This window comes from Diadema antillarum, unplaced genomic scaffold, assembly GCF_040938485.1.
Source record: "Diadema antillarum isolate AM-2024a unplaced genomic scaffold, OU_Dant_1.0 seq00002190_RagTag, whole genome shotgun sequence".
NCBI classification, from domain to species: Eukaryota; Metazoa; Echinodermata; class Echinoidea; order Diadematoida; family Diadematidae; genus Diadema; species Diadema antillarum.
In genome coordinates this window covers 1-53,933 of record NW_027272827.1, presented here as the reverse complement: position 1 = coordinate 53,933, position 53,933 = coordinate 1, and the positions used below count along the sequence as shown (strand labels likewise).

The 53,933-nt window shown below is 40.4% G+C and overlaps 1 protein-coding gene and 1 long non-coding RNA gene across 2 annotated transcripts; one reads left to right on the top strand and one right to left on the bottom strand.

Moving 5' to 3' along the window:
- Positions 1 to 10,870: 10,870 nt before the first annotated feature.
- Positions 10,871 to 53,906, top strand: LOC139714199 (uncharacterized; the record flags this gene model as incomplete). Its single annotated transcript, XM_071625914.1, has 7 exons — positions 10,871 to 11,017; positions 14,124 to 15,275; positions 15,962 to 16,300; positions 28,577 to 28,771; positions 34,509 to 34,624; positions 38,394 to 38,496; positions 51,348 to 53,906. Coding segments are annotated over 7 exons (2,202 nt in total), but the record flags the coding sequence as incomplete, so codon positions are not given.
- Positions 39,858 to 45,174, bottom strand: LOC139714198 (uncharacterized). Its single transcript, XR_011709687.1, has 4 exons — positions 44,930 to 45,174; positions 42,993 to 43,231; positions 42,523 to 42,702; positions 39,858 to 41,222 (listed from the first exon to the last, which is right to left on the bottom strand). It is a non-coding gene; the product is annotated as an uncharacterized lncRNA (long non-coding RNA).
- Positions 53,907 to 53,933: the final 27 nt, after the last annotated feature.

Here is a 53,933-nt window from a genome sequence, read left to right as displayed (position 1 = left end):
GACACCATGCCCCCAGCTCTCAAAGGTGCCCCTGTGGAGCCGGGAAATGTGCAACGCCGGGAAATGTGCAAACGCCGGGAATTGTGCAAACGTCTCGCCGGGAAATGTGCAAACGCCGGGAAATGTGCAAACGTCTTGCAGGAAATGTGCAAACGCCGGGAAATGTGCAAACATCTCGCCGGGAAATGTGCAAATTTCATCAACGGGAAATGTGCAAACATGACGCCCGGGAAATGTGCAAAAGTTCAATTTTGCCGGGAAATGTGCAAAACGTCGCCGGGAAATGTGCAAATCATTTACTTTAGCGATATTGTTCATAAAGATAGTAGATAAACTCCATATCAAGACTGCCCATGAACTTCCACCATTAGATTTTCTTAATGAAATCCTAGACAGATTTTCAAAAAAAAAATGGCAGGTAGCACGATTTTGGCAATGGGATCTCAATTTGTTTGTATAGTAGCCACACCCCCCCCCCCCCCCACCCCCGGAAAGGGAGGGGGCTCAATTAAGTCCAGAACTACGTATTATCGAAATTCTTCTTGTATTATAATAACCAAATAAGAATGAGCTAGGATGGTTCTTTAACCCTAAAGGGGCCGGGCTTTTTTGGCTATGCTCAGACCGGGGGGGGGGGGGGGGGGGGGGGGGGGGTGGATTCCGCGCCCCCCCCCCCCCCCCATGACATCTCGGCCATTGGTGGTGCGATGGCGATGAAATTTCGCATGCGTGAGACCCACGTCATATCTACAAGATTGTGTCATAAGATTTTTTGAAACAATCAATTTCTATTTTTGATTGATTAATTATGCAAATTAAGCTCAAGATGATATTTTAGCCTAATCAAAAGCATTGAGTCTAATTTTTGATCTGTAAATCTGTTTTTGCATATTCAACAATAGTACATCACAAAAACTTCCAAAAACTCATTTCAATTCTTATGTATTTTATTGTTTTCAGAATTTCTTATGTATTCTTTGTTTTCAAACTATTGTTTTTTCTTTGTTTTTTCATTGGAAATTGTCACTGACCACTCTTCTACCATAATTAGCACAAAATTAATAAATGAAAGTGATTAATTGTAAAAATAATCAGGTTTTTATGACTTTCATGACAGAACATTGTTTTCCATAGGAAATGTACCGCTTTGGGGCGACATTCCGTTACAAAAATGGGCGTGGCTTCGCAAAAGTATGCGCGGACGTTGCAAATTTGGTTTGCGCGAGACTTGAACGAAGAAAGTCAAGAAGCCCCGCGACGAGGCCTTTTCGCGTTACAGATTTATAGCGCGAAAAGTCGAGGGGGGGGGCGAATTCCCCCCCCCCCCCCGCCCTTTTAGGGTTAAAGATATGATGACAGGAGTTCACGTTAATGGCAGATCCAGGGATGCAGGACACGGGGCCATAAGTGGGGAGGAGTCTTCAAATTGAAGCCTCGGGATCCCTCAACCAGTGCTATGAAGACATTAATGACTGAAATTGCATGTTTGATTATGACGGATCCAGGGGTGTCCGGATCGCGGGGGAGGGGTGAGGGGGAGGAGAGGGATTTTCTACATTGTCAGTATCTTCTTGAAAAGTCTAGGACAGATTTTCACGAAACTTGTCAGATAGCCTCATTACGGTGATATGATCTTTATGAATTGAAATTAGCCCCAATCCTCCCTTCCCCCACCCCCGGCCGAAAAGGGGGGGGGGAGTTGAAGCCTCAGAGTCCCTAAACTCTGGATTTTTAAAAAAAAAAATATTTTTTCTGTCGAACAAAAAAAAAAAAGATATAGCTAAGTTAGTGCCTTGTATGACTGAAATTTCATGTTTGATTATGGCAGATCCAGGGGTGCCCTGATTGGGGGTGGGGGAGGGGAAGTGACTAGCACATTTACTGCATCTTCTTGATAAATCCCAAGAAGGATTTTCACCAAACTTGCAGATACCATCTTTACGATGATATGGTCTTATATGGTAAAATGAGCTCCACCCCCTCCCACCGCCAAGGGGGGGGGGGGGAGGAGGAGTTGAAGTTTTAGGTCCCTAAACTCTGGAATCTGTAATCTTCTTCTGTTGAACTGAAGAATATGGAACTACGTTATATGAAGACACTATATACAGTTACTAAAATTTCAGGTTTGATTATGACGGGTCCAGGAGTGCGGCTGATAAGGGGTATGTGAGGGGGATTTTCCACATTTTCTGCATAGTCTTGTAAAATATATGACGGATTTTTACCAAACTTGGCAGATAGTATATTTATGGTGATTCGATCTTAATTTTTTAAATTGAATCTCCCTCCCCCTCCCCCTGCCGACGAGGAGGGGGGGTGAACCCTCAGAGTCCCTATTCTCTTGATTTTTTTTTTTTTTTACTTCTGTCGAACCGTTAGTGCTGTAAAGACATTAATGACCGAAATCTCATGTTTGATTACGGCGGGTCTAGGCGTGCTCTGATCGGGGGTAGGTGAGGGTGAGGGGGAGGGGGAGGAGGGAGATTTTCAACATTTTCTCATCTTCTTGAAAAATCTATGACGAATTTTCACCAAACTTGGCCATAGCATCTTTATGGTGATAGTACTGTAAACAGTTAATGCATGATGTAGGCTCAAGTTTACAATGACAGATGAAGGGATGCCCAAAAAGGTGAGTGGGTAGGAAGGAGGCTTAATTTTGTCTTTTTCCTGAAAACTCAAGACGCATCCCTCGGATAATAAATCATATATCAGCTTTAAAAAAATTAAAAAAAAACCTATACAAAAATGATGGAGCTAATAGAGTGCTGGTGCCTGTTATGTAAGTGAATTCATGAATATTAATGTTAAGTGCGGCGGAGGCGGATTTGTCACATATTCAGCTTCTTCTTGAAACCCTTATATAATAGATATTTGCCAGCTTGAAACGTAGCGTAGCGTATCTATCTGGTGATATGACCTCAATTTGTCTAAATGAGCACTGCCCCAACCCCTAAAGTGGGAGGAGATGGAGCCCCCCCCCCCACCTCATCTCCGCCCCTTGAACTTGAAAGGGACCAACACGAGGGGGGTGGGGTCGTTCGGGTGGAATTCAGAATTTTATTGAAAACCCTATACATATGAAAAAAAAAACCCGGAATAAATACTTTTTAAAGAAATTTTCTATACAACCAAGAGTAATAGAACACAATCTTATCACATTTTTAGAAGGTAGATCTATACTTTGATGAAATTTCACTTCTGCTTACTAAATGACGTGGGGGCTACCCTGGTCTTATCCCTAGCTTTGGGGAATGGGAACAACTTGGACTTGTTGCCCCTTCGAACAAAGTGGGATTCTATTACCCTAGAGATGCTACCTCCCACGTTCGGTGGATATCCGTCAAAGATTTCTCAAGAGGATGCAGAATATGCGAAAATCCCCCTCCTCCCCCTCAACCCCCCCCCCCCCCCGATAAAGACACCCCTCGATCCGCCACAATCAAACGTGAAATAAAATTTCAGCCATTAATGTCTTCATAGCACTAATAAGCTCTCTTTTCCGGTTTGACAGAAGAAGAAAATTAAGCAGTGTGTGTGTGTGTGTATGGGAGGGGGTTCATTTTAACAAATTAAGTGTATATCACCGTAAAGAGGCAATCTGCCAATTTTGGTGAAAATCTGTCGTAGATTTTTCAAGAAGATGCTGAAAATGTGGAAAAAGTTCCTCTCTTTGCCCTCACCCCCTCGATCTGGAGACCCCTTGATCCGCGCCATAACCAAACATGAAATTTCATTCATTAACGCTGTGTCTTCATAGCACGAACTTAGCTCTATCTTTATCGGTTTGACAGAAGAAGATTAAATTCCAGAGTTTAGGGACGTTGAAGCTTCAACCCCCCGCAGTCCCCCCCCCCCCTTCGGCGGTGGTGGGGGGGGGGAACATTTGAACAAATTAAGATCATAATTATTACCATAATCTTGCTATCTGTCAAGTTTGGGGAAAATCCCTCATAGATATTTCAAGAATATGCTAAAAATTTGGAATATCTCCCGCCACCCATCACCCCCCCCCCCCCCCCTCCCGATCTGGACACCCCTTGATCCGCCATAATCAAACATGAAATTTCATTCATTAATCACGTTAATGTCTTCATAGCACTAACTTAGCTTTATCTTTTTCGGTTTGACAGCAGAAGATTTAAAAAAAAAATCCAGATTTTTGGGATGTTAAAAGTGAAGCTTTAATCCCCCCCCCCCCCCTTCGGCGATGGGGGCGCATTTTAACAAATCAAGATTATATTACAATAAATATGACTATTTCACAAGTTGGGTGAAAATCCGTCCTAGATTTTTCGAGAAATGCTGAAAATGTGGAAAATCCCCCTCCTCCCCCTCACCCCCGATCAGGGCACCCCTGGGTCCGCCATAATCAAACATGAAATTTTAGTCATTAATGTCTTCATAGCACTAACTTAGCTCGTTCTTTTTCGGTTCGACAGATGAAGAAAAAAATCAAGCGTTTATACATGGTATAGTGACTCTGAGGCTTCAACTCCTCCCCCGTCCCCCTCCTTAGGACTGGTATGTGTGTGTGGGGGGGGGGGGGGGGGCTCATTTTGACAAATTACGATCATGTCACCATTAAGATGTTATCTGCCAAATATGGTGAAAATGTAATAAAAAACTAGAAATGTCACTATGGCGACTGATGCCTCCGCCATAATGCATGATTCTCCCAATAGGTGTATAGTACAATGTCTTCACAATGTGTGATGACAGTTTCACATAACTGGCAAAATAATGAAATGACAGGTTTGTCAGAAATATATTGAATGTTCACTTTCCTTGAACTGGGTTTGCTATAATTGTCTAAGAGTGCAGGTACACATATTTAGGGAATTGAGAATTTTTACTTGACTTCTGACGGACCCTTTTATAAGTTTATGCATTGAGTAATTTCCAAGGTATGAAAAAAGAATGTAATTACAGTACAAAATATTTCTTTTTTTTTTGGGGGGGGAGGCATTGAAACCTAGCCCTTGACCCTTAACCTTTGACCTTTGACCTTCTGGCTGGAAATTTCCTGGAGAATCTCCATTAGGTAATGCACGTATACTTACGTTTTAAAACTAATAATGCAAGCATTGCATATACTAGTATATTAGGGAAATAGTAAAATTTTGAAGAGTTGGCCTTGACCTTTGACCCCCTGACTATTGACATACGACCCCTAAATTCCCTAGATAATCCCTGCCAGTCAGTACATGCGTATGCACCAAGTTCCATAAAGATACATTGAACCATTTGCGAAGAAAATGATATTGCAACATTTTCACCTAACATTTGACCTTTTGACCTTTGACCTTATGACTTGAAACTCTCTTTGGAGAATCTTTACGCAGTAGTACATGTCTACACTAAGTTTCAAGAAAAGATTTGAATACCTTTGGGCATTGCATAGATATGGGGGAAATAGCAACATTTTTATCATTTGACCTTGACCTTTTGACCTTTGACCTCTTGCCAATGTCACTAAAATCAACTCAACTAATTGTCCCATCATACATCATCCTTGGACCAAGTTTGGTGAAAGCTGCTTCATCCAGTTTTGAGTTATCACGTAAACAGATACATTTTAGGATTTGACCTTGATCTTTGACCTTTGACCTCTGTCCGATTTCACTAGAAAACTTATCAAGTAATTGCCCCATCATACATCATCCTCCGACAAAGTTTGGTGAAATTTGCTCGATCCAGTCTTGAGTTATCGCGTAAACGGATACAATTTCATGATTTGACCTTGACCTTTGACCTCTGACCTTAGGCCGATTTCATCCAAAATCTTATCGAATAATTACCCTATCATACTTTATACTTGGACCAAGTTTGGTAAAATTCCAGTCAATATTACTCAAGTTATCGCGTAAACGAAAGTGGACGGACGTACGTACGGACGGACGGACAACCCGAAAACGTAATGCCTCCGGCACCACTTCGTGGCGGAGGCATAAAAAGACAGATGGTCGCTAAGACAGGTGGTAAAGATGATAATGGTTCGTGCGCAGCTTTGATTGAGAGTTTCTCTTCCATCTCTACATAATATAGGTGAAATGAATGGTTTGCACATTTCCCGGCGACGTTTTGCACATTTCCCGGCAAAATTGAACATTTGCACATTTCCCGGCGTCACGTTTGCACATTTCCCGTTGATGAAATTTAGAGATTTGCACATTTCCCGGCAAGACGTTTGCACATTTCCCGGCGTTTGCACATTTCCCGGCGAGACGTTTGCACATTTCCAGGCGTTTGCACATTTCCCGGCGTTTGCACATTTCCCGGCTCCACAGCCCCCCCCCCCCACCCCAAGTTTCCAATGTTCTCGGGTAAGAGTCTGCAAGAATGCATGGAAGGTGAACTTACGATACTCAGTGAGTGCGAGACCCCCGGGTCTCTTGTTTAAAGTTACACCATAAGTAGGAGTTTCACACACTGTGTGTTACACGGAATGGGAAGTAGGCCAAGCCACAATAAACAACATAGAGTGGGGTCTACAACTGTATGTACTTTTCCACATTTGTGGTTGGTGTACACTAAATTAGCGTTTACTTAGTACATTTATTGCATGTTTTGACATTAGTGGCCGCTGTTTGTTTTTACATTTGTGGTTGAAATTTTTTTTACATTTGTGGGAAATTTCCACATTTGTGGGTTCAAGAAAGCCTTTCATATAGAAGTGGTTACTGTAGACGGTTTTCCAACATTTCATGTGTATGATATACATGTTCATGGATTATCATTGTATGCATCTTTAAGTACTTTACATGAGCATGTGTGTCTGTGTGTGTGTGTATAATGCACTTGTTCAAGCTTTGTGCTATGCTCTTATTGATCACATTATTGCTAACAAGCATGCATACAACAAGCAAGCTATTCACAAATCCATTACTATGCATATGTAGATAAAGAGTTCTCTAAACACATCCAATTGTTGTACTTGCCAATTGCTGTGATTGCCAATTGGCCCCAAAACATCAGTTGTTATAGAATGGGTAGCGAGAATCCTGCGATCTCATTGGTCGAGAACTATGTGTTTATTTATACTGGCCGCACGCTGAGTCACAGTGGTAAACATGTTATCGCGTACTTGTAGCAAGAGTACGCGCACTTGTAACAAAGGTTCGCGCATTAAGCAAGCGTTCGCGCACTCAGTACGAGACGCCTATTGGCTAAAACAACCATGTATCAGTTTTTACTGATGCATGGTTCTGAAGAGAGACCGTGCGTCCAGTAAAAACTGATGCATGGTTTTCGGGCTCTCGTCTATGACGAGCCAAAAGGAAATGCATCCAGTAAATTTGTCATCGAGTAACACGATAGAAAAATGGGTTTTTGGCAAGAAAATTACCCATTCTATAAAACAGATGACGCACATGTCTTTTCGTGCGTCAGTCGGAATATAGTGTGCATGCGGTATGAACTATCATGGTACAGATTTAGCCTAAACCCACTCGGCTTTGCCTCGTGGGTTAAGCCTTCCATAGTTACCTTATGCACACAATTCTGACTGACGCACTCAGACCTGTACGTCATTTGTATACTGACTAGCCATTGTTATACCCCCACCCACACATAGTGTGTAAGGGGGTATATAGGAATCACTTGGATGGCGGGTGGCCGGGTGGGATGGCGGGTGGCCGGGCGGTCGGTCGGGCGGTCAACGGTCGGTCCGTTGCAAAAAATCTTGTGGATCGAACTACTCTCTCATTTTTTGAGCAATTGACCCCAAATTTGGCATGTGTGACTGCTATCAAAGGTAAATGTGCAAGATACCTTTTTCGTCAGTATCAAATAATGCGTTGCCATGGCAACGGCAGATTTTCATAAAAATTGTGGATTGAACTACTCTCTCATTTTTTGAGCAATTAGCCCCAGATTTGGCATGTGTGACTGCTGTCAAAGGAAAATGTGCAAGATACCTCATTTGTTAGTATCTCATGCATTGCCATGGCAACAGCAAATTTTGTAAAAATCCTACAAAATGTTGTGGATCGAACTACTCTCTCATTTTTTGAGCAATTGATCCCAGATTTGGCATGTGTGACCGCTATCAAAGATAGATGTGCAAGACCCTTTTTTCGTTAATATTGCATAATGCGTTGCCATGGCAATGGCAAATTTTTGTAAAAACTTGTGGATCGAACTACTTTCTCATTTTTTGAGCAATTAACTCCAAATTTGGCATGTGTGACCACTCACAGGCAGATGTGCAAGACACCTTTTTTCATTAGTATTTCATAATGCATTGCCATGGCAACGGAAGATTTTCATAAAAATCTTACAAAATCGAACTACTCTCTCAGTTTTGTAGCAATTCAGATTGAATTTGAGATATGCGATCAATGTAATGTGTAGTTGTGCAAGACACCTTGATGTGTGTGTTAATAAATCTGTTGCCATGGCAACAGCAGTTTTTTTTTAACCAATCATACAAAAATGTGTGGATTAACCTAACTCCTTCAGCTTTTAAGCATTTAGCTTGAAAATTGGCACATGTGACCACTATGGTACGTAGATGTGCATACTTACTCTTTCGTTATTGTTGATCAATGAGTTGCCATGGTAACAACATATTTTGAATGAAAATCATTCAAAATATTGTGGATTCAGTTAACTCCCTCAGTCTTGAGCATTTGGCTTGAAATTTGGCACACATGACCACTATAGTATAAAGATGTGCAGACTTAATCTTTCGTCAGTGTTGAACAATGCATTGCCATGGTAACAGCTTTTTTTTTTACTAAAAAGCATACAAAAATATTGTGGATTCAGCTAACTCCCTCAGTCTTTGAGGATTTAGCTGTGAAATTTAGCACACATGACCACTGTGGTACGTAGATGTGCATACTTACTCTTTCGTTAATTGTTGATCAATGCATTGCCATGGTAATGGCATATTTTGAATGAAAATCATACAAAAATATTGTGGATTCAGTTAACTCCCTCAGTCTTTGAGCATTTAGCTTGAAATTTGGCACATGTGACCACTATAGCGTATAGATGTGCAGACTTAATCTTTTGTCAGTGTCAAACAATGCATTGCCATGGTAACAGCATTTTTTCACTTAAAAGTATACAAAAATATTGTGGATTCAGCTAACTCCCTCAGTCTTTGAGCATTTGGCTTGAAATTTTGCACATGTGACCACTATAGTATATAGATGTGCAAACTTAATCTTTCGTCAGTGGTGAACAATGCGTTGCCATGGTAACAACATCTTTTCATTGAAAAGCATTAAAAAAATATTGTGGATTCAGGTAACTCCCTCAGTCGTTGAGCATTTAGCCTGAAATTTGGCACATGTGACCACTATAGTATGTAGATGTGCATGCTTAATCTTTCGTCATTGTTGATCAATGTGTTGCCATGGTAACAGCATATTTTGAATGAAAATCATACAAAAATATTGTGGATTCAGTTAACTCCCTCAGTCTTTGAGCATTTAGCTTGAAATTTGGCACATATGACCACCATAGCATATAGATGTGCGAACTTAATCTTTTGTCAGTGTTGAACAATGCGTTGCCATGGTAACAGTTTTTTTTAAACTAAAAAGCATACAAAAATATTGTGGATTCAGCTAACTCCCTCAGTCTTTGAGCATTTAGCTTGAAATTTGGCACACCTCACCACTTTGGTATGTAGATGTGCAAGCTTAATCTTTTGTTAAATTGTGGATTAATACATTTCCATGGTAACAGCATATTTTGAATGAAAATTATATACAAATATTGTGGATTCAGGTAACTCCCTTAGTCTTTAAGCATTCGGCTTGAAATTTGGCACATGTGACCGCCATAGTACAGAGATATGCAAACTTCATATTTCATCATTGTTGAACAATGTGTTGCCACGGTAACAGTGTATTTTGAATGAAAATCATACAAACATTTTGATTCTCCTAACTCTCAGTTTTAGAGCATTTTGGCTTCAGATTTGGCACATGTTACCTCTACATTATCTAGATGTGCAAAAATCATCTTTTGTCAGTGTTAAAATGTATTGCCATGGTAACATATTTTGAATGGAAATGATACACTAATATTGTGAATTCAACGAAGCCCATCAGCCTTTTAGCATTTGGCTTGAAATTTGGCACATGTGACGGCTATGATATATAGTTGTGCAAACTTCATTTTTTCTTAATGTCCAACATTGTGTTACCATGGTAACACAATTTTTTTAATGAAAATCATAGAAATCGTCAGTTTATTTATCTTGCTCACTCAGTTTTTGAGCATTTGACTTGAGATGTGGGACATGTGACTAACAGCTAGCAATACATTTATTCACTGTTGACCAGTGCATTGCCATGGTAACAATTTTTTTTTCCATTAAAAAGTAAAAAAAAAATTAATCCTGTTTGAGCTAATTCCCTTAGTTGTGGGTGGGGGTATATTAATCACAGTGAGTGGTAGTTCTAGTTTTAGAAAGATGACAGCCCATCATCGAAACTGTCATAGGTAAAAGACAATTGGATGTGTTTAGAGAACTCTTTATCTTTATTCATCGCCCATCCTTATGAACTCATTTTGCAATTACTATGCATGATTGTCACAGCTGCAAAGCAGTTGCAACTCCGTATGGGTTTGCGGCTGCTGTATGCAGCTTCATATACACTGCAGGATATAAAAAAAGGTGGCCCCTGGCTGTGTTAGATAGGTGGCCACTATGCTCAGGGTTTTTGATTATGGCTTTTCTCTCAGGGATTTTCAGTTGCTGTATATGGCAGGTGGCCACTTAGGCAGGTTTGAATGTATGTTCTCAGATTGGTTATGAACCTTGATTATATTTTATTTTTAGGTTTCTTCAGTTCGAAAGGAGAATGGCTGTAAGATTTACTCCAATAATCTTGCTCTTCCTTGGCAGGTTGTTAGCATAAGAGCTGAAAAGGAGAAGCTGGAAGGCAGACTCTTTATCCTGGAGCATGAACAAGAGACAGCAGTATGCAGTCTTGAAGAAGCCAAGGAGAGAAACATGATGCTGGAAAAGCAAGTAATGGAACTGGAACAAAGGGTGAGTTTTTAAATCAGAGAACTTTAGCATGCTGGCCAAGATATCTGTAATGCCAGTGTCATTTGTGCCTCTTTCTAGACAGAAGTCAGCACCTTCATGCAGGTTCAAGGCAAATCTTTTTTTTTTTTTGGTAATTCCACATTAATTTTTTCTGTGGTTAAAACAAATCTAAGACACCATGTCTACTGAAAAATCTGGGTAGTACTTACAATTGAAAGTCCCATCAGCAGATGCACAGATAGTATACAAATATAAGGCCTGACCAGGCCTGAGAGGTTCTGGTTGAAACTATATGCGTGAGGTGACTTCAGTAGTACTATTTTCTGAGGGATGCAGCCCCGAAGAAAATAGTGCTACTTAAGTCACCGAAGGCACATAGTTTATCCGATGCCTCAAATAATGGTCTGGTATATGTAATATATCCCTCCCAAATTATTTCAAGAGTAACAGTACACGCTAAGTGTATGCATGGTCTGCTGGTGCGCGATACCCATTCATTTGTATGTGAAAACCCAACCTGTCTTTTCACGAAGTGAAGATGCTGTTAACCTGAAATTTTACACATTCATTAAGCACATTTTATTCATGACAAATACCAACAGTAAATGCAGTAGGACTATCCTTTCAAAAATTGTCAAAGTTGAAAGCGAATGATGTGTAAGGGATTATTTAATGAAATGTAAAGGGGCCTCTAAAACACACCTAGTCACACTAGTCTTTAAAAAAAAAATCAGTAAAAACTACTAAAAATACATTTCCCGTTCATTAATAAACCCAAACATTACAATTTTATAGAGAAAAAAAAACAACTCTTTCAAATAATATGGAAAACTAAAGATTAACTAGGTTTTCACCCATTTCAACTATTTTGAGTCCTGACGCAAAATCAGGGCACACAACTGTTTGTTGGTTTTGTGATGCACAATCATATGGACACCACATGCCATTGCCAGCATGAACTTGACATGAGGAGGGGATGGGTTGCAGTGAAAACAAACTAGACTTAGAAATTTGTCATAACTGACAAATTAGGTGATCCGTTTAATTTGTGATCAGGGGCAATTGGCCATGCAGTTTCTGTATGTTTATCAGACAACAGATATTCGAACTTGGCATCTTGCGGATGATAAGCTTCAGGTTGTGCTCATATAGAATGAGTATTGCACAAAATCTCTGTAGCTTGAAGCCTGAGTTTCAAATTCAATCACATTCTCAGAAATGATTGCAACCCCCTATTAACAAACAATGGCCATGTGATGGTAGCCCAAAGTGCCAGCTACAACATATCAAAATCGGGGAGAAACTCAATCAAGTATAAGTGAGCTCATTGAATAAAGTCATGTAAATTTCCAATAAAGATAAAAAACAACAATTTTACAAGGGTAACTTCAATCCAATTTTTTTACCATGATGACTTCATCAAATCGAATAATTGTAAGTCCCTAGAATAATTTCAATTGAGAATTTGATAAGCTACAAAATACTGAATTTTGGTACAAATTGATCAAGGATAAGCGAGATCAACAATCAAATAAATTTGAAATCTGATGACGTCATTATGGAATTTCATATTTTTCATTTCATGCAGGAATTTTAGTAACTTTATTTTTGTTTGTAAGACTCAAAGACCCATAAGCTGACATCTAGCCCTCATCAGCTTTCAGAATATGTACAAAATATGCAGGGGTCATCGTCCATCCTAACCAGCTATGATGGATTGAAGATGCACTTTTTTAACACATGTATTACCATTGATGCGCTAACAAGATTTCAACTTTAACAGGCCCGTATGATGTCATATCAAGTCAGATAGATTTGAAATTTGGTGGAAATACTATCCATGAAACAAGAGAAAGATTCCATGCAAAAAAAAAAATATATATATATATATGTATATATATATATATATTATTTTTCCCTGACGGACGCGCAAATACTCGCAAATGATGCATGTGTGCAAAATTTTAAGATGCTCAAAATGGTCTGAAACATATACAAATTTAAATGATTTCTAGCTTGATTGGAGCATTTTGAAAATTTGGCATGTGCATATACACACATATGTGCGTGCCAGCTCTATTTTTTAATTTGAAAATATAAATCATATCATGAAATATGCATCTGCCAATTTTTGCAATAAAATAATGTTTAGAAATAGAGTTACTGGCAATAATGTGATTTTAGAAAATTTGTCATAATGATGTAACAGTTGAGCGTTCACTAAGAAAAAAAAATCAACAGTTTCTTGAGCTCATGATACATATTAAGTGCTGCAAGTTTCAAGAGCTAAAAGCTTGAGCTGTTAGAGATACGCTCTGCACAAGATCTGTACAGAAAGAAAGAAAGAAAGATAAAGAAATAAAGAAATAAAGAATTCATACAGAAACAGAACGTGATCCTTGAGCTTTCACAGATCACCCATATATGAAATTTTATGAAGAGCATATTATGAAGATAAGAGCAAAGTCACAGTTTGTTTTATTTTTCTATTCCAGTCAATATTCAGCTTACAAAATCCTGAGACATATAACTCTGTCGTACAAAAGGGCCCTATGCATCACATTGCTGATTCTTCGTGTTTTGTCTCATCCCTTCCCACATGATTGCATATCATGCCATGACAGACCTTGATTTTCTGGAACACTGAAATATGTTGGTTACCCATGCTCTTATTTCAATATTTTTTCTCCTTATCAATGGTATATCCAAAAATTTCATTTATCATTCCTTATGTAATGTTGACATATATACATGTATGTACTTACATCTTATGTTTTTAAAAATTGTATTTGCAAGTTTTGTTGGAGATGGAAAAGATGAATGAATGAATGAATGAATGAATGAATGAATGAATGAATGAATGAATGAATGAATGAATGAATAAATGAATGAATGAATATACCCACTTAAGGCAAGCTATTTTTATATGATGACCCAATTTTCTAGTTGTTAAAAACAGGAATGCAGATTATCTATTCCTGAGCAATTGATTCGATCAGTGATGAATAAAAGTCAATACCAGTATTGGAAATGTAAATTAGTGATAAAAATGACTAGCTATGGTATATGAACAACTGTTTCCACTCGCATTGCTTTATTAATTCAGTTGCAATTTCGTGAGACAGAACTGAGGGACCTGACTCGCCTACATGAGGAGACTATGCAGGAACTAGGCATGGCACGCTCAAGGGCCAACACCCACACCAGTTCCCTGTTTGATGAGCTAGAGCCTGCTGATCTCACTGGCTATGAGAGCTCTGATGAAGACCTGGATGGAGGCCAGGGGAACTTGAGTACAGGGGTAACTAAGCCCTCTGGCAGCAGCCACACCATTCACAGACAGATGAGCTTGGCAGATGAGCTTGCTGAGTCTCTAGGAGCAATGGAAGCATCTGAAAAGAGTCCTCGACTTAGTAAGAGCTTGAGCTTGGCTGACAAGTTTGCAGATCTAGGTGGAGAGCAAGCTTCACAGCAACAGAAGCAGATGAGCCATGGCAGTGACATACATTCCATGTTCAAACATCAAAGGAGTCTAGCAGAGGAGTTTGCGGACCTTGGTGGAGAGCCATCAGATAGCCCTCATTCTGGAGTTCAGGAGAATGAGGTTAGTTTTGAGGTAGAACATCCAGTTCATGAGAATTTAGTAGGTGAGCAAGCAGAAATGACTGATGGAATTGCTGGTCTTCAGCAGAAAAGCATTAGCCTTGCTGATGAGTTTCAGGCTGAACGAAGTCAACCCCCAAGTTTGACAGAAGAGTTTCCTCAAGCACATTGTGTTCCTCCACTCAAACAACCTAACGTCATGAGTCTTGCTGATGAATTGTTCATGGCATCTGCCTCCGTGCCAGCAATTAAAGTGGACTCATCAAACACTCTGGTTTTCATGACCCCAGCAGACCTCATGGAAGATCAGCAAGATTTTGATGGACAGATCCAGGCAGCTGCCGATAAAGAGGATGAGGAAGATGACATGATGATGAGTGGGATTACAATGGCAAATTCTACCCCCACCCATGGACTTAGCCTAGCAGATGAACTTGCCAATACACACTGGGAGCAGTTACATGATGGAGGAAATGGTGAAGACATTATTGATATTGGCAGTAAGAGAGCTGGAAGGCACAAAGGAAGATTAAGTCAAGGAGGAAGAGACATTCATAATGATGAAGATGACGAGGATGTCATCAATCAGGAGACACCGACAGCCTCACCAAACAGAAGCCCCCAAATGATGGAACTCAGAATGAAGCACAGACAGGTTTGGCAACTCTTCACTCACTCATGTAAACTGATGAATTATATAAATGTGATTCTGGATGTTTTTGATGGGATCAAACTACTCCACTATAGTGTAGAACTTTGGTTGTACTGCAATGATCCTTTTGTTCAATTACATACTAGTAACCTCAGTATCAAAGGGTTTGACTTAAATCCATCAAAAAAGAATCATGCTTTTCGCTGCCAGCCATATAAAAGAATATGCAAGTGATAGTCACATTTCTCCTCATTTTTGTATAAAGATGTAATGATATGTATGCCTATACATATGCCTATAACATAAGTTAGTAATTGTCAAATCCCTTTGATGTTGTCGCAAAGAAACAAAAGAACAAAAAACGTACATGCCTGCTCACTCCCCAAACGTAAAGATAATATGGGCATTGGTGGGGTTGTGACATCCAAGACTTCTAGAAATCTGCTAAAATGATACAGAAAAAAATAAGATCTATATGGCTCATTTAAGATGATTATTGATGACCAGATATTACTCTCTGTCATTCAAAAAGTTGTAAAGATTTCATAATATATTTGTTTTTGTTCATTTTTTCTGTTGGGGGGGGGGGGCTGTATTTCAATGCCTTTAGTGACAATAATCCTCCTTGGGGGAATAATTTTCTCCTAAACATGAAACACATTATTTTTTTGCTTTTCTCTTTAATGTAGATAGAGGATGTGCTTCACAGAGTCCATGTTGATCTGGCTCATATCATCCTTGAGCTGCACTCCCTAGTTCGGCTCCCACTCACTGACCTGGGCATCATGCAGGCCTCTTCTGTTCTACACTCCCTCTCTAATGCCACCCAGCCCCTGGGTATCCAAGAAGGGATTGACAGTGATAACATTGTCAGCATCAATATTGATGTTGACGATGATGATGATTACTCTGTGGTAGGGAGCTGTGATGATGGCAGGAGACCAGAGATGATAGGGGAGAAGGTCAAGTCACAGTTGAGCATTCTGAGGAGCATGCTGAACATTGTGGTGAATGGTTCCCCCCTAATGGTAAGCCCTATGCAATTTTGCTAATAAAAGGTATTCCAGCAACTCGCAAACACCTACTCAAACCAGTTGACAATATGAAACATGGTTTGTAACACGATAGTTTCTGAAAAAAAAAATCTCAGAGGTCACCAAAATCAGATACCTGATGTTTGTGTTTTGCCCTGAGATATATTTCATTTGACTGTGATATATCATTAAGTGTTATGATACCTTTCTTTATTGATGTTTGTGGGTTTTAGACCTGTGTCAGCCATCACCTGCTACAGGTAGGCAGACCAAACAGAATTTAATAGCTCTTCAATGGTTTTGTTTAGATTTTTTATTATTATTTCTTTCTTTATTCCAGGAATGGAATGCTGCAATATATGCACAAACATCAATTTAGGTATAAAATCACACAAACATGTAGGAATTGGACTTAAAGGACAAGTTCACCTTCATAGACATGTGGGTTGAGTGAATGCAGCAATATTAGTAGAACACATCAGTGAGAGTTTGAGCAAAATCGGACAATCCGTTAAAGAGTTATGAATTTTTGAAGTTTCTGCTCAGTCACGGCTGGATGAAAAGACTACTATAGCTTGTGATGTCACATGAGTACAACGATATAAAGAAAGAATAAAGAAAATTCAACATATTTCCATTTCTCTCGCTTAACAAAAGAACTCTCGACTTCTGTCTTTCAGAAGGCAGGGGGAATAATATTACCCTTAACATACGTCTGTAGCAAGTCGAAGAAACGTGCACCTTATTCAAAAAGTAAAGTTTTGTGAAATTCTCTTTTTATTTTCTTTATATAGTTGTACGCATGTGACATCATACACTGTAGTAGTCTTCTCTTCCAGCAGTGACTGCGCAGTTACTTAAAATATTAATAACTTTTGAACGGATTGTCCAATTTTCCTCAAACTTTCACTGATGTGTTCTATTAATATTGCTGCATTCTCTCAATCCTTATGTATATGAAGGTGGACTTGTCCTTTAATACTGAATATAATGTCATTCTCTTTCATTGTGCAATGAGCTAAATATTCGAAACAGAGTTCATGTGTGTTCTCTGACAGCTTTACAATATGAAAGAGTATGAATTCAAGGAGAACTGTGAACTAATGTATTGACTAATTTTGGCCAGTATGTAATGACCATGCATATACCATATGTCAAAAAAAAAAAATGCAATGGGACTTCTGCAATGATAACTTTAAAAATAGTGAATCAATCAAAATGCGATTTCAAGGTATGAAACTATAACTTATAACTGACATCTTACAGAAACCCCATCTAATTTGTTTGAGTGGTCCCAGAGAAATGGGGATCCTTGTCAAGCATGTCAAGAATCCCTTCCCTCCAAGTTTAGTCCATTGTGTTATGGATGCCAAGAGTATCCAAGTGCTAAACTTGGAAGAAACGGACCTGTGACACTCTTTACAATGATCCACATTTCTCTGTGACCAGTTAACCAAATTGAATGGGGTTTTCTGCAAGATGTAGGTATACTTTCATACCCTGAAATAGCATTAAGATTGTTTAATTGTTTGAAAGTTATCAATGCGAAATCCGATTGTAATATTTTGGGGAACATAGGCCGACCATCTGTGATCCATCATCATGAAAGCCTGATGAAGTCACCAATGTTGTGTCTCTTGGTTTTGATAGTTTTTAATATTCCTTATTATGCCTCCGTCATGAAGTGTCACCAGAGGCATTAGGTTTTCAGGTTGTCTGTCTGTCCGTCCATCCTTCCGTCCATCTGTAACTGATTTTGTGGACAGCATAACTTAAAAAACCGTTTGAGGTATCGTAATGAAACTTAGCATAAATATGAATGAGTGGATGAAGTTGTGCATATCAACTTTTGGGTGCACATGCTCAACGTCAAAGGTCAAGGTCAAATTCTCAAAATTTCATTATTTTCTTCATATCTGTACAATATCTGGAGGTATTTTCTTAAAAGTTAGTGTATACCACTATTACCCAATAAAGGTTCTCTAGGAAAAGTTTTGGGCCATTAGGTCAAAGGTCAAGTGAAAAGGCTAAAAATTTCACTTATCTACATTCAATACAACTGGCCACCTGTCTCTCAAAAGTATGCTATTCTTCCGGCTATGCCGAGAAACCCGAGGGCATATAAGCACAGAGAAACCAAAACAAAAAACAGTCACCGCGCGCACCCTCCATGCGCCCGCCGCACACGGAGGCGGTGTGCGAGAGACCGCCATTGAATCATCTTTTTTTTACCGCTCGCGACCCGCAGAGTGCACACGTCTGCTACATCGCTCTCCTCCTTTGCTACCTCGTGTGTTCTGACAAGCTCACCCGACCGGTTGGTTCGACTTGCGACACTAAGGTCAGACCCACCCTTTTTTTCCTCTCGGTAGCTCAAAATAACCTACGGTTATTCAGCAGACTCGTAATTTACCTGCTTAGATATAAATCACGGCGGTAAATTTCCATTTGGTACAGAGAGACCACGGCCTCCGCCCTGGCTTCTCCTCCGGGCAGGACACCTTAGGCTACGAGCGTTTATCTTAAGTAAAGGTTTAGTCACGCTCTCAGCCCTCCCGGCGGCTGTTATTTCTTACGAAAATTGCTTAAATTTCTTGCCGCCGTTTTGTTTGTACATGTTGTCAATGCCGTACCACGGTACAGCGTGGATGGGCCTTGGTACTTTTCCATTCGAGCCGTATGGCTCGCCGCGGTGGGCGTATTCTACCATCCTCCCGCTTGTCTTTACTTCGGTTGGACGTAGAAAAATTTATTTTCTTGTCTCTTGGATCCTTGAACTCACTTGTCGGGCTCCTTGAACTCTTCCTCCCGTAACAGGGCCCTCCAACCTTACCTTGCCCTAGGCTGGGGGGGCCTGGGGTTCCCCCCGTACCGAGCCCCATCCTTACTTATGGCTTAAGATTGTACTTTATGGGGAGTAAACTCTTCTAGTTTTCTGCGATGTCTCTTGTTTATCTCAAAATGTTTAAACAAATGTTGTAGGCCTTCGGGGAACGAAACTCTATCCCATCTGTAAACCAGGTCTTCCGTTACCTAAGTACAGTATATATGTATATATTTATATGCATACACCTATACTGCATTTGTTGTCTTGACTCACCTTTTTTATCACGTTCCTTCCCGTTGTCCTCCCCTACAGTCACTACCATGATGCCTCGCTAAGCGACACCTATTGCCGTCCTCTTTCCGAGGCGACTCGCGCTGCGCGCGATCCTGCAACCGCGCAGCGCCGTGCGAAACATGCGGAGGTGGACGCCTACTGCGCAGGAGGATAGGGAGGCCTGGCTACCTGCCAAAAATGATCAGCCCCGCCGCCTCCCAGCCCCGTGGAGCCATCGGGCTCGCTGGTCCCATCGCGACCCAACCCGCTCCCCCCTCCCGCCCCACCCAAAGCAGCTCTCGGCGTCAGATACCGACCCCGACGAGTCTTGAACCTGGTTACCCTCCACACATTCGTCTCAAGACGTAGGACTCCCCCTCCTACTTCACGTCTGCGCCGCGCCGTGCAGTGTCCGACCGCACACCGGCGGTGCCCCCTCCCCGTTCGCCAGCGCCGCCCAGTCTTCGAGCGCTTTGGGTGCACGGGGCCTGCCGCTCCGTCGGCCCTGGTCCCTCGCTGGGTTGGCCGCATCCCCCCACGGGTGAACCCACCCTCCCAGAATCAACAGAGGGCTCCGAACTGGAGCTTCCCTTCCAGTGGGCTAGGAAGCGCAGACGCCGCGCTCCTTGCCCCCGCCCCACCAGCCCCCAAGTGCTCCCGCTCAAGCTTGGGTCCCCCGCTGGGTTGGTCACATCCGCCCACGGGTGAATCTACCCTACCAGAACCTACGGAGGGCTCCGAGCCGGAGCCCCCCACCCAGCGAGCTAGGTAGCGCACACGTTGCACTCCCTGCCCATCCTTCTTGGGCGGCTATGGCAAGCCACTTAAGCATGAAATATTAAAGATAACAGTAAAGACAGTAGGGATTCATACTAAATGTTTCTCCCTAATTGCTGATGCTTTATGCCTATACTTGTACTGCTATCTTTCACCACTTACAGGTGGTAAGTATGGTTGATCCTGCCTTCCCCCTTACACTGGTGGTAAGTATTTCACTGATTTACACACGTTTTCCTTTACAGTGAAAAACGCAGCGCCGCTGCAACAATGCACGCGCGCAACTCCGCGCAGTGAGACACGAGTTGATCAGCGGCCCCCCGGGACTCCCCGGAGCCCGGGCTCGCCGCATGAGTTGTACCGCTGAGGCCAGCAGTCGTGGACCCTCCCGGCTCAGTTGCCTTCGCGTGTGCTCACCTGGAGCCCACTCCTGTACCATCAGTTCTCGCGTCCGCCTCGCCTCTGACTCAGACTGGCTCACCGTCTGACTCAGACCATCAGGATGGCTGAATGCCCCCTTCCCGCTGTCACATCTGAGCAAGTCATGTGGGCAGTGCTCTTTCCCTGCCTGGCTGGCTATAATGATCGCCGACAGAGGAGACCTTTTGCCATTTTTCACTGTAGGATCGGCACCCTACGGCGCTCCTCACCAGATCCATCATGCGCCTAGCAGCCTATACGGGAGACTTGGCCAACCGCTCGGTGCGGGCCGTCCCGCTAGCGGTCACCACCTGAGGACCGCTCCCTCTTGGCCTTCCCTGCTTATCACCCCTCTCTGAGCCTCTGTGGCAGCAGTCTACGCGAGCGGCACTGTACACCCCGTGCCGTCGCCGTGACCTAACACTGCGTGCGCTCGGCTTCTCCAAGCGCCTCAGCGCTCAGCTAACATGGGGAGCCCCCTTCGAGGGGCCACACCTGTTCTCCGGCCAATGCGTGCCTCGGCTTCATGAGGAAAAGCTGTCCGGCAAAAGGCGAGAGAGCTCAACTCGCACCTGCGCCGCTTCTCTCACCGCGGTCGTGGCGCCTCTCGGTGCCCAGCCCCACCCGAGCACCCTCCCCCTGCCGGTGGCCCCTGCCCCAGCCCCGAGGGTTGACGCGACCACCGGGCAGCGGTGCCGCGGACGTGGCTCATCTCGCACCGGTTCCTGCAACCCCGCCAAGCAGCGTCCGGCTCTTGGAAAGCCAAGCCCGAGTTTGTGACAGGTGGGACGCGTGGGGCAGTAACTTACTAGCCTTCGCCCCCGCCTGGCGTGTTGTCACTTGTACGGAGTGGTTACTCCGTAGACCTCACACATGATCTTCCTGTAGGGGCCCTCTGCCCCCCCCCCCGCCGAAGCTGGCAGAATGCCAGGTCCTCGCCAGTGAGATAGCATCCCTGCTTGCGAAGGGGGAAGGGGGCGGTCGAGGAGATCCCAGACCACCCACGCCCCTCCCCATCCTTCTTGTGCTCAAGCGCTTGGGCGTTTTTCGCATGATTCCCAACCTCAAATGCATCAATCTTTCGTGTCCGTTCCATCCTTTGGAATGGAAACCATCGTGTCGTTCCTACCCCTTCTCCCCCCGAGACTGGTCGGTATCGATCGACTCGCAGGACGCGTACCTCCACGTACCCTCAGCCGCAAGACAGAGGGCAATGCATATCGATACGAAGCCCTCCCATTCGGGCTCAGGTCCTCCCCGCAGCTCTTCACGCGCTTAGCTACCGCCATAGTGGGCTTTCTTCGTCAACACGGCCTTCACGTGTATTACTATCTCAACGATTGTTGCTAGTGGCTGCGTCACCACAGCTTCTCAATCATCAGCTGTGGCTCCTTCGTGAGATCGTACAGCGCCTTGGCTGGCTCGTGACCGTGAGAAATCCAAACTTACTCCACGCAACACCCCACTCCCTCGGCGCAGTGATTGATACCCCGCAGGGTCTGCCCTGACCGACCCCTCAGCGTATTGGCACCTTCGTGAGCACCGCTCGCTTGCTCAGCACCAGGAACAGCGCCCCAGCCTGGTTTGGCTTCGCTTTCTGGGGCTTCTAGCCAGCCTCATAGACTTACTACCTGACTGCAGCCTGCGCATGCGCCCCCTGCAGTTCCACCTGTTGGAGCTTTACACTATGCACCGCGACCCCCTGCCCAAGCCCATCCCCGGCTCCCCACACGCCTGTACCCTGCTTTGATTGTGGAGTGTGGCTGCCTCCCTCTCACAGGGCAAGCCCTTCCGCACGGCTTCCCCGTCTTACACAGTGACGACTGATGCCTCCCTGCAGGGCTGGGGTGCTCACCACCATGGGCGGCCTGCCCATGGCACGTGGGCCCCCCCCCCCCCATGTCACTCATCAACATATCAACCTGCTGGAAAGGCGGGCGGTACTACTCGCGCTCCGCCCCTCATCCGTATGGACAACATCACTATTGCCGCGTACCTCAAAGGCCAGGAGAACACACGTCCTTGCAGCTGCACACCCTAGCTGCTCAGCTCTGGACGTGGCGCCGGGCCAAGGCAGTCTCGCCGATTGCCTCATACAGCCCCGGCGACAAAAATCTCATTGCCGATTTCTTATCACGGGGGCAACATCGCCCCTCCGAGTGGACTCCCCACAGAGATGTAGCCCACTCGCTCAGTCAGAGTCTAGGGCCGTTCGACATAGATCTTTCCACGTCAGCCCCCAACACCTGGCTCCCGCGGTACTGCTCATGAGTGCAGGACCCGGCAGCCACGGCACTCGATGCGGTCTCGCTGAGTTGGAGGCTCCTGTGCATGTACGCGTTCCCCCTATCCCTCTCCTACCCCGCGTCCTCCAGGAGATCCGGGAGGATCAGGCGACACTGGTGCTCATCGCACTGATGTGGCCGTAGAGGGTTTGGTACCCACAGCTGAGGAGCCTGGTAGTGGGACTTCTGATCCCACTACTGCTCCGGCCAGACTTCCTCTCCCAGCCCATCTCAGGAGCCCTACACCTCTGCCTCCACCATCTGCGCCAGACTGCTTGGCCCTTATTCAGGGACGCCAGGACGGCGGCCGGCCTCTCTGAGAGCGCCGCCTCCCTGGTAGCAGTTTCACATAGACAATCTACCACCCAAACCTACAACTCCTGTCTTGCAGGTTTCTTTGATTGGTGTCAGGAGCGCAGGATCCAGCCCCGCTCCACCCCTTAGAAAAAATCGCGGACTTCCTGATCCATCTCTTTGATAAAGGCTTAGCGCTAGCCACGATCAGAGGTTATAGAACGGCCATAGCGGCCATATATGCCGGTTTTGCCGATGGCTCGTCCGTCACTAACTCTGCCTCGCTGACGCGCCTCTCCAAGGCAATTTTCCTCCAACGGCCCCCTTCGCACAGACTCCTTCCTCGCGGAGCCTGCCGAAGGTTCTCAAAGCGCTCTCAAAAAGACCCTTCAAGCCCTTCGCTGAGGCATCTCTCAGAGACCTCACCATTAAGTCTGTCGTCCTGTTAGCCATAGCCTCAGGACAGAGAAGATCCACGATCCACGCCCTTTCCACTGCGCCTGGCCACATCTGTTGGGAAAGGAGTGCCGTTCGCCTCATCCCACGCGCCGACTTCATAGCCAAAAACCAATCAGCTTCTTCGGGGCCAGTTGAGATCCTCCTTCGTCCTCTCGCAGACCTGCCTTCGGTCCCCGAGGACAAAGTATGGTGCCCAGTTCGCGCGCTAAAATGCTACCTAGCGCGTACGAAACCTAAGCGGCAGGGCGAGCAGCTCTTCGTAATTTCTAAAGAGCCTTCACGCCCGCCTCACGTGATACCATCTCCACGTGGATCGTGGCGGCATTCAAAGCCACAGGCCCGGCGGCTCTTATCTCAAATGCCTCGCCGTGCGCCCACGACACTCGCGGCATTAGTGCCTCCTGGGTGCTCTTCGACGGCGTCCCCCTTGAGATCCAGTCTACAGCATACTGGTCCTCCTCTAACACCTTCACCTCTTTCTATCTGAAGGACATACCCGCCTCCGAAGTCTCCTTTCAACGTGGAGCCTTCACAGGGACCCCAAAAACCTAAACACCCTCCCTCCGGGCCTCGACAGCCGGCCACCCACATCTGTGCCGGTCTAGCATACTTTTGAGAGACAAGCGGCCAGTTGTATTGAATGTAGATCAGAAGAATCAGTAGTGATTCTCTTATCTACGAGTTACAACTGGCCGCCTGTCTCAGGCGCCCGCCCACCGTCCCCTCGCCTCGCTTCGCACCGGGCTGTGGCTCCTGTCGGAGGGCCCGCTTCTGCGCTACTAAAGAGGATGATTCAATGGCGGTCTCCCGCACGCCACCTGCGTGCGCGGCGGGCGCACGGAGGGTGCGCGCGGTAAGTGACTGTTTTTGTTTTGGTTTCTCTGTGCTTATATGCTCTCGGGTTTCTCGGCGTAGCCGGAAGAATAGCATACTTTTGAGAGACAGGCGGCCTGTTGTATCTCGTAGATACAAGAATCACTACTGATTCTTCTGTTTTCTCTTTATCTTGAAAATTGCTCAAGTTATTTTCATGGAACTTAGTACATATGCATGTACTGCCTTACAGTGATTCTCCCTGGACATTATTGGGTCATGGGTTCAAAGGTCAAGGAAAAATGATAAAGTTGCACCTTTTTTGCCCATATCTTGGAAATGGCTCAAGATATTGTCATGAAATAAGTACATATGCATATACTGCCTGACAGTGACTCTCTCAGGAAATTTGGGGTCATTGGGTCAAAGGTCAAGGCTCAAAGGTCAGGCTAAAATACTACAATTCTACTATGTAATGCTGAATTTGTACTTTTTCTCCGTATCTCGGAGATTACTCAATGCATAGAAATAGTAAATTAGGTATATACATGCATTATTGCACAATGATTCTGTAGGGAAATATTTTGGCCATGGCGTCTTAGGTCACGGGAAAATGTTTAAATGTCACAATTTTTCCCATTTTTTTTTTTTTAAAGCTCAAAGTATTGTTATGAAAATGGAAGTTACCAGTTGATAATTATTTGAAGAATTGAAGGCCATATGGTCAAAGGGCAAGGATCAAAGGTCAAATGCTCAAATCCCTGAATACCTGCTCTGTTAAAGGCATTATTTACCCTTTGCAGATGTAACAAAAATCAAGCTTTAGTGCTTTAGAATAGTTCTAAAATGTGAGCTAGGGATAGAAACAACCAATGTAACAATTTGAATCAGATGAGTATAATCAGTGTTATTGTTTGATATACAAAATGTCAACAATAGTTATAATAAAAATGTTTCCAGACTAAACCATCTTCAGTTATGGTTTAGTAGGGAAAATGGTGATACCTCCTTATGTTTTAGGCCTTATTACAAAATTTTTTATATGGTAGGATGTTTTGTGATACAGCTGACGTACACATATGGGTAATTCCATAAAATAGGGACCCACTTTGTGACATGCCTATTTTGCCAATAAAATCAGAAAATCAGATTTTTGTTCAACATAACTTTAAAAAACATTCATATTGAGTAAGTTCCTTGAAAACTGACTGAAAATTAACATTCTAAACTGAAATTGAAGGAAGTCAGCATACCAAATTGCAGTGTATGGGGAAAAACTGGTTCACCATGTAAAAGGGACACCATTAGTGTCCCCCTTACACGGTGAACCATCCATTTTGGCATCTTACCACATATTTCAAACTAGTTTTATGTTTGTTTCAATAGAAGTGATTATTTTGAAGTAAGAAATTAACTATACTATTGAAAAAATTACACAACCCCTATTTTTGGCGCGGAAAAAGATTCTTCAATGTTTCTCGTGTAAGGGGGACACCAAATATTATTTTTGCATTTTTTTTTTCAAATTAATAGAGTGGTCAATTTTTTATACCTGTTACAAAGAAACCACAGCTACATTGTAAAATATGCCAACGAGGAGCAATTATTGTCGTGATAAGACACAAAAAATTAGCTATCACAGTGCCCCGACGTAATATTTAGGGGGACACCAAAGCCACGTGTGTGAAAATTATAATTTGGTCTTTTTTTCAAATTCATTCATTTTACCCCAATTTTCTCTTGAAATCTTTTAAACTATGTGATTGCTACCAAAATAACAACAAACAGTTCAACACTGGTCCTTGATATGGATTCCACACTCATGAATTAAGGTTTCTCGTGTGAGCAATTATGGGGACACCAAAACTTTAGCGTGAAACGTCTTTCTTGGGATTTACATGCGCAAATGTGTATCAATTGATGCATGAAATATATTTATAGTGTTCAAAATTTGCTCGTCTTTTATCATTTTTGACCCCTTAAAATAGAGTTTAATCCACAAACAAGCTGTAAATCTGTCTAACTGGTGTTACAGTAAAATGTCACTTAATTTTGCCCAAAAACGTTGTGATTCTGTACTTTTTGTCAAAATTCATGTGGAACTTTGAAGAAGCAATTTCTATATTTTACTTTGAAAAGGAAGATACCTGAATAAGAGTATTCAGAAGTGAAATTGATTTAGGGTATGTAATTTTTAAGCAATGACAATATGAAGCAAATAGAAGGGCATTTAACTAGTGGGACCCTTTTTAATGGAATTACCCAATCCATATGCATCAAATGTGATATCTCAAACATTTTTAAAATCACTGCTCCTAATGGTACACAGTACCTTTAAACAATTTAGCCATCCATCCAAATGAAATCTAGATCAAAGAAAGTAAAAACTGAACACATATGTGACAACTGACAAGCATGCCATTATGATTTTTTTTTTTTGCCAATTATGTGAAACTTTCATATCATATTGTCAAGACATGCTGTAGATGTATTGGGAGAGCCATGCATTATGACGGAGGCATACCAGTTGCCATAGCGACATTTCTAGTTCTCAATAGTGTATCAAATATAACTTATCTCATTTTACTCATTAGATCCTGTCACGAAGACAATCAGAAAGCTGGCAACGAGATAAATAACAGCTTTTAGAAATTGGCATTGAAGTGTAGATATGGCCAGGCATTTAAAAGATTAGACACACAACAGAGAAAGTTTGTTACAATAAAAATTGAAAACCAGGGAGTGACATGTTGCTAACATGAGGTATTTCTTTCTTGAAAATACCCTCAGTTTTATTACTCTATGTTTTCATGTTTTTAAAAAGATAGTGACTTGTTTTATGACGAAGTCATAATTATCATATTTTAACTCAAATCACTGTGTCATACATTTATCACAAGTGTATATGGTTTTACTTTAGCTTAGTATTTTGTTAGCAAGTCACATGTATGTTAAAGTCAAAGAATAATTCCAAAAGTTGCACTCTGGTTTTTCATTTGTGTATTTGATTGGTTCATTTGTATATACTTATGCTTGTTTCTCCGAGTGAGCATATACAGTGAAGGTTTTTGTTACATAGATATACATTTGTATGATATGTTCAGTGGAGGGGTTTTACCTAGGCAATAATATTGGCTAGATCTGCTTGACACATGTTTGAAGTGGAATGACAGATTTTCCAGCAACGTGTGCTTTTGCAGCTGCAATATGCAACTTCCCTCATGTGCTGGGCTTTAACATCTGGAGTACTTGTATTTAAACTTAATGACAAGACAAGGATGCTTGTAGATAAGTAGCAGTCCTCTTCAAATTCATTCCGAAGATTCTTCTGTCAAGTTTTCTCTTTTAATGATTATTTACACAGATGTAGGCCAGCAGTCCTATGCTATCAAGATGCATTACTCACTGACTTTAGTACTTGATAAATACCACTGTCACTGATAGTTACTGTCATGATATAAAGTACTATTCCCCCAGGTAGAAAACTGGTTACTACAGAAGGATCAAGACAAAGTGTGTAATCATCATTCTTTTTCTTTTTTTTTCAGACTATTTGACTTTCTCTTTCCACCGAACTTTCTTTGTAACCTCTCTTTGTAACAGGCAAGAACTGCATGGTCTTGTGACCATTTCTTGGCTGTGGTATAAGTCTGAAGGATTTATTATGGAAATATCAAAATTCATAGCTATGCTGTTCTTTTGTCACAGGAATAATACTGTCAGATGCTCATTTCCGTACTTCATATCACTAGCTTTTTGCTGCTTTGCAATATGTAGGCCCTATGCTGACTGGAAGTATCTCAATCATCTTGATTGGTTCTCTGAAAAATATGATCTAGAACAGGGCTTCCATTGAGAAGAAGGCTTTACAGTAATGCAGAATATGTTTCAGCACTCAATTTTGTATTTTTGAGAGGGTACTGAAATACATTAAATGTCCCCATATTTAATTGAAAATATGCTTTTCTGTATGTATACTATAAAAGAACATTATGCGGCTATTTCCTGAGATGTAGAAAAGAAAATAGTTCAAAAAGCCAGTGCCTGCTAAGAAGCTTGCATAGTACTTCTTTACGAACACTTTACACCTTGCCACAAACAACCACTCCCTTCCTCAACAAGCTGACCAGTGACTGCAAAGCGCATCAGGAGGACTTGGAACGCATTGGTCAGCTGGAGGGTCATGCTGCAGCTCTAGAGAGGGAGCTTGGTGACACACGGCTGCAAGTGGATCTGTTAGAGGCAGAGATTGACCGTTTAGACAAAGTGCTGCTCAGGAAAGATCAGCAAATAGACCGGCTTCAGCGGAGCAAGAAAGTGAGATTGCCAATCAATCCTTGCATACATCTATCCAAATTATCACCAAAACAGCACATTAATAGTTCCAGTATCTGATAAGGTTGACTGGATTTGTTTTCATGATTGAATAGTAATAACCAGTCATTCACACATATATCCACTGTCAACCTACATTAAGTAATGCCAGAATTTTTATGTTCACCATGTTTGTTGTTTGTTTCTTTGTACGCGTGTTTACATGTTCTTATTTGTGTAATGCCTCTACTTGCTTCGAGAAGGAAATGGATGTCATGTCTGCATGTGCTTTATCTATCCTGTTAATGTGTACTCTATCATATTCTCTCTCTGTGCCCTGTTGTGTTACTTTATATTGTGTGTATCTGTCGAAGGAATTCTGATTTTCATTCCAATGTTTTGTAGTTTGCGTAATGTATGTCATCAGCTGAGCATTATACCCTCACTCCCATTACATTAAAAACCTAGTTATAACAAAATGTGCAACATAGTAAAAATTCTTAAGTCCCAAAATTATCATTGAATTCTATGTTGGAAAATTTGCCTTTTTTAGAAAGCAAACTTGGCTCTAGCCAAATTTTTATTATAACGAAGTCATTTCTGAGTGCCGCTGACAAATGTAAACAAAAGAAATGTGCTCTGTTATTAGAAAATGAGGATCACTTTCAAAATTGCAAAGCATAGTAAACATGTACAGAGCATCTCTGCTTGGGCGAATATTTCACATTTTACATTTTTTTTTTATTAGAAATCGCTCGGCGTTCACTTCCTTTGTCACACACAGTTTCCGAGAAGAAACTCTGTCACAGTATTATATGTAAATCCAGAATGAAATAAAGTTAATTGTTATTCTGAATGTTTGTTATTCAGAAACACACAAATTCCATATGCCTAGATGTTCGATAATCCAAAACTGAAAATAGGGTTCACAAACATTTGAGCCGTTTCTGGAAGGTTAATTATTCCTAAGGTTCATCAATCCAAAACCGAAATAGGGTTCGTTATTAAGAACATTTGAGAGGTTATTCTGAAGGTTCACTATTCCTAAGGTTCATCAATCCAAAACTGAAATAAGGTGCATTATTAGGAAGGTATCTACAGAAATGATAGGAATCATTCTTTTCCGTAGGTTTGTTAATCATATTAAGATGAAATAGGTCTGTCAATCCAAAAGTGAAAACTTAAGAAAGTGAATATACTAACAAACCTTCAGAATTACAAACCTTATTAAATCTTTGGGATAATGAGCTTTTTTCATTTTCAGGTTCACAAACCTTCAGAATAACAAACCTTATTTCATTTTCAGATGAACAAACCTTATATCACTTTCTGAATTATGAATTTTTGGAATAATGAAATTTGTATCATGGAACCTTCATAATAACAAACCTTATTTTATTTTTGGATCAACAAAACTTATGGAATAATGAACCTTATTTGAATTTCAGATGAATGAATCTTATTTCATTTTTCAGATTAACAAACCTTTGGAATAGTGAATCTTAGGAATAGCAACAAATCTTCAAAGTAACGAACTGTAGCCAAATCCTAAACCATCACTTTTCATATGTGTTTTCAAACTAAGCATGAAAGTATATACATGTATACAAACAACTTATTCTCTTTCTTTGATACAAGATTTAAACAGAACTAATGAGATTACATTGCATATAATATTGCTTTTCAACGTATGATGAGTATTCAATAAACAACATAGAATGTACACATGGTTTGCATATTTTCATCATATTTCTGTACTCATTCAGTTTTTAACGAAATTTCAATATAACGAAAGAAAAGTGCCGGTCCCAAAGACTTTGTTATAATGGGAATGCACTGTAGGGATATTTGGGGTCAGTGTACATTAATACATTTCATCTTGTCTATGCAAATATTGTCTGACAGTCAGAATGATATTTATGGACTCTGATACTAAAGGAGGGCAGTGCATCACACCTCCAATAAGTTTTGTTTTGTGGGGTTGTTGTTTTTTTTTTATCATTTTCAAGATTAATACAATGTAAAGCATGTCAATGGGATATTATAGTAGCTGTTGTGACAAATGCTTTGGCAAATGTACCAATAATTTATCAATGTACAAGTTGTGTGTTCTCCATAGTGAAACGTAAACTCTTAACCCATTGAGAATGGGCTGATTTTGCTACAGCACGCATTTCCCATAGACACCTGCGTGAGTATACTCAAGACTAGTCTTCCACAAGTTGATGTAAATGCTAACCTGTGTTTACACCATGTTCCTGGTGGCTACGGCAGCCCCATTTGCCCAAAATGTAGTTCACCGTGGGTAGATGAGACATTCTCCTGTTTTCCCTCCTTCGCATTCTAGTCTTGTTCATTCCAATCCTCGCCCTGGTGAACATATGTGACCCGCTACAACAAAAGGATCCGAAAGTCGGGGAGGACAATTTTCTGAAAATGACATGACATTATTCCCTTACTCTTCTAACTGTAATTTCATATATAGCACAACTCATAAAAGTACTCGGTTGCGGAGATACCGATGATTTTATTAGCGCATGTTAAGTGGTTGAGAAAATCAGAGTTTCGAGAAAAAACGCCTTCAAAGTTTTCCTTCCGACGCTATCATGATCAAGTAGAGGCGAGACAGTTTTCACCACTTGACAATCGAAGGCATGCTCCTAGAGACCTCCGCGATGTTCATTCAAGCTTAACACCAGCGGTCTACGCATGACCAATCAGTAATCAGGATGCCACGCACTGACCAATAAGATCATTCCCTCGTTGCTAGAGGCGGAGTCTAGCTGCGGCGCTAAATCCAAATCTTCGGACACGTCTCTCTTACGTTGAAAGTCAGAAAATCATGGCCCAGAAAAACGCTGATTTCTTGCCTTTCCTTTGATCATTTAGCTTTGAAATTTGGACAGATGATAGACAAAACATTAGTCTACAAAATTATGCCAAAAATAGAAATCTGATTGTTTTGACCAATTTTGATGATGTGACTTCAATCTCGATTTTCTCGGCTCAGCCGTCAGCGACTTTAGGATCCTTTTGTTGTAGCGGGTCACATATAGCTATCAGAAGCTGTGATCTCAAGGTGTCTGGTAATGCAAGACTATCAATATTTTCCACCACATCCCGCTACGGACCTCCTGGAAGTTTTGTTACGGCCTATTACGTCCTGTTGTGTTTCATTGCATTCACCCCCGTTTTATCACAGCATACAAGATTCCTCATTAGCTCTGGGACTGCAGTGTCAGATTTTTTTGACAGTTTAAAAAATTGGCACGGCATCCACAACAATCACGACCTGTCACATTTGCCTATCCCATCTCACCGTGTGTTTCATGTCCATCCAGTTTTGTCCACGGTGGCCGGAAACGTGACTGCTGTGGTTGCCGGGAACATGGTGTAAACGCAGCATAAGGGAATAAACATGTACATAGAATGGTAGTACATATAATCATCATTGTTGCTGTAGCTAATGTTGTGTGCATTCTCTGTTTGTGCCCGCTGTGTTCACTTGCCTGTATTGTTATTCAGCTTTTAGATCCTAGATGTACACAATGAAAGCAGGCTTATTTATCCTAAGAATATAATATGAATTGATTTGCAGTGGACATACATAAAATGGCATTATAATTTTTTTCTTTCTACTTTGTCATTTTATTCTAGCCTCTGTTGTTTTTGTGCTTTAATCATTTTCTATCATATTTTCTAATTTTCTAATCACCTCTAATAATGTTTGCTACATATGTCTAAATTTATCTTAAACATAATGCAGATTATTTGAAGTGATTCAGTGATCGAAGAATATGCAATTACTTAATACATGGTCTCTTCTTGTATGCCACTGTGTATCATGCCGAGCATTGCTGGCAAAATGCAATGTTTCAGATCATTAGCTTATCATCCATTTTCATTTTACCACATTTTGCAGAGCATCTTGTGTTCACATTTTCTGTATTGCCATTGTGTCAAAATTGTTATCTGTATTCACTGACAGCCTTAAGAACTCCACATGCTATTCATCAGTGCATTGACACTGATACATTGGGGATTTAATTTGGTACAATGTACCGTACATTATATATCTTCTGTTGTGTCTCATGTGCCTTAAGCTTTTGTAAGCTATTATGATGGAACAAAAAAGGGAAATCAATTCCACTCTCTGATTGTGTAGCAAGCCATGATACTCATGCTATTGTTTATATACTTCTATAAGTCAAAGATGAAAGTTGGCATTGCTATTCCACAGTTGTTCCCTTTAATAGTATTAAAGACCTAATGGATGGAAATGGATCCAGAGTTGTTGTTTTTTAATTGATACCTGATCATCTGCTTCAAGTGTTCACTCCAGATCAATTTTCATTTTTATGCAACCTTTTCTAACTTTTGTACTATTTTGTTAATCAGCTGAGATGTAATTTCCTTTATTCCAGCACTTTCACATATAATTTGTACTGACATGAAAACACAGAGTCAAGGTCAGGCTCAGCGTCTGCTAGTGATTCAATCCAGCTAGGAAAGCACAGCTGCAGCACAAGCAGTGGCACATGTGGCCTTGCTATCTGGCCGCAACCAACTTTGAACTCGACAGTGTACTAGACTAGAGAAAACTGCACATAACCTGCATTCCTATAATTCAAGCAATTAATGAAATCCACAAGTCAACAAAGCTATACAATTTGACCAATACGGGGTATTTGGGGGAGTCTCCCATGGAGAAATTAGTATTTGATTACTCTAAATGAATGAATTCTGATTTAAAAAAGAAAATAAGCAAAAAAATCAACCTTTTCTCCTTCCAGCTTGATGATTGCTGTGGGTCATACAGGCATATTACACAACATGCACAAAGAACACTAGTAAGTAGTGTAAAAGTGGCATGAATTTATAGTCTCAAGAAGAACAATTTTAGCACACTGTCTTTACTCATATCTGACTCCACTCTCTTTTCAAGAAAGCCTATCCCAATAGTTTGCTGTTGAGGTGGCCACATAGAGACTTTAGGCCTTAGGCTTAGCCTTGGGCTGAAGTTCTTGCTATTGGTTTCAGTTATACATTATACCACTGGCTCTGGCATACTGTAAAAGTGGAAATTTTCGCGGTGTTGAAATTTTCACGCATTTCACGCAACCAGAAGCTAGCGCGAAAATAGAAGCACGCAAATATTTTTGCGTGCCATATGTTCCTGTGTGGGATGTCTTGATTCCATGGAATTAAAAACACGCGAAACTCTTCTTACCCTGCCAAGCGCAAAAAATTAGTAATGCGAAAATATCCACTTTTACAGTAGCTTGAGTTCAAGTAGAAGTTCAAGTGAAGCAGATGCCACCCAGATGATGGTCTGTTTTGAACTCCCAACCAGTTATTGACCAATCCCCTGGCCTAGCCCCCAGACAGCAACCACTCAACAGCCAATTAATAGCAGATTTGATTCTTTACCTAAATCACTCAACTGAGATGGCTGGATTAGGTCAGTACCCAGGCAGACACCACCTGGGCATCAAGTTTATCTTCCGTGGTGAATGAAAAGCGGGCAGGCACTGCTAGAATTTTGACCCCATGCTGGTAAAACTTCAGCAGCAATCCGAGCAATGCCCAGGTGAAATTGCCTAAAAATTGCTGTAAAAATTGCTGCCTGGCTGCCAAGCATGCTGATTTTTGGGGTAGTAAACATATCCTCAGTCTTGTAGTACTTGTAAGTGCCCTGGTTATGCAGCATCATTACCATCATGTGTGTTCTATATTGCAGGGAAGCTATTATTCTGGTGACTTTGTGGTGCAAATTGAGGAAGACCAAGGTGGAGGGAAAGGAAAAAAAGAAAGGAAAATCAAGCCTTCCTCGCAAGGAAATGCAGGCCACTCAAGGTAAAAACAACAAAGCAAACAAATAAAAAATTGACAGGATAGGCATTTCTGTTCATTCATACTGTGACGTAAACACCCAATATTTCGTGAGGTTTTTACTTTTGTGAATTTTGCAAGTCAGGCGCTATCCTTGAATTTAAAAACAAATGAAAATATTTCCTTTGAATCCCTACATAAATGTGACATGCACACATATTTCCTCATTCAGTACTGTACCCACGGACGCAAATGAAAAATTAAACTCGCTAAATATATGGCATATACGGTATATGATCATGTCTTAAAAAGTCACATTGTTGGTATATGTCAAAGGTGATCTGTTTCCACAAATGTGATGCTTCCACAGAAGCTGTGCTCATGAAAGGACAAGTCCACCTTCATATACATAAGGATTGAGAGAATGCAGCAATATTAGTGGAACACATCAGTGAAAGTTTGAGGAAAATTGGACAATTCGTTCAAAAGTTGCGAATATTTTAAGTATCTGCGCAGTCACTGCTGGAAGAGAAGACTACTACAGTGTATGATGTCACATGCGTACAACTATATAAGGAAAATAAAAAGAGAATTTCACAAAACTTGACTTTTTGAATAAAGTGCACATTTCTTCGACTTGCTACTGACATATGTTAAGGGTAATATTATTCCCCCTGCCTTCTGAAAGAGAGAAGTCGAGTGTTCTTTTGTTATGTGAGAAAAATGGAAATATGTTGAATTTTCTTTATTCTTTCTTTATATCGTTGTACTCATGTGACATCACAAGCTATAGTAGTCTTTTCATTTAGCTGTGACTGAGCAGAAACTTCAAAAATTCATAACTTTTGAACGGATTGTCCGATTTTGCTCAAACTCTCATCTGCACTGATGTGTTCTACTAATATTGCTGCATTCACTCAACCCACATGTCTATGAAGGTGAACTTGTCCTTTAAACCTGACCAGCAGAGAATGGCCATAAAGCCACTGAATCATTATAACAAATCTCATAAGAGTAGTATACAATAATATTGCAACTTGTACAGACGAAATATCAGGAAATCCATCCAATATCTCAATTTATTGGTGTACATTATACAGTACTCACAGCATAATCATGATAGGCTGGGAGTTACCTAACAAAAAAAAAAATGGTTTCTTTTTTAAGTTAGGTGCCCGATTTGACAATGTGCATGCACCATACACTCATGCAATGATAATACAGTACGTCCAAAAAAAAAAATGTGATCGGATTTTTCCATTGATAACTTTCATTATGATTTAACTGTCTGAATGCTATTTCAAGGTCTAGAAACATAACATCTTAACTATATTTGGCAGAAAACCCCACTCAATTTGGTTAAGTAGTCATAGAGAAATGTGTATTGTTGTAAAGTGTGTCATGGGTCTGTTCTTCCAAGTTTAGCAATTGGATGCTCTCGGAACTGCATATTAATGTGTAAACACAATGGACAGAACTTGGAGGGAAGGCATTCCTGACATGCTCTACAAAGATCTCCATTTTTCTTTGACCACTGAAGCAATTGGATGGGGTTTTCTGTAAGATGTGGGTAATAAGTTACAGTTTCATACTGTGAAATTGTATTTGGATTGATTCACTATTTTCAAACTTATCATTGTGGAAGGTACCGTTGTATTTTTTTTTTTTTTTTTGTTGGGGGGGGACATACGGTACATACTACACAAGTGCTCATACATGAATGTACATTATGTGAACTACCCCCACTAGTACAGTACTCTCCGCTTAATCGGGTATCGCTTAAACGGGTACTCCTTTTAATTGGGTAGTAATGTCAAAATCAGTTCCAATGCACATTAAAATTACCTGATAATCGGGTTGCCTCTCCGCATAAATGGGTAAATGATTTTCTTCTAATCTAATTTCTACCCACATTTTATCGCAGATATAACACTTTAAGAAATCATGAATGTCAAAAATTTCCACGGCTAGTGTATTCTCTGCTCAATTTGCAAAGAAGACCGATCATTTGGGGAGTGATTAAACATGAAAACACACGTACCAGTACCGATTTGCCACATGTAAACGAACATTACACATGTAGCTGGCACTCACAATTGCATATAGACAGACAGGAGTTGAACACACCTGCGCTCCTCCCTTGCTCCGCAACAACACTCACAATACGAGAAGTTTGCAACGAAAATCAGGCCATGCACCAGCTCCATACTTTTGCTTTTCCCCAGTCACCCGGTAACCCGACGTTCTATGTGACTAATGCACGCAAACAGACGTATTCGTATTCGTTTCGGAAAACGTCTGCGTGTTAGCGAGGAGTCTTTGTGGAGTCCATAGTCAAACGACAAAGTTTTCTGAAGACATATTTGTCCATAAAAAGAGTGTAAATTATTGCTCGTGACTGAGCAAGTATAAGGTACAATGTATGTATATAATGTGCCGAGCAAGCACGCGTGTTAAGAATACAGTGTAGGTGTTTGGTGCAGTGTACATTATACAAACATATTGTGTGTGTCAATTGTGAATGAGACATGTTCTTCTGTTAATCGGGTACTCAGCTTAATCGGGTAAGAAACGCTCTGCTCGAGCCTACCCGATTATGCGGAGAGTACTGTACTGTACATTACTCCTTCCCCTTACAATCTCACATTACCATAGAGCAATCATTGGAACTGTGTTCCTCTGTCACTTTCATTTGAATGCAAAAGACGTGCAATGAAAAATTCATTTTTTTTTTCTTTTTAAGGGACCTTCTTAAGTTTTTCTTGCATGGCTTACCAACGTATTTCTTTCTTGGGCATGTACAATGTGCCATATAAATCCATGTCCATGAGCAATGATTACCCTAAATCACTGTGGGAACATGAGAGGAACATTCGTTCATGTCGAAGGGAAATTAATGCAATTCATAATGAAATCTGGTCAGCTTTCGATTTTCCTGACTTGTATTTGATTGTAGCTTTCATGACATGTTACTGAGCTCTGGCCAACTAGTACATTTGCGTATGATTGAGTGCAGCTGTAGGACTACTTGTGTTGTCAATGTTTAATCAAACATTCGAGCTAGCCTGCCCCGTGCACACAGTGAAGCATCACAAAGTATAAAATAGCTTGAGTTAGTGATTTTACTATTCAAAGATGGGTATCACTGAACTGACTTGTCAAAGACTTGCTCTGTAACTACACTTATAAATATGTAAACAGCAACTGAAAGGTAATCTTTGTAAAGTTGTGTTGGTTTTGGTAGCTTTTTTTGTGTAAAATATGAAAAAAATAAAGATGAGATCACTTTAAAAAATATATATGTCCAGTTTTCTTATGGAAGGTCTGTGCCCGATTATCCAGTGAAAATAGTGTGCACTGGAAATGTTTCTAGGAGGCGTATGTCATTTGACCGATGTTCTCGATTATGTGCCCAATTATGTGGTGAATACGGCATCCATATTCTTCCTTTCACAATACTTTCCTAGGAAAGAAATGTTTCATATTCACAGATTTCATGTCAAAAGGGGAAATTAATGAAGATTTGTGTGCATTCCAAGACAGGATTAATGAGATAATTACCCCATTCAATTTGAGAAAATATTGGAAATTTTAAAATTCCATAACTTTTTTTTCCTTTGGGTCCAATTTTAATGAAACCTGTACCATTGTGTTCTTCTGATCTTACTCTATTCATTAACACCAACTTCACCTTAATGATATGTACTGTAGTGCAGTCGTAGATACTGCAAATTCTCACAGTTTGTCACATCTTTTCCTGCCAAACCTTATTATGGTATGTGTTTGTGTACAGACAGAACACTGGCCTGGGAGACAGACAGAACACTGACCTGGTAGACCACCAGATGCTAGAAACTTGTGTGTCGGGTGAAAAGAAGGCTGCACTACCTGGGCAGGTGGGTACACTGTTTGGTACACTGTTTGTACTCTGGACATCTCTCTAGGACAACCAATGGCAATCTGAAATTTTGTAAAGCACAGTAGAATCTCTCTCCAACCCCATTGTCCATCCACCTTCCATCCATCCATAATCATATTTGTGGACAGCATAATTTAAAAACCATTTGAGGTATCCTAATGAAACTTGGCATATATAATGTATGAGTGGATGAAGTTGTGCCTATCAACTTTTGGGTGCACATACACTCAAGGTTAAAGATCAAGGTCAAATTCTCAAAGTTTCACTATATGCCCCACATCCATGCAATGCCTGAAGGTTTGGGTTTTTTTTTTTTAAAGTTGATGCATACCCCTTGTGAAAAAGTACTGCAGTAGTACTGCAGTACAAGTATTGCAGTACTACTGCAGTACACGTACTGCAGTAGTACTGCAGTACTAGTACTGCAGAAGTACTGTAGTAAATTGGACACTTTACTGCAGTACTAGTACTGCAGTACTCAGTACTGCAGTACCAGTACTGCAGTACTACCTCACTTCTTCCTTGCAGTACTAGTAGCACTGCAGTACTGGTACTGCAGTAGTCATTGCATCAGTAGTACTGCAGTACTGGTACTGCAGTACCAGTAGGCCTACTGCAGTACCAGTACTACACAGCAGTAGTACTAGTACTGCAGCTGCAGTACCAGTACTGCAGTACCAGTACTGCAGTACTACTGCAGTACTGGTACTGCAGTGGTACCTCAATGGTACTGCAGTACTACTGCAGTACCACTGTAGTACTACTGCAGTACCAGCACTGCAGTAGTACTGCAGTACCACTGCAGTACCAGTACTGCAGTAGTACTGTAGTACTACTGCAGTACCAGCACTGCAGTACCAGTACTACAGTAGTACTGCAGTACCACTGCAGTACCAGCACTGCAGTAGTACTGCAGTACCACTGCAGTACCAGTACTGCAGTAGTACCAGTACTACAGTAGTACTGCAGTACCAGTACTGCAGTAGTACTACAGTACCAGTAATGGTACTGCAGTACTCAGTACCGGCACTGCTGTAGTACTGCAGTACCAGTACTGCAGTAGTACTACAGTACCAATAGTGGTACTGCAGTACCGGCCGGTACTGCTGTGGTACTGCAGTACCGGTACTGCTGTAGTACTGTAGTACCAGTACTGCAGTAGTACTACAATGGTACTGCAGTAGTACCAGTACAGGGAATAAAACCTGGGAAAAGAGGATATCTTATTGGTCTCATCTGAATTTGCAAATATTGAAATAGTAAACATACAGTATGCCTATGTTTACAATGAGGTACCGGTTATAACGAGGAAAAAATGGTGGTCCCACCAACCTCATTATAAAAGGGTTACCCTGTACTTCATTACTGCAAATGAATATACATGTACAATTACAACGATAAACAAGTGGCAATCTATATCCGCTTTCATAGCATACATAAACAATCAATAAAATATAATACAATGTTTGTTTTTTTCTAGAATTCAAGTACTGAGTATACATGAAACCCATGTATGTTTTTCCCTGTAGGCCTACACCCCATCTGGGGCCCATATGGGCCAAATGGGCTTTGCCAATTTAGTTCCATATTTTCCCCATATACACCACATGGGGCCCACACTGGTTTTGTCAGGGCAGGCATGTAATCTAGAAGATATTCTACAGTGTAAGTGTAGCTAGGTTGAAAGGGAAATTTGTTTTCCAAGGTGGAAACACAGATTTCTCTCATGTGAATGTTTGCAAAGTAATGAAATAACAAAAAACATACAGTAAATGTATGAAGATGAATTACAACAGACCGCTTCTGCAATTTAGTCAGATTTTATGCATGCTTTCTTCACAAAATTGAACCTTAACAACCACAAAGCTTGACTGAAGGCTTGCCCAAACCAGCAACAGCCAGGGGAATTCATGTCTGTGGAACTCGGTGGAAGGGAGCAGGTGAATGATATGCTTCATTTCTAGGCTGTTGGAAAAGAAATATCCGTAAGTTGTTATGTAATACATTACAGAAACGGTTTGTTGGCACAAGAGATGACACTTCAAGCGCTGACAGGAATAATGATCAATATGATGTACATGTATTACGAAAACATGCAATCCTGATGTAAAGTTAAGTTGAGAGGAGTAGAGAACACAAAGAACTTAAATCTGAGTAGACTTGATGTAGCATAAAATTTAAACTATTTATTATGGAAAGTCCAGCAAATGAAGGAACATATTCACAATGCATGCAAGAAAAAAAAATTGTAATGTTCTGTCAATATCATGATACAGTACATGTATAAGGAATTATATGTATTTTCAATGATGATCATATAAATAAAAATGATGCATGAAAAAATTTCCAATACTTGGTTTGATTTTACAGTCCAAGTAGTAGTACATAGCCGACTTGATCCTGACACTTTTCCTTTTCATTCAAGATAACACAATCAACATTCTCCTCATTTATAAATAAAAAGAGAGAAGAAATGTCACTGAATGTGATAAATGTCCCACCATAGTCTACAATCACAAAGGCGACAGTCAATCTTTTTCTTAATTTCCAGCTGGAGCCTCTTGCACACTCTTTGTCCTCCTCCTCGTCTGCATGTTTCCTTTACGATCACGCGAGTTGGAAATCCAGTGGCAAGCCCAGTTTGTGGTCTCTTTCTCGCTGGTATCTTGCATCCCTTTGCTTGTGCATACGAATGTATCATGTCTGCAGTAGAAAAGATGATAGAAAAAGAAATGCTAAATTGTCAGTACATACCTGTGTATACATACATGTATTTCAAGATTGAAAAAATGAAACATCATGGAAATTTTATTCCAAGTATCCAGATATTGAATCAACCCCCTCCCCCTCCACATTTTGGCGACTACTCCGCCACATGAAATTTTTTGACTGCATCGTTCCCTGACTTTTACTTTGAAGTCTTGCACATCTTTTGATACTGTCATGACGCTGCATGACGTTTTATGTATGCCTGTCAGACTGAAAATGGCTCAAAACGTGATTTTGTGTATAAAGTCTATGCAAATTGAGTTTTCTCTTCTTATTCATAAAGATATTTATATCTTTATGAATAAGAAGAGAAAACACAATCTAATCATTTTCACTTTCATGGGCTGAAACTAATTAATTTTATCATGATAATGCTTGAAATGGGTTCTGACATAAATTCTGTGGGAAAAAAATGATAAATCAACAGGCCGAAAAAATAAAAAAATACATGTACCTAAGATTACCAAGAAATTAATACAACAATAAAATACTGAAGAAATTGATTTTGATACTATTTTTTTTCAAATTCATTGTTAGAAATGCCACAAAGAATGTTTTCACCAAAAAATAGGATTCTAGGAGCTTTAATATCTGATAGGGAGCAAAATGCATGATTTTATGCATATACTGTATGACGAAAATTTCCATTTCTCTTTGTATAGCTTGGTAGATTACACCACGGGTAATGAACAAGCCAAATTTCATAGCGATTGTGCAATCAAACGCTGAGATCTCGGGGGGGGGGGGGGGGGGGGGGTAATTGAATCAACCCCTCCAGGCCACAGAACACTAAAAAGGGCCTGGCCTGGTTAGGGGTAAGAAGAATTCAAAGTTTATTTGATGGAAATCGGATATGGAATAGCTACAAAATCCAAAAAGTACAACTGAAAGATTGTAATAAAATTTGGATTCCACGCTCTAATAAGATTGCTCTGTTTTGGACATCCCAGCCATTTCAAAATTGATTTTCATTAAAAAAAAAAAAAAAAAAAATGAAATCCCCATGAAACTACATGGTCTTTCATACAGTTGTATTTTACAAGAGGTTTCTCACTATCCCACAAAAAAACAAAAACATGACAAAAACCTTAAGCCAAGTCTCAACCAAAACTTTATGATAGAGCTCTGTATCCTATAAAAACGAAGGAAAAAAAAAAGACTTTGAATGTGGAAATTTTTAAAAAAATGGCTAAGAAAGTAATTCTGTTTTTGAAGAGGGCTTGGCTTGACTTACTGAAAATAGTACTTGAGACGAAAGCATGGCAACCTTGTAAATCTGCAAACGAAGATGTCCCCTTCATGCTCGACCTGTTGTTGCCATGCAGGTCTTTCTGATCTCATGACCCACAATCTTCTCCAGAGAGTTGCCGCACACCGCCTGCCATTAGGATCCACTGATTCTGAGGATGCATGTCTGAAAAAGAGTTGAAAAGATCAAATCCTTAAATAAAATAAGAGAATTTACTAAACATAAACAAGCAGCTGACAAGACAAATGATTAATTCCTTACTTTTTTATACATGTAAAAAAACATTCAAATCTCATTTCTCATTTTATGTGACATTTAATTTCATATAAACACTATGTTCACTGTTATTGAATTGATTTGGTTAAAAACTAACAACAGATTACAGAGGACAGAGGTCAAGGGAAAGAAAAATGACACATATAGGCAACACTTTCGAATACTAGTATTTTGCTCACCAATATCTTTCTACCAGCATAAGAAATCTCCAGAAGCTAGAAGGCTGTCGAGCTCCTGGAAAGCTGCCTTACTCTCGAGGGGGTAATGGCGGCATCGTAGTCTCCTCAGCTCACCAATCTCCATGTTTACTGGTAAAGCAACCTGCTGTGGTGGCGCTCTGCAATTTGAATGTACACCTGCTCATGTTGGTCTAGCCTCTCCAATACTTCAAGCCTATGGAGAGTGAACATCCTCTGATCTGAAAATGCAGATGAAGAAAAGCATTCAAAAGATTAAAGACGTACTGTCGTGCATACTGTCGTGCATATTTTGAATTGATTGTAAGCGCTTTGGGCCTTGTGGGAAAAGCGCACTATAAGTAATAATGATAATAATAATAATGCTTCACAATGGATGAAACAATTAACCACTGGACTGCAGCAGGCTTTTACGCACACTGAACACCTGGGTGCTGATGCATAATAATGCATGTGTATCTCAAAACATGCCTTCCAGAAGGCGAAAGATTGGCCAAGATTATATTGCTTGAAATATGAAATAGTGAGGCATCATCCTCTCCTGATCTGCGATACCTCCACAAATCCTTCACAAAGAGCAGCTTTACTTACTACTATCATCAAAAGATTCATCAAAACCCTTCTTCCCACTGTAGGTCGCCATTTTGAATTGAGACTCTATAGAAACTTTCACCTTGGAGACCAATCAAAACCCTCACAAATCACAGCTAAATCACTGATTTTGGGGGGCACCTGTTGCCCGTACATTCAATCATGTCATAGGGGTAGGGGTAGCACAGCGCTGAGGCTTCAAATTGCACATTATATGAAGACGTAATATTATATTACATGCTCAGCACACAATGGAATGTTGCCAAGGATATTTTACGTGGTCCGCAGCCAAGTGGTTAAACCCACAAATCTCACAGAAAGTTACTTGCAAAATGCTTGTGATGGAGTGAAGAGGTGTATCCTAACGGTTAGACTGAGCTTTAGCCTTTAGTTGACAAGAACTTTTGTCACAATCATAAGGAATTTGACAAGGAATGTCTTAAATCTAAACGTATGTCTCCTTACAGTTAGCTGCACGCGTAAGGAAGTGCAAAATTAAATTCTGAGCCTCTGTGTCCAAATTCTCATTTTTGAAAGTAAAATGAGGAAAAGGTCAACTTAGGTCTGAACGATCTAATAGTACAGCCAGGTTCCCAGTCAGTAGTTGTGGCTATGGATGTGACATAGGTTTTTAGGTGGTTACTATTCAGGATATCTGGGCAAAGGTATGATGCAAAGTTGATTGTAGAGTCTAGAGGCGGCTGAAAACTCCCCCGGCTGAACTTAACATACATGTAAATAGATTCTAACGTTATATCTTATGGTAAGGCCAAGGGTACCACCTATCGGCAGGGTACCTGCTTGACATCGGCACCCTGGCTCCCTGCGTATTTATCATGGCTGTTTGCGTACGAACGAAAAAGTATGCGCGGGATTACAGTAAGTGTCATTAGCTTTGAAAACAATAAAAACGAAGAAACGCAAATCAAACTCACAAACAAACTAACAAACCAAACTAGTAGAATCCCTAGTAGCCCTAGACATGTTTCAATTACACATTACACATGCGCTCAGTAACGACGCATGGCTGTATTACCTACGCTACAGTGTATGGAGGGAGGGTTGCCGATCGCTAGAACTAACGTTGCGCGAAGAAAACGGATTGCGTGCACTAAAATTGCGCTACTTTAAAACGGAGATTTAAAACCAACAAGACAGTCACGACATTCGAAACTGTAGTATTTATGGCATATCTGAGGTAAGATTTAGGCGAATTTGTAATATATTTTTGGAATAAACAAGCTACAAATCCAATAGGGTGACGATAGGTGGTACCCTCAATCATACACACAATCAACATGTAGGGTATACAGTTGAACGTAACTTACCATTTTTAGCTGCAAGCAGCTTTGCTTGATGTGTTGATGCAGATTTTCCGCTGCCCCATTATACTACAGTCACTTCCTCATGGGAACAACAACGTGAATATTGGGCATTGTCCTTTATCCAGTCCACCACAGGACCTTTTCCAACGCTGTCATCACAGTCACAAGGCATAAAATTTCTTCATTCTCTGCGCTGCCATTTTGCTTTGTACGCGTAACGTTTTACAGAATTTGAAAATGCAACTCAACGGCGGTACTCGACTCGTTGCGTAATACATGCACTGTACTCGCATCGCGAGTGTGCGCGCACGCACGCGCGCGTAGCTACTACATGTATAACCCCACTCAGTGGTCATAGAAGCAATATGTGCGTGCGCGCGGGCTGGCGATCACACGTGCACTCGATTGGCGCCACAAAATACTAGTAGACACGAATGGGGGGGGGGGGGGGGGGGGGCTATCGGAGATCCGGTTAGTACATTTTCGGCGCATCATGATAGAATAAAACATAAGAAATTTGATCGGATTTCAACTCCTTATGTGCCATGGTGGAAATCCCCTGTGTGCCACGTTATTCTGAGACACGGAGGTAGTCCTGCTTACAAAATTCTGTTAGGATGAGCATAATAGCTAGTAGGCAAGGTGAACGAGGTACCAGTTTGTAGACTTGCCGCTTTTCAAACACGGAATTTCGAATTTACACCACCCATGTTTTTCCCATTTTGCAGAGACCGCGGTTCCTTCCATGTTTCTTTGAAAAAAAAATGCAATAAGATACCATCAGATCTTCCTACTATTAATTATCAAACATAATCATTTCGTGTGCGTATTTTTTTAGGTCAGCCCACAATGCAACAAGCAAAAAAAGCACTCCAACTTTTTATTAGGCGACACTCGTGGCTCATATGAAAATTGGAATGCGTGTAAAACTCAACATTAACCTTTCCATTTCAATTCAATTAAATTCATTTATTTTCCATACTTCTCATGAGCATTGTAACAGAAATCAAACCAGTTCTTTAACTTTTTTTTTACAATGTGTGGAACACAAAATACATGGTGTTAACACAATAATTACATGTAGTGATAACTGGTCAAAATCGAAATCGAAATGGGGTTGATTAAAGAGAAGTATGACGGGACCTATATCTTGTTTGGCTGTAAGCCCCGAGTAATCAGTGTTTGCGAAAAAGAAACGGAGAACGGATAGAAGTCAAGACCAGATTATGTCATGGTGCCAAATAAGAAAATGGAGGTAACATTTGTAGTCCCGACTTCCAGTTCTTTTGCTGGTTAGCAAAAATATTGTACGAATATACAACTGCGATCTCTCCGGTTGACAGTAGCGTAAAAAATGTTAAATAACGCAATCCTGTCGCATTTCTATTTAATTTAATGGATGTATACAACGCGAAGGGATTTTCGGGAAAAGATAAAGAAGCATCTTTGATCCTGGGCGCAACGATATGTGTGAGATTACACAGCCAAAATGATTCATGAAATCATCGCATTCCCGCTGCATGGGCACCAACAACGTAACCTATAACCTAATCTCGCAAGTTAAGGTATAAACGTCGCACGTATACTCTGAAATCATCGCGATCTCGCCGGATGACAGTAGCGTAAAATAGTTGAATAACGCATGTTAAGCTACGTAATATGTGTTCAGAAGAAGAAACAAACGCATTTAACTATTTGAATAGATCTGGGTTTGTTTATTATCACAATTTTAACACCGCAGTTTACAATGCAGATATTTCTTTCCTTCAGAATGGTCTACGAAGAACAGATTTGCGTAAAATGGATCACAACTTTCTGAATTTAATCATGTCGCATATTTTTCAAGAAGGGATGTACAAAACGCGAAGGGATTTTCAGAAGAAAATGAACAACGCATCTTCAATCCCTTCGGGTGCAACGATGATACATTGTATGAGATGACAGCCGAAATAATTTATGAAATTATCACATTCCCGCTGGGCACCAACAGCGTAAAAAAAAAAAGAAATCCCACAAGTTACGATAAACGACACATAATGTTATGTTACTCTAATCATCGCGATCTCGCCGGTGGACAGTAGCGTAAAAATAGTTGAATAACGCATGTTAAGCTACCTAGTCGGTGTTCAGAAAAAGAAATTAACGCATTTAACAATTTGAATAGATCTGGGTTTGTTCATAACCACAATTTTTAACAACGCATTTCACAATGAACATTTTCTTTCTTTCAGAATGGTCTATTAGGAACAGATCTGATGTGTAAAAAGAATCACAACCTTCTAGATTCATTCCTGTCGCTTATTTTTCAAGAACGGATGTACAAAACGCGAAGAGATTTTCGAAAGAAAATAACGCATTTTAATCCTTTCGGGCGCTACAATCATAAATTGTATAAGATTTACAGCCGATGTGATTCATGAAATTAACCCATTCCCGCTCGAAATCAGCGTAAAAATGCCTCGCAAGGTCCGGTAAACAACGCATGTATGTTACTTTATTTGCGCTGGTGTTTAGAAAAACTTAAACACATTTTATGCAATATGATTTTGATAATAATAATATAAGCCTATGTTTCTCAAGAATGTAACGTGCTCTATTATATTCGAAGAGATTTTGGAAGAAAAATATCCATTTCAACCCCGACTTTTTTCGCCTTATTCACAAATAATTTACCTTTATTCTCTCGATAATAATTACCCATATTGTGTGATAACAATGCAAAGGATGTTCTAAACTTTCATCGATGGGTATATTATGACGTCGTGCTTATGTTTTTCTTTGTTTTTGATGCGTACGGTTATAACGAGGTACCGGCTGTAACGAGGTAATATCGCCGGTCCCACGGACCTCGTTACAGCGGGGTTTCATTGTATCAATATTTCAATGAAGAATGTTGGTTTAGGTAATGTGCTGTTTCTGCCATTTACAACATAAATTTCTGATAGTGTGTGAATATTGGGTTGTTTTATACTGTCTTTTTTTCTATACATGTATAGTACTTTGCTGTTTCAGCCATTCACAACAACAATGGGTTGACTTATCAGTGTCACCCATAGGGTGTGAATCCTTGATTGAGACCAATACATGATTATGGTATATTGAATAGAAAGGTGATTTTGTTTTTGAAGCAAAGACTTTAAGGCCGTATGGAGTCAATGATAGCAATGTATTTAGATGAACATTATGTATCTTGACTTACAACTCATGATTTTATAGTCGCCTATATAGAATTTTCAAGTGTATTGTCCATTGTTTTATTTAACATGACATGATTAATTCAAAGTATTTTTTTTAAGGGTGAACAAGAGAATTTAGATATTAAATAATGGTATTAAGTCAAGGAACACACCAATGTATGAATTGAGGATGTCCAAATGTTTGAGGATGTCCAAATTGTGATCTTAAGACTTAGGGTATCCATTACATCCCTGAATAATGGAACTATTTAGACAGCCACTCTGCTATTTGAGATTTAGGTAAATATGAATGGGGCTTGGTTAAAAATACTGTACATTACAAGTTAATTTCCTATGCGGTATAATAAGGTTTGGCATGTTGATGAATTGTTCTAAGTATTTGAAATGTCTATGGTTAACCTACGGTATGGTATTTGTGTAATAACTCATGTATGAGCCATGCATGTGAAAGGTTAGATTTTGATCCAAAGGTTAATGTCATGTATCACGTAAATTACCATCAAGTGAATGGTGCAAGATGTCTTACAAGGAAACACAGTAACCCTGAAAGTAATTTTCTGATGTCAGTTTATTGACGATGTTATAATCAAAAGCGAGGTTAGAATACAATAGAACATAACAGAGCATGTTTGTTTTCATACAAAGTGCTATACAGTATAGTTTTATAAGCATGTGTAATTCTATTTTTCTTTGGGTGGGGGCCAATAATGTCATGTACAAATTACAGTGCTATTGTAGAATGTTGAGTATTTCACTGCTGCTATGTTAATGAAGTCAAACATTGGCAAGAATAAAGTCTCTTAAGGGCAGGAACCTCACACTAGTGTAATTATGTCAATGTGTGATTTATTTTGTGACAATGTAAGAACAGTAAAAACCTATTTGAGCTGGAATATTTACCTTACGGTGTGATTTTGTGCTGCATTAAGTCATTGATTATAGGTTTAAGACATTGAAATGGGCACTTCTTGAAAAATTACTAAATCTGGAAAAATTAATAAATCATGCATCCAGAGGTTGGCAGCTCTGTTTCAGTCAAAATATGATTTCTTGCATAAATTGGAATATCTAAAGATAGATAGCGAATTCTTTTTTTTTCTAATATGAAAGTTAAATTGCCCCCGTCAGTAAAGATCTGGTCTGAGGTTAAAGTAGCGTTAACCACAGGTACTACCAAGAGGTTTGAGTTTTAGTCCATTGTATGATTTTTTTTTTAATAGCAGAAATAAATACATGCATGAGCATCACTTAGCTTCTACATAATCATTATTGCAATAGATATACTTAAACAGTAATGCAGATTTACTTATAATAGTAGTACCGACAATAAGCCACTTCAAAAAAAAATCAAAAGTACTGCAGTACTCCAACTTATAAACTGCAGAAGAATCATCAATAAAACTACCTCTCAAGTACTGCAATACTACTACAATGTACTGTGCTGCCTCAAAAAAAGTACTACAAAATTTAAATGAGAATGGCATGAGTACTGCAAGTATTTCGATGTAAGGTGCTGCGATTTACTGCCGTATATATACTACCATAGAAGTACTGTACTACAATACTACCTCAAAAGTACTGCAAAATAACGAGAATGGCGTGAGTACTGCAAGTACCTCGAAGGTACTGCGATTACTGCCGTACTACCATAGAAGTACTGCAGTACTACCTCAAAAGTACTGCAAAATTACAATGAGAATAGCGTGAGTACTGCAAGTACCTCGAAGGTACTGCAATTACTGCCGTACTACCATAGAAGTACTGCAGTACTACCTCAAAAGTACTGCAAAATTACAATGAGAATAGCGTGAGTGCTGCAAGTACCTCGAAGGTACTGCAATTACTGCCGTACTACCATAGAAGTACTGCAGTACTACCTCAAAAGTACTGCAAATATACTATGATTACTGCAAGTACCTCAAAAGTACTACGAGTACTGCAGTAGTTCTGCCGTACTACCATAGAAGTACTGCAGTACTACCTCAAAAGTACTGCAAATATACTATGATTACTGCAAGTACTTCAAAAGTACTACGAGTACTGCAGTAGTACTGCAATAATACTGCAGTATTTCCTGCAGTACTTGAAGTACTTTTTCACATGGGACAGGCACATTGCCAGATAACAATTCTCTAGGTAGAGCTTTGGGCCATAGGGTCAAAGGTTCAAAGTCAGATGAAAAATTTACTTTTTTCTCCATATCTTGGAAATGGCTCAGGGTATCTTCATGAAACATAGTAGGACCTACATATGCATGTACTGCCTGACAATGTTAGTCTCGGGAATATTGGGTCATGGGGTCAAAGGTCAGAGGTCAGGTTAAAATGCTAATATTTTTGTTTTCACAAAGAAATTTTATTCACTTATTAACATGCAGTACAAATAAATGTCGTATTATATGCTACTTAAAACAAATGATAGAATTTGACAGGCAACTACAAACAGTCTAAATAATATGAATACAATTCCAGTTAATATAACATGCAAAACCTTAAGTTTTTTCTGACATATATTCATCTACTTTCTTTGCTTGGGGAAGAACATAAAAAGGACAAATTGACAAAAGATCCCTGCACTATATTCCAGTAACACACAGTGCATACATGCAACATACACAGGCCCACAATCATAGTATCCATGCATAGAGCTCTATGGATCCCACACCTGTACCTCTGCAGTGTACATTACAGTGCTGCATTGAAAAGCATATGCACACATAAGCCACTGCAGTGAGTAACTCCCAGCAGAACTTTGTGATCTATCTCCCTCACTGTCAGTGGGAGGTTAATGGGGAAACCCTTGAAGCTAACTTTCCTCTGTGCTGCTGCCGCTCAAGCAAAAATATACTTAAATCTGAATGTTAGATTTTGTATCTATTTTAACTTCAGTCATCACTTACTGGAAAACATGGTTCTATGTTATTGAATGTATCATTTACTCTCTGCTTTTGCATCTGGCATATTGGAATTTCAGAGTTCATCTTCTGATTCTCATACAGAATGTATTTATTTTCCTTTTACAAATGAGATAGAGTTGTAGAATTCTAATTTCAGATGGTCTTGATTTTACCCCTTGAATACAGCAACAACAATAACATCAAATCAGTAGACGAATCTGGAATGCTGCAGTGGTGACTTTGTTTGTTCAGTTGAAATAACATGTTTATTGTAATTATTTCTTATTTCTTGTCATTAGCCATAATCATGTTTCCAAATCCTAAATAGATCACCATGCAGGACCTAGAGGAGGGTTGTGTTAAGGACTTATCCTTCACCACATCCAATATGGCATCTGGGAGTACCTCCAAGTCTGTGGCATCTGGGAGCAGCAACCTACCGCCACACTCTGGGGACCATTTTGGACCATGGAACTGATCGAGATGCTGAATGATACCTTCAGAGCAAGACTTTCCCCGTCATATTTATCCTAAAAACTTGAGTAGACAGTCCAAGATGTGTAATCATGCTATTTCTATGTGTGGTCTTAAGCATTCTCAGCTGATGAACGTATTGGTGCCCTTCTTTCCCAAATCACAATTACACAAAATGCAATTTCTTTAGACAATTTACCAGTACTTTTTTTTTTTTTTGTAGGTGACCATAAATGAAACAATTAGTAGTTTTAATGTGTTACCCACTTCAATCATGTTTTCAAGAGAAAAATGAATATCTGTGCAATAAAGTTTGTGATAATTTGAGCCATGTGTGCGTGAAATTTTATGTGACATTCTTACTTGTAATATAAGGTTTGGACAGTGAATCAGACAAAATATTCTTCAGCCTAGATGTGACTTAATTGCAAATCATTATACTGCAGATCATTTTGTGTGTGATTTCATTCCAGAAAAAGCCAAGAATGTCATGGTAACACGAAATCATTCCTGCCATTTTTACTTTTGCCTCTTTTTCTTCAACTCTGCTTCTTTCCAATACCAAGAGCAAAGAGAACAGATTGTATGTTTCATAAAGATTCAGTTCAGTGTTGAAAGAAAAAGTGCCTTTTTTTTGTAATATACTTTCAGCAAAAGTTTGACAAGTTATGGGTAACTATTTCCTGTCCATATTTGCCTTAAGGCCCTCATCTCACTAGGAAGGCGATCATAGCTACCATGGAAGGGATGGTGAGGATAGAAACAGGAATGTTGAGATTTTGAGAATAGTGGAGCCCAGAAATGAAAAGCAAGGCTGGCTTCTTGTAATCTGCTGAGCACGTGGTAAATCTCCACTGTCGCCATGGTCATTTATGGCATCACAGATGATCATTGCACAATCGACATCAAATCAGCACTACCTCAGCACTAGCTCAGCATGAACGCCTGAAGCAGGATGGAAGCATGTGCAATGACAACCTAAGAATGTAGTGTTGTGGCAGAAGCAGTTTGAAGCTTGCTGAATGCAAGGCAATCGTGTTGTAAGCTGAAGCAGTGTAGTTGTATCGTCTCAAAAACGGGTCTAAAAACACAGGCAATGGGAGCTGCTTTCAATGCACTCAATTCACACTTTAGGAATTGCTACCACATTGAGGCTACAAAATTGCTGCTTTTGATGTTGGCAATTGTGATGTGCTTTGAAACCTCTGTGCTCTTGCTATGGACGTTTGGACATGTTCAAAATTTTTTGGTGACGATGATGATGGCGAGCCTGGACACTTCAGAAACGCTCAAAATATGATGGAGAAGGCACGATTTATCATGCTTTGTCAATTATTTTAGGATCATAGCAGATGGTCATCTAGTGAGATGGGGTATTAGCCTCAGTCATGAATCATTTAGAATTTGATATTTGACTTCTTTGGGACTAAGAACAACTGCAACCAATGACAACTGCCAACTGTATTCCCCTGTTTACAAGAGATATAGTTATCAGACATTGATATGTGGTATATCTGTTTGCTTGCTTTGCAGGGATGATTCCAAGGACTGTCAATGACCAGTGCTTGATTATTACATCCATGATGGCAATTGACTTTTTGAGGACTATTAGCTTCTGTTTTATTTTCAGCTAGATTATTAGCTAGAGCTGATGTGGCTCTCAGGATAAGCCCACCAAATATCAATCATTAGGTTCCTGGTTCAATTCCCCTTGCACAAGTGCTCTGTCCGAAGACAAGGCGCAGTATCCTCACTGCACAGTCTTTCAGAGGGGTCTGAAAGCTGTTGATCCTGTGGATGCTTATAAGCATATTGCTCCCTGAGCAGCCACAGCGAACATATCATAGCTCTATGTAAATTCATTTCATCCAAGTATGGTGCCCAGGGGTAATATCTTTATTGCATAGTTTAGTGAATGGATGGGTACTTTTTGATTGTTAGCAGCTGATGCATAGTGAATGGATGGCTACTTCTTGATTGTTAGCAGCTGATGCATTGTGAAATTCATATTACCTTTGAACCTTAATGAAGGTTTCTCCCTAGCAGATTTTAGCGTAAACTAGACTTGAAGGGTTGTTGCAGTGAAGTCATTTGCCAAGAGTATGTAAGTAGGAGGTGCCAGACTTTTTATCATACATTGAAAAGTGGGTACAAGAGTGAAAAATTGGCTTCTGGAATGATGGTACTCCAGACCCTACTGGTATGTGCATCAAACTAATGGAGGCATAACAGCCCACTAAAACTCACCAGTTGTCAGTGCAGTTGCAGTCTGGGAGAGTAAATAATTCCAGGCCCATAGGCTCATTGAAAGAATGAACATTTCTACAAGTCAATCATAGGACACTAGAGTTATCAAGAATGGTTACTGTATGTTTATTATATTGCAAATGAGCTTTTAGAATATAGTTTACTGTGCAAGGAGTTAGCTCGGGGATCACAT